The sequence below is a fragment of the Hesperophylax consimilis genome, chromosome 20, assembly GCF_061612785.1.
Source record: "Hesperophylax consimilis isolate HC1 chromosome 20, BYU_Hcon_1.0, whole genome shotgun sequence".
In the NCBI taxonomy this organism is placed as follows: Eukaryota; Metazoa; Arthropoda; class Insecta; order Trichoptera; family Limnephilidae; genus Hesperophylax; species Hesperophylax consimilis.
The window spans coordinates 7,893,193-7,965,281 of record NC_142855.1 but is presented as its reverse complement, the minus strand read 5'-3'; the positions used below and the strand labels follow the sequence as shown (position 1 = coordinate 7,965,281).

At 34.2% G+C, this 72,089-nt stretch overlaps 1 protein-coding gene across 1 annotated transcript; it reads left to right on the top strand.

Moving 5' to 3' along the window:
* The first annotated feature begins 30,144 nt into the window (after positions 1–30,144).
* Positions 30,145–42,405, top strand: LOC149414005 (uncharacterized). Its single transcript, XM_089644017.1, has 4 exons — positions 30,145–30,244; positions 31,186–31,394; positions 31,958–32,113; positions 41,920–42,405. The coding sequence occupies exons 3-4, from the start codon at positions 32,076–32,078 to the stop codon at positions 42,221–42,223; spliced, it is 342 nt and encodes a 113-aa protein (XP_089500143.1). The 5' UTR covers positions 30,145–30,244; positions 31,186–31,394; positions 31,958–32,075; the 3' UTR covers positions 42,224–42,405.
* Positions 42,406–72,089: the final 29,684 nt, after the last annotated feature.

Genomic DNA, 72,089 nt, shown 5'->3' with positions numbered 1-72,089 from the left:
GGGAGAATCATCTCCTGAAGACGAGGACAGCCAGATTGGACGAAATTCAAAGATAAACCAGACATGATTCATTTCTAGAACCAAACAAAAGGAGGAGTAGATAAATTTGATCAAATGTGCTCCTCAATGTGGTGCAGCCGCAAAACTAATAGATGGTCAATGACTGTATTCTACGGCATCTTGAACATGGCTTTTGTCAATTCTGCTGTAATTTATGGCCACAAAATGATCAAATAAACCATCAAACAAAAGAGAATTCATCAAACAACTCAGCACAGATTCGGTTAAGCCTTGGATGGAGATGAGACTTGAAACTCCGACTAATATAGACAAAAAGACAAAATATAAGAATAATTCTCGCAAAACCTACTGATTTAGGTAATAAACTTCAGGCACGAAAACCAGAGCCCAAACAAACATAAAAACTGAGCTTTTTGCTGCTTAAAAAAAATAGAATGTCGAAATTAGTGTGCTGTAAGTGCAAAAAGTCAGTATTTTCCAAGCACTAAGTTGATGTCTATGTAGATTGCTCTGAAATTAAAGCTAGTAATTAAAAGTATGATTACTTTTAATTTTTGCCCTATGAATAAGAAATTAATGTTAAAAAAAGTAATTTTATTTAAAAAAACATATGTTCAAGTTGATTTTTAAGAAGATGATTTTTTTGTTTGTATATAAGCATAATGATTTGATTCGTTGTATTAAATACCTTCGATAGTAGTTTTTATTGATAAAACTGTGTTTTATTATTAGTTTATATACCAACCTTAACTTTCCATCAAAGAATCGGGCACAAGTAGGTATATTTTGGCCTACAGGCTGTCATTTACATGTGTATGCCTCTGAGACGTATGTTAAGGCTTTATGTACCTATAAAATATATTAGGCTTCTAGGGTTAAAAACGTCAACACAAACTGTAGCCATTTTGAAAATCTATGTTTGTGACGTCAGCGATGCTTTTTTTTGTTTCTCGCTCACTTTACCATAAGACTCGTGTGCCAGAAAGAGAGAGTTCGCAAACCGTGTAATGCGTGTTCTCGCCGCTAGGTGGCCGACTCATGCTTCCCGCCATTTCACTTCCTCGAAAAAACTGTTAACAAAGTTTGACGGACGCCATTGTTTGTCATCATAACATTGTTATACATTTTTAAATATCTGGCTGTGTGAAACAGTTGATTTATGTGTGAAAATGCCTACCGATAAAGTCCTTAAAACGTGTTGTGTGAAAGGATGTACGGATAGGGACTATTCGACACAAGTTTCCTACCAAAACCTCTGAGAGTCCATTTCGACTCAATCTTCCCGGCATTCAAAAATATGTAGATTTACCAAGAGAACTTCAGACACATGGTGGACCAAAATACAGGTTCGAATCTATTTTTAATCTCGTTTTAAGCGTTTCATCCATAACTAATTCGTCAGGCAATTTTGGGAGATATTAGACCCAGACAAATATTTTATTTTGGTTAATCTTAACCTCTCAATTTGCAATGTATTAGCTCAAGAGAACCGTCAAAATACAGATTCGGTGGAAAATATTTTCGACTTACGTTTTGTTTCAGATAAAATCGCTTTTTGAGTCTGAAGAATATTTCAGAAAATTGCGTTGAAGAATATTTCAGAAAGTAGTTTTTAACTTAACTTCACATGAGAATTGAATATATTTTCGTTTTTAGATAGTATCCGTGTTCCACCAGGATCATACAGCACGTATTGTGATGCCCTCCACGATAATGACTACACCCTAAAAGGTATTCTATACTGCATCAGCCTATAATAATAATAATATTTTTTGTTAATTCGGTTAATGTAATAATTATATTTATTTCAGAGCGTAACATCTCAACCAGCAGCGTACCCGTTGCTGCACAGGGGATGCTACTGGAAAATGAAGATAAATGTCTGTTTTATATTACTTAAAAGGGAATAGTTTTGTTCCTCTAATATGTCAAACTTTTTTTCAATTTCTTCAATAACTATGATATATTTTTTTCCAGAAATAAGTGCAGGACCCTGTCATGTCTTCTCTGCAACCAGCAGCGTTGCTTTTGCTGCACAGGGGATGGCAGAACATAGATGTAAAATATCTTGTATAGGTGACCCATATGATCCCATAAATTCATCAATAATAGCAAGCGAGTACCGTCCCACAGAGAGGTTTTGCTTAAATTATCCCACTAAGAAATTTGCTATCAACGCTCTTGAAATTCACTATGTCGATGAGTATGTACTAAATCATAATTGCGAAAATTTATATCTTGTGCCCGTTATTAAAGAAACCATTGCCAAATATATATCTTTTGATTGGCTTAATTGTAACGAACATAAAAAAATATTCAATTCATTATCAAAATTACTGTACCATTTATAATCAATGCATGGTGTACCGATGTCAATAGAAAATTAATTGGCAAGGATACACTACCATACAATGGACCTGACTCCATGAAGAAAATGGCAGTACTGCGACATTTAAAATATGCTAAATATAGGAAGAAATGGTTGTCATAACTAATTTATTTTAATAAGTTAAAACCAATTAGGACCACAATTTGTTCCTATAAGCGTCTTTTAAATATCGTAGTACCGCCATGCTCCTCATTAAATCAGGTCCATTGTATGGTTGTGGTGTATCCTTGCCAATTCATTTTCTATTGACATCTCTATATGAGTAGTAGAATAATAACGAAAAAATAAATATACAACGCTGCCTTAGTTCTTGTATGTTCAATAAACCATTTTGCAAATTTTACAGGAGACGTTTTTTTTGTTTTTACAGGCAAATTCTAAATAATTCTCGGCTTTGGTCATTTCATTTTATACATATGTATTACAGGAAATGTTGAAACGTCTAATTTCGAAGTTTGAAGCTATAATATGCCCATATTATGACTTTAAAGGTGGATATTGAACATTGGTTGAAAATAATGTTTAATTCTTTTGGATATTGAACACATTGTTAGAATATTGAACAATTCGGCGTGCAAAACTTTGAGATATTTTATGTTCAATAAGCCAAATAGTGGTAAATTGTACGTACAGGGTGATTTTCAGATTTCAAACAATTTAATTTTATCTTGTAAGTAGTAGTTGTCCTAAATTATTACTTTGAAATATGTACACAAACAGCGTTCTTCAGGTAATTGTCAACAAAGGCGACACTTTTTAAATCATTCAAATATTATGATTAAGGTTATATAAGTTTGAAAGCGTAACTATGTACAAAGATACGTCTTAATGATGTTTCGTATGAGTAAGCTGTGCATTATTAAACATACTAATTTCGATTGTCGGTGCATGCGTGATGTGAAATATTCATATGTGTAACAACATAGGTAAAATTATTCAATTTTTTTTATTTCTTGGGCATTAACTTTGTAACAATTTCTAGACATTTTGTTTTGAAGAGTTTTATTTTAAATGTACATTTACATTTAAAATAAAACTCTTCAAAACAAAAAAATATTCAAGTTCATATTTAATTTTAAAATTGGAACTGATAAGTATTAAATCATATCAGACAAACGAAAATGTGGGTACCAAAATTATTTTATAAATTATATACACACATATATTTGGAGGGCTTTCGCTTTGTTTTTTTAATTATGTTTGTTATTTTTCAAGTTTACTTATTTTCGAATAGTATTTTTTTCCTTTTATATTTCCATTATTTTATAACGTGAAGACATTTTTATTTTTTTATAAATAATAAATAACCCGTGGATTATAATACGACAAACAAGTTTATGGAAAGGCGGAACAGACACTGAAATAAAAAAAATTAAAAAAAATGTGCCGAAATTATAAGCTACAAAAATTACTAGTTTCGGTGGAGGGGCCTGAGGTCGTCAGTCGTTTGAAACATTTCACGGAAAACACATAACTGAACATTGTTTGTTCAACACAATTTATTTATTGACCACATATTTAACATAATACGTTTTTAATGATAAAGTCCACAAATCGGTTAATTTTATCTTTAGAGTATTTAAAACGTATTAAAATAAACAAATTACGAATAAAAATAACTAATTGGATTGATACGACAACATTTAAAACAGTGCGCACGTCAAATAATCGCTCCACAAAAATCGCTCAAATTCATAGTTAAAATCTCACCAAAATCAAACAACCGACGGTTGGTGTTTACCTGAAAAACCAGTGAAGTGATTCATCCAATTTAGTTTAGTCTAAACGGCCTAGTCATTACAATTTTAAGTGATTAAAGTGACAATTTGAAGTGACAGTGACCGCCTTGCAAACTCAATCAAAACCTTTTATTACAACAAATACAAACGGACCTGTGCCCTCACAATTAATATTATAATTATTTATCGATACGTCACAGGCGGTCAGTAGCCTGGTGGTATAAACGTTTCGCCAATTCTCTCCGTGGAATACGGGAAGTCAGTTCAAACCCCACAGTTTCCAAAAAAAAAAAAAAAAAACTTTGCTGCTTTTTTTTCAACCGCATTTTTTTTTTTTGTTCTTTTAAATTTAATTTTAATCTGCATTGTAACGTGTGATATTTTTGAAACCCTTTAAACAAAAAATATAGAACATCTAATTAAACAATAAACTTATTTTAAAAAATACACAATGAGCAGCACCAGAGGCAAGACAACCATTCTGGATAGCGAAGATAAAATCATACAGTTCCTAGAAAAAAAAATGGACGTAATGAAAAAAGACATAATGTCTCAAATAGCTATTCAAAACATTGAAAACCAAAAAAACATCGATAGCTTAAAAAAAGATATGTCGGAAATTATAGAAAAAAAATTCTCTGCTGAATTAAAAGATGTAAAAAACCTCAAGAACCAGCTGTGCGAACTCACCAAGACCATTGACTTTCTTTCACTAAAAATCGATGACTATGAAGTAGAGAGAAATAAACTACACAAAAAAATTAAGGAAGTGGAAAAAGAAAACAAAAATTTAAAATCTGTTGTAAATCAATCTCTACAAAACTGCCTTGAAACATCGCTCGAAATCAACGGAATCGAAACTAAAAAAGAAGAAAATCCTAAATTACCTATTGAATGCATCTTTAAAAAAATAGGGTGTGAAGATTTACTAAATAATAATTCCATAATAAACATTTACACCAACTCACTAAAGAAATGTATAACAATAAAGATGGCTACAAAAGAATTGAAAGACAGGATCCTTTCCCAAAAAAAGAAAGCGGGATATTTCTCCGCCAAAGATATAAATCACTCCACCTCGATAAACCCTATCTACATAAATGAAAAGCTGACGCCACAAAACAAGCAATTACTCTGGCTAGCGAGAGCAACAAAGGCGATGGGTTACCAATACGCGTGGACGAAGAACGGGAACGTCCTTCTCCGCAAAAATAAGGATACTCCAATTATATACATCAGAGACGCGAGCGACATACCCCTTCAATAACCTGGACTCCTGTACCTTCAAAGATGACCTCCGGACTCAACTAAAAATGGCCCCTTCAGAAGAAAACAGCATCCCTGAAACTCTTGAATGTGACAATTTTGAAGATGTAAACACACTTTTCTACGACACATCTTTCAACATACTAAACATGAACATCAGAAGCATTCGAAAAATTTTTGATGATTTCTGTATCCTTTTAAATTCGTTAACCTTCCAAATTGATTTTATTGCACTCACTGAAACACAAATGCGTGAATGTACCCCTTTCAACTTACCAAACTACACTACTTTTTCAATTCCGTCTAGACACACCTCTCACGATGGCATAACCATATTTTACAATATACACACCATATCCAACATTAGCATAGACAACACTCATTTCAAATATGCAAATGCCGTCCATGCAACCTTCTCCTCCAAAGGAAAAAAATACTCAATTTTAACAGCATACCGCTCCCCTTCTTTATCCCCAATTTTGTTTACACAAGAAATCAAAACTTTTATCAACAATAACAGCTCTAATCAATTCGATTTTGCATTTTTTATGGGTGATATTAACATAAATATACAAAACGCTGTATTAAATCCGACCGCAAACGAATATCTAAATGTTCTATACTCCACAGGATACCTATCATATATAAACAACACTACCAGACCTAATCATCCAAACGATACATGTCTTGACCATATATTTCTAAAAACACACAAAAATTTCCAACATAAATCCGCTACATTAAAAATCGACATAACTGACCACTATCCCACCTTTTACGGCCATCATACACCAAATTTATCCATCTCTGTTGAACCGAAAAACAAAGCAATGATTAAAATCAACTATTCAACTTTAAATAACTTACTGAACGAAGAATCGTGGATCGCTGTCCTATCTAATGAAAACCCAAATTTGGCTTTAAATACCTTCTATGAAATACTTCAAAATTATATTAAAAAAAGTCAAGAAACAATAGCACCGCCAAAAAGTAAGCACAAACACATAAAACCGTGGATTACGCGCGGACTAATAATCTCAATACAACACAGAAACAAACTTTTTAAGATCTATAAAAATCACGAAAAATATCGCACATCCAAAAACGAAGCACAGAACCACACCAAACGGAACGAATACATTTTATTTAGAAACTACCTAAACTCAATCATAAAAAAACAAAAACAACAATACTACTCTACACAACTACATAATGCTCATAACGACTCCAAAAAAACATGGCACGTCATAAACGAAATCTCAAACAGGAACCAAAAAGTTCATAAAATTCCTCAAAAAATCATTACTGACAATAACACAACCATCGAAGACGCTGAGAGCATTGCAAACGATTTCAATCACTTCTTTACAAACATCGCCTCAACCCTCATAGATGATAATCCCAGTCTTAGCATTCACTCGAATCAAATTCCTCCCGGCCTTTCAGATTCTAATGTCACTACATATGAACTATCTACATTCAACGAAATAACAGAACTTGAAATCTCAAAACAAATTGACAACCTTAAAGAGAAGTCTGCAAATGGCCCAGATAACATTAGAATTACCACAATTAAATAAATTAAAAAGCATATAATCATTCCAATACATCATATTTTCAACAACTGCATCAGGCATAGCATTTACCCCAATGACTTCAAACTCTCTCACATCATTCCAATACATAAATCCGGATCTCAATTCAAAACAGACAACTACAGACCTATAACTTTAACTTCTCAATTATCCAAAATCTTCGAAAAGTGTTTAAAACGACAAATTATGAACTTTCTAGAATCTAATGATATCCTCTCAGCTAATCAATACGGCTTTAGAACCAAACTGTGCACCGATGACGCTATCTTTAGCTTAACCAAAAGCATATACTCTAACCTTGACTCTAACACTAAAACGCTAACCATTTTCTTGGATTTAAAGAAAGCGTTTGACACAGTCAACCACAAAATTTTATTAAAAAAAATCTCTAAAGTCGGTATTAAAAACAAAAGTTTCATGTTATTAAAAAGCTATATATTGAATCGCCAACAACGCACAAAAATAGGAACAAGCTTAAGTACCTATGACTTGACAAAACATGGTATTCCTCAAGGAACTGTCTTAGGGCCACTACTCTTTCTAATCTACATCAATGACCTATGCAATATTGCAATACCAGGTAAAATTCTCTCTTTTGCCGATGATACTGCAATAACAGTACAAGGTAAAACGTGGGAAGAAACAACCAGGAAAGCCAACAAATGTATTGCAACAGTCAAAGATTGGCTTGATAGAAATCTCCTCAGTCTAAATTTGAATAAAACTATCTTTATTCCCTTTTACAATTCCCAAAAGTCATCCCCTAAAAATAATCTTAATCTGAAGTTCCACAACCCTAATTGTAACTTTGCGACATGCTTAAACTGCGAAGACGTGAAATTCGGACAATATATCAAGTATTTAGGAGTTACTATAGACTGCCAACTCAAATGGACTTACCATATAGAAAAGACGGTCAATAAACTGAGATACCTAAGTTACATTTTCAAACGAATGAGCAACATTGTCAATATAAGAACCATGAAACTTGTTTATGACGCGTTAGTGCTTTCATCTATTTCCTATGGAATAATTGCCTGGGGAGGAACTTACAATAATCACGTAAAACCCTTAGAAATCGCTCAGAAATCCATCATTAAAATAATGTACCAAAAGACCAAGACATATCCCACCAACCAGTTATTTCAAGAAACAGAAATCATGGAACTAAGACGGATCTATTGTATTCAATGTCTCAAATTTATATTTACGCGTCCTATCAATTTCACCAAAAACACAAATCGCTCGAGCCAGAGACATACCACATGCGTGTTCACAGTCCCTCACTGCAAAACTAGGCTGGGCCAAAGGCACATCAACTATATTGCCCCAAAATTGTTCAATTCTTTACCCAATTCCATCAACATGTCTCAAAACCTGAACTTATATAAGAAAAATGTTAAAAGTTGGATAAGAAATAATTTCGAAGCGAGTAACTTTTTTCTATAATTTAAGCCATCTGTTTCTAAATAACTAAACTACCACATGTCTCTCTGTAAATTAAAGATTAATTTCTTTAAATCAAAGAAATATATACATGCATCTATGTTTTATGTGTGTGTGTGGGTGTGTGTGTGTGTGCGTGAGTGTGTGTGCGTGTGTCTGTGTGTGCGTGTGTCTGTGTGTGCGTGTGTCTGTGTGTGAGTGTATCTGTGTGTGTATGTGTGTGTGTGTGTGTGTGTGTGTGTATATGTTTGTAAATTTAAAAAAAAAAAAAGAAAAAATAGAAACTTCTCTAAAAAAAAAAACCAATCACATTGATCTCTATAGATACATTTAACAAGTTTAAAAAAAACTATATTTTAAACACCACTGTTTTATCCTTACACTATAATACCCACGCTCAGGCTTCGCCTTTGTGGGATTTTTTTGTTACTCTTTCATTCTATATTACTATGTATGTACCTGAATTGTATATGTATCAAAAATTTTGTTAATAAAAAAAAAAAAAAAAAAAATTTATTATGACTTGTTTTACGTAAAGAACGAAAGGTGTAATAAATAGTTTAATTAATAAATAATAAATGGAGCATCCTGTGTATATGCCTAGCAAGTTCAAAAAGTACATGTAAAATATATTGGAAATGCGTATAAATAACATAATTTTAAGACTTACCTCTCTATTTGAGCCACTGGTCTAAGGTTTGTTGATTCTGTAGTCGGTGAAGTCATTTTTCACTTCAATAACAGCAGTTTATTCACAATTAAACGTATTTTTAATAGAACAATGCGAAGCTCTGATAGCAGTTCGAAAACAATAAAAAACCAAGATGACCGCTAACAATCCTAAAGCCGTAACAAGCCGACTCCTGATTGGTTGAAAGTGAATATTGAACATGCAAGAACTCAAATTGCGGCACGAATAGGCAGAACGTTGAACAAATATGTATGAACTTTTTTAAAACTATTCTATGCATAACTTTGAGTGTTTGAACGTTCAATATACAGAATATTGAACATACAAGAACTAACAAATTGTTCCGTGAGTGGATATTGGCACTCGAGAAATGCTGAAAATAGCAGTTAAAAACCGAAAAATTTGGTTTTTTTTAGCTACATTAATGCGTAATAGGCTAATGAACACAATGGCATTCATAACTCAGTTTTGCTAAAAAAGGCTTATTGAACATACAAGAACTAGGACAGCGACAAGTCAAATATTGTCATCGTTTGTAATGTTAAGCCGAATATTCTCTGATGCGGCGTTTACATTATTCAGTTTGGCTGTATTAGTCTGCAGCCCATTTTCAGTCACCGACTAGTGTTAATAAAAAAAATAGTCGAATTAGTTTATTTTATATGTCTAGTTTATATATAGTTCTACTTTTTTATTACATACTTGACATCATAATGAATATTCTCTCAACACCTTCTTTAAATTTTACTCATGTATTTGGTGTTTTTATTTGTTATTATTATACCCTATTTATTTATCAGGTGCCAATATGTATTGTTAAAACAATAACCTATTGTTAAATTTACTTTTCTGTTTACACTGTTACATTATTTATGTTGTGTACTATTCCTAGGTTAAAAATATCTAAAAGGCATATAAAGTTTTTAAAACTAAAAAGTATTATTTACTTACTATTTATATATGAAAGGTATAAATATTTAAGTAATAAGATAAGTAGGAGGGAAACAAAAATAATGTAATTAGACGCCAATACAGCTAAAACAGTAGGTTGAATCGTTGACTGCCTTATTGACAATATTTTTTTCAATTGCCGTTGGATGTTGAAAGAAAATATTTATCATTTCCAACAGCTAGTTTTATATTGATACAGTAATTTCACCTTCTAAATGTGTTTTGTGCTTATATTATTGTATTTCATGTTTATATTTAAAAAATAAAATTATTGTACATGTTATTATGAGTTTGTTTTTCAGCTTCCTTCTGATAAAACGCTGTCCTGAGAAAATAGTAAAGGAAGATACTTTAAAGGTCATTTCTTTCTTAGGACCGGGCTTTGTCAGATGGGACCTTGTGGTCTTGGGTGACATTTTACTTATGTTTTAGGCTGATGAATTGGGTTTTAGGTAGGTTCCGAAGCAGAATTAAATTGTCTATGGTTGTGTTTTTTTTTTAAATTTCCTCTATCCTTTGTCGATGGTGTGGTGTGACGTCGGCGATGCGTGGTGTATTCAAATTTTCCAGATCTAAGGTTAAAACTTGACCAAAGCAAACGTATGGAAAGAGGGCGGAGTTATCAATCTATAGATAGTTGATTTATGCCTCTGGCTCCTTCTGCTTCCGTCATCTACCTTCTGAGTAGGAAATCCTTTACCTAAAACTTATAGTTCCCTGCAATTTGAAGATTTTTCCGATAGATGTCTCTACCATGCTGGTATCGTGCTATCTTCTATCTGATGCGACCTCAGTCCATTACAGAACGGCTATGGCTTTACTCATTATTCAAGAATGGTTTCCTTAAATAAATTAACTTCCTGATACAGATTCAGTATTATGATCACTAGGGCACGAGCGCAGCCATTTGGCATTATGTAACGAATCAAATTTTCTACCTTGGTCATCGTTCGCTCTGTTTTATAAATTTAACAACGCTTGATGCGTAGTTTGGCGCCCTTCACACGATAATTCAGGTCAGATAACTAATGTCACCACACTATTGTCACACTTCAATGTAATTATAAATTCCACCTGTGCGCTCAGTTTTTTGGACTGGCCGCTCACCCCTGAGATGTAATCATAATGTTTAATAGAGTTCTCTTGTTCTACAAGTTGTAGGAATAAATGTTATTTTGGAAACCTTTTATCCTTTTTTATGACAAACTTAGCAAATCCCCGATGTTGATTCCTCTAGCCTTGTCAATGGCGGCCCACACGCGGCTGGTTTAGATATATTATTTGAGAATGAACTCATTACTTGTAAGTATTTCTACAGTGGTTTAATTCCTTTCGTTTCAATGGCGCTCCAACGTGGCTGTCCCGGATGGTCTTTAATATTTTTCGATTATGTTAGCATTGAGGATTGAGCTTTTATTTTTCGTGTGTGTGACATTGTTATCTGGCGTGGTTAACGTTTTATTATTATGTCGACTGAGGTGTGTCTTCCTCGATTGCGACGTCCCTGGCAGTCTTTCTTTTTAAAAATTGTTTTCAATTTTTTAAATTGCTTTTAATTTTTTTAAATATATTTAATATCATGTAATTGTAAAAAGCATTCACTTTGTGGCTCATCATAATTTATAATAAAAACACATAAATTTGTTTTTGACCACGATAGTTTTATTTTCACTCTACCGGTTTCGGAAGATCCCTTCCTTCGTCAGGAGAATATTTAAAACTGAGAGTTTTAAATATTCTCCTGACGAAGGAAGGGATCTTCCGAAACCGGTAGAGTGAAAATAAAACTATCGTGGTCAAAAACGAATTTATGTGTTTTTATTATATATTTAATATCAGTTGGTACTTTGTGAGATTGGTGGGTATCTCGTATATTTTTAATATTTTTGTAATGTTGGTCCAGATTCCCACATCTGAGTTATAGCAGTGGTTACATGTCCTTTATTAACTTTTGTCCAATAGATGAGTAGGTACCAATAACTTTTACACCTGTTTTTCCTGCTTTGGGAATTTTACTATTTTTATTTTACAGTTGGAACCAGATGAGTGTTTCAAGCTTAAAATTATTTATTATAAAAAAAATTGTTACCCTTTGTGCTATGCATAAAAAAAAAACATTAGTCTTAAACATTAGTTTACCAAAAAAAATAATAGAACAAGAATAGTTGCATTTGGAACAAGAAAATGGTTTTTCTCCACTGTGAGTCAGCATGTGTCTCGTCAAATATCCCTTTTATGAACAAGAATAGTTGAATTTGGAACAAGAAAATGGTTTCCTCAACTGTGATTCAGCATCATATGTCTCGTCAAATAACGCTTTCGACAACATGAATAATCGCAAAAGGAACATGAAAAAGGCTTTTCTCCACCGTGGGTCAACATGTGTCTCGTCAAATCTCCCTTTTGAGAAAATGAAGAATTGCAATCTGAACATGAAAAAGGTTTTTTTCCAGTGTGAGCCAACATATGTCTCATCAAATTTACCTTTCGAGAACATGAATAAGTGCAAACGGAGCATGAAAAGGGTTTTTCTCCACTGTGAGTCAGCATGTGATTCGTCAAATATTCCCTTCGAAAACATGAATAAGTACAAATAGTACATGAAAAAGGTTTTTCTCCACTGTGAGTCAGCATGTGTCTCGTCAAATAACGCTTTTGATTACATGAATAATTGCAAACGGAACATGAAAAAGGTTTTTCTGTACCGTGAGTTAACATGTGTATCGTCAAATGTTCCTTTCGAAAACATGAATATTTGCAGCCGGAACAAGAAAAAGATTTTTCTCCACTGTGGGTCAACATGTGTCTCGTCAAATCTCTCTTTTGACAAAAAGAATAGCTGCAGTTTGAACACGAAAATGGTTTTTCTCCACTGTGAGTAAACATGTGTCTCGTCAAGGCTTGCTTTTGAGAATATGAAAAAGTGCAAGAGGAACATGAAAAAGGTTTCTCTCCACTGTGAATCAGCATGTGTCTCGTCAAAGATCCCTTTTGAGAACATGAATATTTGCAGTCGGAACATGAAAAAGGTTTTTCCCCACTGTGAGTCAGCATGTGTCTCCTCAAATGTCCCCTTCGAGAAAAAGAATATTTGCAGCCGGAACAAGAAAAAGGTTTTTCTGCACTATGAGTCCACAAGTGACGTTCTAACTTTGACTTTGACTTGCAGGAGTACTTACAATGGGAACAAGAGAATGGTTTTTCCAAAGAACGTGTATTTTGATCAGTCAATGAGTCTGAAAAACATTACGAATAAGCATAAGTATAAGTATCATTAATTCAAAAAATGTAAAAAAACACGGCTGTTGTCTGTGTTTTTCTTTGAAGGCGTTTAAGGCATTCGTTTTTAACATCCGGAAGGTCTATGTCAATTTCCATAAAAGGGATTTCCCCTCCATCTTCTTTAGGTACTGATTCTACCTTGAAGCTAACAGTCATCACGAACAGCAGATGTTCGTTTCTAGGAGGATATACTATTTACTCTTGAGCACATTCTATAAATGATGATTGAATCAATATTACATGTGTTTTAATGCACCCTAATGTAACTTGTGGCAGTTTCCCGTAAATATAATATTTAATGTAAATACCAAAGTACGGCAAGAACAACAAGAAAAAAATACTTCTCAGCAAAAATTATGGCCTGCCTGGGCAACTCAAAACTGAGATGGATTACTAGCATCGAAATTTTACGCGAAACAGTTTTTTGACATAAGCATCGCAACTTACAGGTTTTCCGAGTACTTTCCGCATGCTGTAAGGATTCCTTCTTTACATCTGAAAAGTCAAAATCCATATCCCCATACAGAATTTCACAACCGCCTTCTTCCTGTGGCCCTGGTTCCTTCTTGATGGAGACACGCTCTGGATTCAGTAGATCCATGGTAAGACTGTGGTAGGATTATAGTTTGGTTCTAGCCCAAAAATATAACTGAAACCTACAGAAACAGAACGTTACATTAAGAACGAAAATCTTATTTGGAAGAGATTTGATTATTTTATTTCAGTTAGAATATTTCATTTAAACAATGAGGTGTATGCAAACATATCGTCGCGCTGTACAAATCTCAAAGTGGCAAGATAAAAGCGAAACTGTATTGCTTTCAATTTCGTAGATTTAGTACTAAACTGCTACGCGTCACGTAAGGTCGTGTGCAACCTCTGAGTAAAAAGAGTAACAAAGTGCCAAAATACCTTCGTGCGTAATGAGAAAAGGTTTGTATTACCCGACGAACACTATAAAAAGCCTTCGTGCGTGATGAAAAGGTGTTTTTACTACCCGACAAGCACTATAAAAAGCCAAAAGATAAAATTTAATTCGTAAAACACTAAAATTATTTGATTATTTTGAAAAATTATATTCAATTTTTTTTTTTCAATTCAGTGCCGGCAACCCGGGCGTTTATTTATTATTAGTTATGTACACACATGATTTTTCTCCTTACCCTCCTCACTAGTCAAAGTCTGTTCTGAGGCTGGTAACTAACAATTTCTAATTACATAAAAACAAATAAATGGTAAAAAAAATATATAAATATATGTATTATAGTAAAAATAATAATAATAAAATAAGAGGACAATCAGAATGTAAAAACAGAGTAGAAAAAAGAAAATATATAATTTTAGATATTAAGAATATTACTTATCTCTCTTCTTTCTTTGACATTCAACCAGTTTAAAAATCTTTTGAATACCCAATTCAAATTATTAGATTCGACGTAGGTCTTTGTTTGGGCTACAAACTTATTGAATATATGTGGTGCCAAGTAAGATTCATGTTTTTTTGCAAAATTTGATTTGATATATGGTACTTGTAATTGATTGTGTGTGTTTGCTCTTGTGTTTTGCGAGTGAGTTATGAAGTGTGGTGATATTTTTATGCAGTTTTTGTAGATGATCTTCTTTATGAATAGTTTATTTATGTCTAATAGGTTATTGTTGATCATTAGCTGTTCTGTCGGATGTTGATAAGGCTTTCTAAACATAATTCTGATTATTGTTTTATGATTAATTTTAAGTGATTTGAGATGAGTCTCTGCTGCTGCTCCCCATACTGAAATACCATACATAAGAATACTTTGACAGAGTGCAAAATATATATTTTTTAGCTGAGGTAGTGACATAATGTTTCGAATTGTTTTGAAGATGTAAGAGAGTTTCCGTATTTTTTTTTGTAATTAGGTTGATTTGGAGATCCCATTTTATGTAACGATGATTTTCAGATGTAAACATTTTCTGAGATAGTGAAAGTAGCAACACATAATTGTAATAAGGACAGCCTTGTAGCAGTAGATCTCATGCAGTATTCCGTGTTCATCTTATAGCGTAAGCGAGTAATCGTATATTAGACACGCCCGTGACGTAGAATATAGTATCCGATGCAAAATCGATTTAATTCGTACATATTCTTTAAATGTCCATCTTAGCCCCACATGAACAGCATTGGAATTGAAAAATTTACTTAAGAAATAATAGTGTTTTTACTTGCCACATTTTATCTTGAGTTTGTCAGACAATAACGAGTCTAGATGTATTGTGACGTCATTGGGTGGATTCAGATTAAATATTTGGAAAAAGATTAAATAATTTTGATTGTAAAGAACTTTAAGTTTAGATAATTGATAACGGTTTACAGAATCTAATGCTGTCATCCTCTGTATATGTATTTAACCCCTCCGAAAATCGCCATGTAAGCACTTTAACTGTCTTTAACGAAATGACATTTTACGAAAACTTTTTGTTATTACCGCTTCACAATTAAAGCTCTATAAATGAAACATTTCTGAACGTAGCCGAATAGTAAAAACTGTTTTAGAAAAGTTACAAAATAAGCTTTCAAATTATTATATTACAAATAAATATTAGCATTTTTAAATATTAAAATTTAGAACGCAAACATTAAAAATAGGTTAAAAATGACTCACGTCATGTTTTTAGGTGAAAATGGTACTAAAATCACAGATTATGTAAACAAAAATATTTATTCTATTGTATATATGTGTAATAAACACTTTTATCACCTCATTTTTTTATCATTTCATATAAAAATATTTTATAAAAATTTAATATGTGAAGCGCGCGGCGCTACCGGCAGACATTTTGCGCGGGTAAAAATGTTGTGTCAATTATGCGACTGTCAGCAGATTCCTGTTTTGTATTTCCATAAACAACTTGGTAGTGATGTGTAGCTTGATCTATAATCGACCTTTTAGTTTTTGTTTGAGGGATGTAACTAAAATAATAACGGAGTAAGAACGATTTCTATGGAGAGACACGCGTTGACGTGTAAACACGCTTATTGTACTTGACTGCTGTCGTATTTTTAACGCATATATCTACTTACGTTGCTGAGGGGTTAAATTAGCCTGATCGCATATTCTATCTACTCTCCGACAAAATATCGGTAAACGCAGGTATAAGTAAGGTTAGGTCTTGGTAAACAGCGACACAGCGCAGTTATACATTTAACCATTCAAAATACTCGGGAGGGAAATATCGGCATTAGAACTTACCAATAACTTATTATAATGAAGTAACATCTCAATCTGAACGATCTTGCAATTACAGTGACAGATGCTTTCATGATAGTGATCTATGGTTATGTTCAAGGTGCTGCCAGTTTTTACGATATAGTACCGTCCCAAAATATTATTTCAATTTTAATGAAAACTCTGTGAATGAAATCCTTACGGCGATCCAATACCAAGTAATGCTAAATCAGGTGTTTTGGTTTGAACATTTGTTTGCTTAGAAATACTACAGATGCTTTAATTAAATACTGCAAGTAGAACACATCTTGGCCTTGTAGGCAGAAGATCATTTTTTGAAGACTTTTTATAAGCCTAGAAAAAAATAAGTATCAGGACTAAAAAAAATGTCTTGTGCAAAATATCCTATTAACAAACCCATTTTCGGCCTATGTTTTTATTGTATAGCTTAGCAAATTCAATTTTTATTCGATTATCAGAGGAAATTATCATGTATGTATCAGAACTTCACAAAATATGCATTTTTGCGTTTTTTTACACGAATATTGATCGATTGTCGGGGAGGTGAACAATGAATTTGCAATTGTGAAATAACCCTTATGCCGTCTACGTAAGGGTTTCACGCATCGTATTCAGTTACCGCCCACTGCTGGCGGTATAAAGACGTTCTTTACCTTAGCGCCGCTCTGTTCTGTGAAATTTTTTCAACTAAAATCAGTTTACGTGTAATCGTTTTTTTTTAATTCCTAGTCATATACAATGGGGAGGAAAGATAATAAAAAAACTGGTTGCTAGAGATATCCAGACGATCATTTTTTTTAATTTTGGTGTGAACGGTTCTGCACGCAGACAGGACGCTCACCGTGCACGCCATCGCGGACGCAGAATGATCGCGGCGGTTTGGCCTTGCCTTTAATCAACCTTGATTTTTTAATGGCTCTAGGAAGTACTTCACCAGAAAATTCCACGGGAATATTTTCAAGGTCAACGGTGTTTAAATCACTACATATCTCCACCCATTTTCTGTCATCTTATTTGTACTGTCACCGTTGACCACGCCTTCTCCCGTTCCCGTTTAGCTATTGGTCAAACGCACCCTCTGGCTCCTTCTGCTTCCGTCATCTACCTTCCGAGTAGGAAATCCTTTACCTGAAACTTATAGTTCCCTGCAATTTGAAGATTTTTCCGATAGATGTCTCTGCCATGCTGGTATCGCGCTATCTTCTATCTGATGTGACCTCAGTCCATCACAGAACGGCTATGGCTTTTCTCATTATTCAAGAATGGTTTCCTTAAATAAATTAACTTCATGATACGGATTCAGTATTCTGATTAGTGATGCAACGGAAGTGTCTTAACGGAAGCAGAAACGGAAACAGATGTCAAAAGTAAATCTTAGCGGAAGCGGAAGCGGAAACGGAAGCGGAAGCGGAAGTGTTAATACTATGAAGAAAAAGCACAATTTTATTTTTTAAGATTTGTTTAATTAAATTTGTATTTTGTACTTTTAGTACTCGAAATTAAACAGTGGTAAATTATATTTTATAAAAAGTAATTTGGCTGCTTTTTCACCTTTGAGTCTTTTTCGGTGTTCTTCATATATTAAACCAGCTGTACTAAATAATTGCTCACTGGCTACACTGCTGGGGGGAGCTGATAAGTATTGGCGAACTATTGGCAACAGATGGGGGTATTTGTGCGCATTTACTTTCCACCACTTAAGGGGATCCTCATTGAGAGGTAGTCTCTTCTCTTTCTTGAACATGTGACTGTATCTCTAAATATAAATTGTCACCATCGTCAGTTGTAGAAGAGTTCTCATTCTGGTCTTCATTTAAACTTAATATCGATTCCAATATTTGTAATGATGATGATGATTTTGAAGTAGAAGGCTGCACTTCGATATCTTCATCTTCATTCGCAAATTGAGTTTGGGGGAAGGTACACGGTCATCATCTTGCATGGAATTGGGTTGTCTGGTTCTAAATGTAATATTGTTTGGGTTAACAATAAAATATATGAATAACAAGCCCACAATAATAAGGTCAACTTCAAAAAACTCAAACACATCATCGGATACGGCCAAAATATCCGAGGCTGCCGTACCAAACTCATAGAGCTACAAACTACTCTTCCACTACTCCAACACATTGAAGTTTTTCTTCTTACCGAAACTTGGCTTGATCCTGATATTCACACTGAGGAACTTGGATTTTCATCTTACAACACCTACCGCCTTGACAGAAATCCAGCCACTAGTACTAAAACCAGAGGAGGAGGAGTTCTTATATCCGTTACAAAATTACTGCCATCCACTCGATTAATTTGTAAACATCTGGACGTGGAACAGGTATTCGTTTTACTAAAAACTAAATCAGGCAAAATTCTACTGGGATGTGTCTACATTCCTCCTGGATCCAATATCACAGTCTACAGAAACCACATAGATGACCTCGAAACCTTTAAAAATAAATACCCTGATGCCAGAACAATTTTATTTGGTGACTATAATACCCCTTGCATTGATTGGATGAATAAGGACTCTTATAACAACTTAAGCCTACCAGAAAATGCCCGCGATATAATAGATATGACGAACTTACTCTCTCTACATCAAGTCAATCAAGTCTACAATACCAATAATCGGCTGCTGGATTTAGTATTCTGCAGTGATACCTCAGTCCATATTGCTAAATCAGTTGACGAGCTTCTCCCCCTAGACTGCCACCACCCCGCCCTAAGCATAACCATCACTACTAATAACTCACCAGATGACACAACTGTTCTTCCTAACCTAACTTATAATTTCTCCAAAGCTGACTATTCTAACATGAATCAATATCTTGCAAATGAAGACTGGTCATTTCTTCACCATAATAATACCATTAACTATAATCTTGAATTATTTTACAAAATTATTAATAACCCTTTCAGGCCTGAAATTTTTTTTTCCAAAATCACGTTTTTTTTGCAGTGATCTTAGAAAACGGCCTTATAAGGCAGATGTAAAAAATAATTAAAAAAAATCCTAGCTATCCCCAAGGTCATATACTACCCCTGCACGATCGTGACGTTTGGGCTAAAACTCTACTAATGCACGGTCGTGACGCTGTTAGACTTTCGGCTTTTTTGTGCTTGTTTAACAGAAATAAAATTCGGTTTATCAAAAATAACATTTATTATTTAAGTAATCACATAATACATTTTATAATCATAGTAACAAGATGTAAGAATAAGTCTTCAATGTGTTTGTGTAGCTAGAATTGAGATCAGACAAAAAATTATTCTCCACGCTTAATTAATAATAAAAAGACTGCTAATTTTTCAATCAGACTTGAAAATAGCGATATTCAATCTTATTTTTTGTGATAAACTGAAAAGCAATTTTTTTTCCTAGAAAGGCAGAGATACGCATCGCACTTTTCACACCTAATCTTTGACCTGCTTTTACAATTTTCCATTCTGCAGGCACGAGGATTTTCAATCTCGTCAAAACATGGAAGATGGTCATAGCCATCGTACCTTTTAGCTTGAGAGGGTTGGTTCGATCGCCTATACTTCACATTTGGCTCTAAATTTTCAACAGCTTCACCATCACTCTCGCTAATCCTCCTTTGGCGAATAGGTGCGTTGGTAAGTCCATCTGCAACTTGCATGCGAAACTCCAACAAGTCCATAACTTTGTTGCCTGGAACCGCAGCTGCCGCACAATCTAATTTATACAAGTGTAAGTGTAAGTGTACAACGCCATGCGTTGGAAATGGCCAAATCAAAGAAATGGAGTATGACTTTTAGGGTCCATTTCCTTGTCTTCATAAATGTGCGGTAGTATTCAATAGACTGATCGAGAATGTCAACGCCGCCCATGTGTTGATTGTAATTAGCGATTACTTTAGGAGCGATGACATCAATGAAAGCTGAACAATTTTTATTCCAGCGTTTCACAGTTACTGTTTCGTCTGCAGATGTGCAATTTGAGGAAACTAGTACAGATTTGTTGTCCATCCATTTGACAACTACCACATCGTCGCTCACGACCTGCGGAGATTCACTCCGCTGCATATGACGATCTTGTTTAAAATCTATGCTCTTCCGCTCAGGTATTCGATTCATCATTAGCGTACCTGTGCCGTGCAGTCCCATAGCGTTCAATTTTTCAAGTAATGGTATGGACGAAAAGTAGCGGTCAAAATAAATGCAACTTCCTCTTGGAATGCTTTTCGAAAGATGCAATATTATCGACGCCCCGACTCCTAACGATCTGTCCCCAATCGGAGTGCTAGCACCTCGATAGACTTCAAAATCAATCATGAGCCCATCGTGAGTTGTAGCCACGAAAGCTTTTAGACCTTGGGGTCGTGGCTTAGTTTTGATGACCTGTCGCAGCCCACGCGGGCATACACCACTAAAAGGGATCATTTGCTCATCTATAGAATAAAATCCCGGCTGCCTTTCCAGTCTATCACATGCTTTTTTAACCTGGTTTAGTACAGGCTGTACCTTCCAAAGTGTGTTGTTATTCCCTGGTGGAGGTGTATCACTGTCAACAACGTGTAACGCTGTACGCAGAGTCTTGAATCGGTCTCTGGCCATTACGTCCGCAACTAAGCCCAATCGCATTCCTTCTCGCCAGTACATGTACATCCGCGGGTGTGGGATGTATCCCATGATAAAATGAATGCCTATGAGCTTCTTTTACTCCACGACGTTCGTATTTAAAATACGGCCAGTGTGGCGCATGTAATAGTTATTGGTACATATTGCAGAGTGTTCGAAAAACTCTTCGTCGAAGTAGTCTTCAAAATATTTATTTGGTTCTCGAATTACTCCTGGGTCGTCACGCTGCGGGTAGCTGTGTCCTTTTTGGTTAAATGGCACCTGTCTCCAAAGTCTTCTTCTAACCGGGCCGGCGCTTCTTTGGCCTACAATCCTGCGTGGGAGTTGAGAAGGGGTCGGTATTGGTGGAGCTTCTTCATCAACATGGTCATATGGCATTTGGGGAGGCAATTCTTCATCGTCATCTATGCCATCCACTTCTGAATTGTTGCCATCTCCTATAAGTTCCAGTTCTAAATCACTATTCAGCTCCATCTCTGCAAAAAATGTGAATAATAGTGATCAAATCAACGAAGAATTAGTCAATAACAAAAACTTCCTAAAGTCACGTTAGGCCTAACCGTCACGATCGTGACTCCTGATCCAAAAAGTGTGATTCTATTTACAAATCTCAAGTTTTCAATGTAAATACTTGTAAAATACAACCACCGGCATTAAAACAACAAACTAATAACAATTGCATGATGTATCAATTAAAAAATGTACAAAATAACATCACTTACGTCTACCGCTCTCATCGGAGAAAAAGACTGCCATCCTGGTCGCCTCACTAATATCAAATGGCCAGCCGATGACGGGAACAATCTAAATTAGTGGGTAGCTAATTTTGTGCACTATCGTTTGCCGCCGTCTTCGTTCCGAAAAGTTGATTAGGCGAAGCGCGGGAATTTTTTCATTGAATGTGCACGCTCGTGTTGGAGCGTCCTTAAAGGGATAAGGCCATTGAAAGCTTTGTACCACTTTCACACATCAAGGAAGCGAAGTTCCCAAAATGGTTCAGTGGCGAGCTAATTAACCTAGTTATCTGTAAAAAAATTGCACACAAAAACTTTAAAGAATCGAACTCTCTTATCGACTACAAGATATTTCACAACTATAGAACTCAATGTAAAAAACTATCAAGAAATTCATATTTCAATTATATAAATGGAATCGAAAACTCTATACCTTCTAATATACAAAACTTTTTCACTCACGTTAACTCTCTTAGAAAAAACAAACAAGGTTTACCCCTTTCAATGCACTTCAAAGAAAAGAGTAGTACTGACATGAATGTAAAAGTTAACTATTTTGCTGATTATTTTAAAAGCGTCTATGACGAAGATATCCCAGACAATTATATACCACCTTCGTCGCTTAACGAGAGCATACATATCCCTGCCATACACATCAACATAAACGACGTTATAAGTAAAATCAAATCCTTAGACAAAAACAAAAAGGCTGGACCTGATAATGTACATCCCAATATCCTGATAAATTGCATTACTTCACTGGCTGAGCCGATTTTTCTATTGTTTAATCAATCCCTTGACACAGGGTGCTTCCCTGATATTTGGAAACGTTGTTATCTAACTCCTATATTTAAAAAGGGTAATAAAAGTGATGTTACTAACTATAGACCAATATGTAAGCTATCTGTAATTCCTAAACTTTTTGAAAAACTATTAATTGATAAAATTTCACCATGTATTAACCATCTCATTGTACAGAATCAACACGGATTTTTGTCGGGTAGATCAACTCTGACAAATCTCTCGTTATATGAAAACTATATATCAAACGCATTAGCTAACAGAACTCAAGTCGATTCCATATATACGGACTTTATCAAGGCCTTTGACAAAGTATGCCATAAAATTCTCCTGATCAAACTACGTAAGCTCGGTATTGACGGAAAACTTTTAGAATGGTTTGCTAGCTATCTAACTGATAGAGTTTTACTTGTAAAAATCAATTTGTTCATTTCCAATCAATTTATAGCTACCAGTGGTGTACCACAGGGGTCTCATTTAGGCCCAATATTATTTTTACTGTTCATAAATGATATTGTAAATATATTTGATGAAGATATTAATACGTTACTTTTCGCAGATGATTTAAAAATATTTAAAATAATCAAAAGCCCTTAACCCGGAGGCTGCCGTGCGCATCTATGTTTGATTCAAGATTCCGGGCCCTCGCTGCCGCGCGCAATCATGCGTGATTTTAATTTCATCTTGTGATATCTCGAAACTTTCTGTATAGATGGCGCAAAACTCGGGCTTAAAAAATAATTTGAACCTTTATCTAGCGACATCTCTACACAGATTTGACAAATGATTTTGTTTATATTATGAAAGACCTCGTCAAACTGGAGACTACAATATTTCCCCTCTCAGTGTTTGAATTCCCCGCGCGCGCGTAGTTGTGTTAGTGAATCACGTGGTTCCTTCTTATCTCGACGGTTCGCGAATACTTAGAATCTGCAACGAATCGTGGTTCTAACGTTATTATTTTAACAAATTGTTTTTATTAACTACTCATATTTTTAGTGCAAATAAGTTTTGTGTTAATCAACATGTTTTGTTATTTTAAATGAAATAAGTTGTTATATCCGCCTTTCGAGTGAAAAAATAATCATATACATTTTATTTTAATTATCTGTGTTTAGAAACTAATTATTGTGTTAATTTGTCGTTTTGCCTAATATTTTTTTTTGTGTAACCCTCTATCATGGCTCGACGCGACTTGTCTGATGACCAAATAAGGGAATATTGTCTCTATCTTATATCTGTTAAATTCTTTTATTTTACACAACAGCATAAAAAATTCAGGTATGAGCTTCTCCGATTATCAGTTATGTGTGATAAGACAATTAATCGCAAAACACCTCAAAAATACTCAACTCGACTCTACTCCTCATTCGTCTCATCATGACACACCATTACGTCTGAGCCAATACCGGCAACATCAAAACAATCCAAGCCATACAGAGCCGGCCATGTTTGTGCGAATACAAAACTTAAACAAAGCCGTAGAAAAATGGCTCGATATGTGTTCCCAGTGTAATGTGGCATTGTGTATTCATTCCTGTTTTTAAGTCTACCATTCGAATAAAAACTATAAACATAAATAATGCGATAAGAAACTGTAAATAAAAGTTGAATAAATAATGAAGTTTTAAACAATAATATTATTACAAGTGAATCGTGAAAAATGGTGAGCCGTCGCAGAGGTCCCGCTTCAGAGACGTGACTACTGATATTACTATAGTAGGTCTGTATGTGTTGGTGAGATTACTGATTTGATAATGGCGGCGGGTCGAAGTTTGTTGATGTTTCATAGATAGTTTTTATTCGTCAAATAATGCATCAATTTATAAAGATATCTTGCTTGGACTTTTCAAGAGTGTAACGTAAACAAGTTTTTTTTTGTTTTGGTAATAATTTACAATCTCTAAGTGCTGAGGATAATAAATAATGACGCAATATAAAAAATTCTAAAAACCCTTGGCGTGAGAGTATTATCTTGTGTTTACATTCGGGCAGCAAAAGGGTTAAGATTGTATCTGTCTACAAAATAATTTGAACAGGTTAATTAATTGGTGTTCTCTTAACAAACTTCATCTGAACATAAATAAATGTTATTCAATTAAATTTTACAGAATAAATCAACCAATTATTCATTCATATAAACTCAATAACTCAATCCTTACTTCTGTCGAAGAAATTAATGACCTGGGGATAACTTTTGACTCTAAATTAAACTTTATATCGCATATAAATAATATTAATAATAAAGGAATGAAAATGCTAGGCTTCATTCTTCGAAATTCCAGAGGTTTCAAGAATATTTCAACATTAAAAATTTTGTATACATCCCTGGTTTGTAGTCAAGTCGAATATAACTCCTCGATCTGGTCCCCCCACTACAAATTACATTCAGATTCAATCGAAAAAATTCAACATAAATTCCTAAGACACATTAATTTTAAACAACACGGGCATGTGCCTAGTGTGGTGGCCAAAAAATTACCCGTTTACTGTAATGTATAAACTTTACTGAATAAAGAACATTAAAAAAAAAAAAAAAAAAACTCGGTATTCCCATTGAAAATATAAATTATAATTACTTGATGAAAAATCTAAATTTATTAAAACTCTCAGATCGAAGAATTATATCCGACTTAATATTTATGTTCAAAATTGTAAATGGTAGTATAGACAGTCCTGATTTAATTAACCTCATTGAATTTCATATACCCACGAGAGCTACTCGTTCTAAAATTTTGTTTAAATGCAACAATATCAGGACTGAGTATTCCAAACACTCGCTTGTACCTAGGTTGCATGAAGTTAGTAATAGATACGCAGATGTGGCAGATCTATTTAACTGCACGCAAGATAGGTACAAGAGGGCTATGCTATCAAATCTTTTCAATCAATATTAATTTAATCTAATTCTACCTTATTTGCACTATAGAAACTTATGTACTTGTATCTCTTGTTTACTTACTTACTTACTCTCTAATGTCATTTCACAATCAAATGCCACATATATTTGTAATTCTTTTTAAAAATATTTCTACGATTTTAACTGTGACATGTTATCATTGTTTATGGTATATTTATACCGTTGGAATTAAATAAATAAATAAATAAATAATCGTTGCATTAAGTAATTTAGATTCAACCTGCTCGGAATTGATGCTGGTAAAAAAATGAGATTTATATCGCGGATCCAAATAAGTCGCGATAGTGTATGGTGCGGTGATGCGCAGAATGCAGAATCATAAATAAACCCAGTGTTGCCAAAATACATAAACTATAAACAAACAAACTCGTTGCGACACGTTTGTATCGTTTGTGTCCCGCCCCCTGTCCAGTCGTCCCCGCGCCCCCCGCCTCCGCGCTCCTCGCTGTATTCTCCGTTTAGAGTTCTGTTATAAAGTTTGCGGAACCAGAAACGGAAACGGAAGTGAAAAACTTGCGGAACTTCTGCAGAAGCGGAAGCGGAAGCAGAGCTCTGTTGCATCACTAATTCTGATCATTAGAGCACTAGCGCAGCCATTTGGCATTATGTAACGAATCAAATTTCGTCACAAATAAAATTGAATTATAAATTGTGTATCCCACTGTTATAAATAAAGTGTCGATAGACGTGGGTTGTAAGGAAAGAAGTGAGAAGGGCGGGATAAAGCGACAGGTCCCACGAGCTCAGGAACGATGAACAGTCAAGACCGAGGCGGGAGAGAGAGAAGAGACCGAGACAGGAGTGGTGGTGAAGTACTCGTTCCCCGCCCAGCGATGTGATGCTGGGCGGTGGATGAAGTAGTTACAGTCGAGTTCGAGGAAGTGATTTTGCAAGATATGCTTTCCTCCGTCCGGCGACGTATTTCTGGGCGTAAGAGATGTTTTTAATTAAATTTACCTCCCTTGTCCCCACCCTAGCGACCCGAGTTGGTGAGAAGGCAGAATATACGAGGTAAGTATAAAACTGCAATTTATTTAAATATTATTCTGAGCTAGTTCCCGGAGATGTATACGGATATGTTACAATTACCAAAGCCGTTCTGCCATTTAGCATAACCACATCCTCTGGTATCCTTCGCACAGGACGTCACGATGGTTATATCGACTATTTTTTTGTTTTCGTATTTTTATGACTTATTTCTGTATTACACTGAATGTAACGATTTTAACGTATTTTTTTTTCATTTATCTTTGCTATAACTGTAACTGTTCTAAAACAGGAATATATTCATAGTTCGACGTTCTAAACACTACTATGGAATTGTAACCACATAATGTTAAGGAATGTGAATATCCAATTAGTACGATGCCTATCTATGCTGAAAACACGGCTCCTTCGTTGAGATATTTTATAAATTTCCGATTTTATGTCCGGGTTAAATCTTCCCCATAGGAAAAACTAAGCCCTTCCACACACTTTTCCACAAATGATCATCTAGTCAATCAACATTATGCAAGTGCACTATATTATAAGCAAAATAAATACAAAACAATACAAGAACAACACGTCAACTCACCAGAGATCAAATGGGAAAATAATTCACCGACTCCAGATATTTTCATATCAGAGGGTTCGGCTTGGTAGAACTTCTAACAGGGCCTATAAATCCTACTGATCCCTCAACATAAATATTTAAAAAATCTTTCGTTATCCTAAATGTATTTAAAATGACTGATTTTTGAATTTTTATGTATAAATTTTTTGATAGATCTTATAAGCCTAAATTTTTAAAGAGAGAGCTAGGTCTAATGCCAGTAGCCGAAATAACAAATGGTAATATTTTTATAGCCTGAGAGTGCCAAATTCTTTTTATCTCATTTCCTAAATCTTTGTATTTTCTTAATTTTCATTAACAGATTTTTGAATATAACAGGAATTTGGAATAGCGACATCAATGATATATAAGTTATTTTTTAATTTTGTCATGTAAAACTATATCGGGTAAATTATGACTAATCGTTTGGTCTGTTAGCATAGTTTTATCATAATATATTTTATAAATTTCGTTTTCTAAAAATGAATTTGGTTCGTATTCATAATATGGTATAATATTACGGCAATCAATCAAGTTATGTTTAGTTTCCAAACTTTGGTGAATTATTTTTAAAACTTGATTGTGCCTAAATGTATACTAGGACGGTGCTAACACAGAACATCCCGATATAATATGTTTTATAGTTTCCGGAAAAGCCAAAAATTTTCAACATAAATCATCAATTTGATTAGTATCTTTGATTATATGCTTCCTATAATTTTTAGTATTAATGACTCTATCCTGAATGGCAAGCATAAATCCTTCTTTTTCTGCGCTAGACTCTCCAATACTCAACCATTTGTTTGACGAAAATTATTTGTCAACATACGTTTGGTTGAGATAATTGAAGTGTTTTGAGTGTAAAATTTTATTTGACCAGGAATCTTATACTTCCTGGTTGGGATTTATAAAAATGTTGGCATTCTCGTCGTATAATTTTAAAGGTGAAATGTTTCTATCTGCCTTGCAAATTATTTTGTGCATTTCTGAGGTATGAGCTTTCCTATGGAAAAAATTTCTTAGCATTTGTACCTGATTATGTTTCAAAGAAGTTATTTTGACTATACCTCTACCTCCTAAATTTTTCTAGGTAAATTAATTCGTTCTATAGCCACTGGAGCGACCACGCGAAGTAACGATCATTTTTTTTAATTTTTCGCCAACTTTAAAAAAAACATTACTTAGAATTTTTACATGTAGTCGTACACACTTGTTATGGTGCTATATAGCCAATGAGTTAACCTATATTTTGCACTTTGCCTAATTTTAGTAGGATTTATAGAAAAAATCGTAAAATTTATAATCGCGCGAATCCTGCGTGTTTGTTACTTTGAAACTGCCGTGACAGCTACTTTTTCGAGTCAGCATTAAATATTTTATATTTCTGTATGTTGTCTGTGGTTTACTTGATAATGAAAGATACATGTCTATGGAAAAAAAACTTGATTTTAATCGTAAACAGCATATTATCAGAAATCGAAGGTGTTAAAAAATTTGATCACGGACTGTCCAAATGTAATGAACTAAATTACTATAGTATTAAATTAGAAAAATAAATTCATTGTCTACAATTACCAATAACAATTATTGCAATTTTTGCCTTTTTTTAACTAATTGAATAGTATAATACAGACAGTCTATTTTACAATGTCAAAATCGAAGCGCCGCTTTTTATATAATTGAGATCTAATACTGGATATTTATGACCATGTTTTTATATTGGATAGTAAAACAAAAAACAAGGTTTTTAATAAGATATATCATAGCAATACAGATTACTTATCTTTCAGAAAATACTTTGTAAATTGTTTAAATTCCGTGTATTTCAACATTTTTCCTCCAGAATACGTGATTTGACAGCGTTTAAGCTCAGTACACACCGGGTGAATTAACCTAGCAAATTTGATGATGATGGTGATGAAATCTATCATGTGAAACTTGTAGGAGCTTAGAACGTTAGTTAAAATCTTTATATTATTGTAGAAAGCAATCACTTTGTAGTTTGACATTTTTCAAAATAAAATAAAATGCTTTTAGTTTTAAAACCACAAGTAGTAATAATTTGTACCCTGAAGATATTTGAGTAAAGCCAAACCGGTCGGTTCTAAAAAATATTAAAAACTCGTGGTTTTAAAACAAAAAGTTTTTTTTTTATTTTATTAAAATCTTTATGATTTTTATACCTAAAAGTTGGGTTTTGAAAAAAAATAGTTGGGAAGGAAATAAATTATAGAGCAGACAATTTATTTATTTATTTCTTGCAATAAAAATAATTAAAAAAATATTGGTTTCATCGTTAACGTCGCTCGCTTCTTCGTCCACATCGCTCCCGCGGCTATCCACCATGTCAGTTTCTGAAACAACAGAAATCACAAATTAATTTAATGGGTTTGTATTTCAATTACGGACCGCCTCTGGTACGACGTTTAAAAAATAAACTCACCGTTTCAAAACGTAGACACTTCTTGGTAGAGTGGGACGTCCAGCCACAGCTCGCTATCATCACCCCACCGCGGTTCATCCCGTGATGTTCTAGGTAAGGGAGTGAAGGTAGAGGGAGATGTCAACCATGTTGGGGGAACTGGCGAACATTCAAAGTTTTAAACATACAAAGCGCCGTCCTGGGAAAATGTGCCGTAAGGAAATATTCCTTATAGCACATTTTCGCAGGACTGAGGGACATTTCCAACAATTATTTTTAAAATAACATTTTAGGCTGAAATGGCACGATATGATCTTCCCTAGATGCCTACCTAGGGAAGATCATATTGTCTATGGCCGCGCTTTATTTTTTAATGTTTCTTCTACTTTGCTTAGTGGTTTGTTTATGACTCAAATCTCGTAATGACGTCATCGGTTTGACAAAATTTCTCCTTTCAAAAGGCCGAAGTTATCAATCTACTGAGTAGTTTTTTGATGCGTGAAAGCATCTGTCACTGTAATTTGTAAGATCGTTCAGATGGAAATGTTACGTTTTTATCATAAGTTATCGGTAAGTTCTAATGCCGATATTTTCAAGTATTTTGTATAGTCAAATGTAGAACAGCGCTGCGTCTAACGGCCTAACGCAACCTAACTTAACATTTACCTGCGTATACCGATATTTTGTCAAAAAGAATGGCGGATCGACTATACGATTATGTCACTTTAAATAGAGATACGGAGGATGACTGAATCAGATTCTGCTAACCTTTATCAATTATATTTACTTTCAGTTCTATTCCGTCAAAAATTTTTTTTTTTCCAAATATTTACTAAACAAACTCTTATGTTTACAGTAAATTCTTAATTCTAACGCTGTTCATGTGTGGCTAAGATGGACATTTAAAGAATATGTACGAATTAAACATTAAATAATATAATGAATTAAATTTGCATCGGATACTACATTCTACGTCACGGGCGTGACTAATATACGATTACACTATATGATGACCACGGGATACTGTGTGAGATCTACTGCTATTAGGTTGTCCTCATTATACTTATGTGTTACTACTTTAACTATCTCACTTTCTATATAATGACACTGAAAATGTAAATATCTGAAAACAATCGTAATATATATTTTTTCATAATTATAAAATAATTTTTGTGTTTTGCGAATAAAACTTTATCTGTTTGCATTTTATAGTGTTTGTCGGGTAATCCAAACATGTTCTCAAGATGCACGAGTGCATTTTGGCACTTTGTTACTCAATTTACTTAAAGGTTGCACACGACCTAACGTGACGCGTAGCAGTTTAGAACTAAAGCTACAAAATTGAAAGCAATACAGTTTCGCTTTTATCTTACCACTTTGAGATTTATACAGCGCGACTATGTGTTTGCATACGCCTCATTGTTCTTACAGAATATATCAACCAAAATAAAATATCCAAATCTCTTCCAAAGAAGATATTCGTTCTTAATATAACGTTTTGTATCTGGCAGTTTCAGTTATATTTTTGGGTTTGAACCAAATCCACAATCCTACCAAAGTCTTGTAATGGATCCACTGAATCCAGAGAGTTTTTCCATCAAGAAGGAACCAGGGACACAGGAAGAAGGCGGTTCTGAAACTCCGTATGTGGATATGGATTTTGACTTTTTACATGTAAAGAAGGAATGCTTACAGCATGCGGAGAGTACTCGGAAAACCTGTAAGTTGCAATGCTTATGTCATAAACTGTTGTGTGTAAAATTTCGATCTAGTAATCCATGTCAGTATTGAGTTGCCAAGGCAGGCCATAATTTCTGGTAACAACATCTTCTTTTGCCGTTCTTTGGTATTTACATTAAACACGATATTTACAGGAAACTGCCAAACTACAGAAAACTTCTCACGTACCTTATTTGGGATGTTGTATAAGTTACACTATGGTGCGTTAACACGTAATATTGATTCAAACATTTTTTCTTCAACAATTAAAAACTCTGTATATAATGTGCGCAAGAGTAATTAGTATTCCCTTCTTGAAGCGGACATCTGCGATCGTTCTTATTTTCTAAATTAAACTTAAAAGCCTGTTATCCGTATTATTGTTTTAAAATGGGAACAATAAAATGGTAAGATTTATCGTACATTTATAAAATAAAAGTTTTTTATGATAAAAATAAGTTTTGTGTTAGCACTCTCTTGGAGATGGATGACTTTAATTGTACGATTTTAATAATGCACTTCGTCTGGGCTTATCAATTTAGTATTGTTGTTTGTATTTTCTAGGTAGCATTAAAGTGGAGGAGACTGTTAGCTTCAAGATAGAACCAGGACTTCGAGAAGAAGATGGAGGGGGAATTCCTTTTATAGAAATTAACATAGACCTTCCTGATGTTAAAAAGGAATGCCTAAAACGATTTCAAAGAAAAAAACAGACAACAGGTAAATAATTATTCGTGCTTTTTATTTTTTACATTTTATGAATTAATGATGCTTTTACTTATGGCTTGTTCATAAAATTTTTCAGATTCATTGACTGATCAAAAGAAACTTCCTGTGGAAAAATCATTCTCTTTTTCCCATTGTAAGTACTCCTGCAAGTCAAAGTCAAAGTTAAAGTTAGAACTTCACTTGCGGACTCACACTGGAAAAAAACCTTTTTCATGTTCAGACTGCAAATCTTCATTTTCTCAAAAAGGAGATTTGACGAGACACATGCTGACTCACAGTGGAGAAAAACCTTTTTCGTGTACTGTTTGCACTTATTCATTTTCTCGAAAGGGACATTTGACGAGACACATGCTGACTCACACTGGAAAAAAACCTTTTTCATGTTCAGACTGCAAATCTTCATTTTCTCAAAACGGAGATTTGACGAGACACATGCTGACTCACAGTGGAGAAAAACCTTTTTCGTGTACTGTTTGCACTTATTCATGTTCTCGAAAGGGAGATTTGACGAATCACATGCTGACTCACAGTGGAGAAAAACCTTTTTCATGTTCCGCTTGCACTTATTCATGTTCTCTAAAGAAATATTTGACGAGTCACATGCTTACTCACAGTGGAGAAAAACCTTTTTCATGTTCTATTTGCACTTATTCTTCTTCTCGAAAAGGATATTTGACGACACACATGCTGACTCACAGTTGAGAAAAACGTTTTTCGTGTTCTGCAAATTTTTATGTTCCCGAATGGAAGTTTTGACGAGACACATGCTGACTCACAGTGGAGAAAAACCCTTTTCATAATCCGATTGAAGATATTTATGTCCTCAAAGGAGGGTTTTGTAGAAACACATGGTGACCCACAGTGGAGGAAAACCTTTTTCTTGTTCCGTTTTTAAAGAATTCATCTGCTAATAAGTATACCTTAATATGACACACGGACTTCTTTACAAAATAGGCTTGCTCGGAACTTGCGATAATGTAACTGGGATTTAGCGCACAAAAGAGATTCTCCAGTATTCATAATTTATATTATTAATAAGTGGTTAGAGTAGTCTTTGTTGCCTAGAATTATTCCTATTTTGTATCGCGTGGAAATATATTTAAATTGTTTTTTTTTTAAACTAAAATTAACTATTATTTTCAAAGTTCGTTAGTCATAATTCTATCACAATTGACAACGTTTTCATTTTGAATTGACTCTTCAAGTGTATTCTTCTTGTTTATACTATAATACCTAGTTTGACGGTGTGTATTTAAGTGTGAAATGCTCTCAGAGTAGGTACATTTTTTTAAAATGAATCATAAAACTTTAAAAAATTTTGATTGAAACAAATGTAATTCATAAATTCAGTTATTCAGGAGAAAAAAAGTTTCAATTGTCAGTACAAAACATGTTAAAACAGAAGTACGTTTGTGTCTGTCGTATGCACTGAATTTTAAAAATAAGAAACGTTTCTGTTGTAAGTATTCCTAAATGTATGGACACATAGAATGACAATTATAGCAAGTTAGACAAATTTTTATGAAAATGATTTTCATATAAAATGTATAAGGCGGATAAGTAAGTTTTTTAACTTTATTCTTCAAATGTTATTAAAATAAGTCTTAGATTATGAGTGTCAACTGTTAATATTAATAATAAGTTACAGAACCTGTGTATTTTTTTGTATTTGGTTAAAACTATTTATTGTATATAAATAAAACAAATGATTTATTCTTATATAACCAACAACTAGCCTTATTAGAATCCTAAGAACTTGCAAAGCGTTGAAAAGCATTTCAACGAATTTTTTGGAAATTTTATTTTGAAATTTCAAAAACTGTTTAGTACAGGTTATGTTAGTCCAGCAAAGCTGCCATATGGCTGGTTGTCTGCCTGTTCTACCTATAATTTTTATCTTAATTTATAAGTATACGGAGTCTAATTGTAATTTAATTTTTAAATAGACTTTATTATGCAATTTTATTTATTTAACTTATTCAACGAGTAAAATTTTCAAATAATATCCTATTTCGTACAAATAATAATAATATCTGGACTGAGTCATTTAGATACTCGCTGAAGACTCCAAAAAGACGTTAATGGTTTTATGTATTTAGATTGATCCGATCCACAACTAAGACGTTTTCGGAGTTCTGTATCCTATCCCTTTATCCTGCCAACTGGCTTCTTATGAGGGCTGAAAAAGCAGGAACTCCGCCACCTCCAAACCAACCGAAAGAGAGGAAAGCCGAACATCATGCGGTAGGCATTTTATTTTACGAGAAGAATTTCCATACAGCTCTTCTTAATGTTGGCCCAAAGCTCGCAAGTATTAATGTATGTACAGAGTGTAAGAAAAAAATTATGTTTACACGTGGGCTGCTTAACCGTGATCTTTTACTGAGCATGTTCGACTGTATGCTGAACGCTCGTCTTACCGGTCGATTTCATCGTAATCCTACAGCTTACTGTTGGTGCTTTGTCCTAGATGCTTGGTTTCTTCCACTACTTTCCGAAGCTCACCGTCCAGGAAAGCTGGTAGAGTAATTTTCGGACCCTGACCTTATCTGATGTGCAACATTACTATTTTGTCGGGTTATGTAGCATGTTTGTTTCGAGTTCGAATTCGTCGCAATTTTACTATAGGATTCGTAGCCTACTTAAGCCACGGACAGATATGCTCATCAGTAGCACGAAATCATGCGATTATTGAGCAGTTGCTACATAGTGGCATGTGTATGTAAAACATCGCTAGTATTAAGCATGATTATTAAAGCATATCATAAATCAACAGTCGGTTCATTTTCGAGTAGCAAGAGAAGTAGCAAGTATAAGTAGCTTCTTAGCAAGGAGAAGTGAATGAAACTGGACGACGACGTGCTCTTAGCATATCTGAACACTTTTGCTTATGAAGATGCTAGAATCGATTTTCATTTCAGTTCGCGGCAGGTGTGCTGTTGAGAACTGAAACTGTTTTGATTTCTTGTATAGCTTACAAATTGGGCTGTGATGAAGCGTCTAAATAGCAAAAGTGTTCATTTGTTTGCTTCGAGTACACGTATCCCGGAGCATGCTCAAAACTGTATGCATAACATATGCAAAGGTGTCCAGTTGAAAAGCAGGTTCTAAGCATGCTCACAAGCGTGCTTATTTGCGAGCATGTGTTTCCGTTCCTTTATCGTCGGCGTCATGAAAACTGTCGTCTGCGGAACTCACATTGTTAGTGTACCGTTCTTCATGCAAAGAAGAATAACATCATCAAAAAGAGCGGCCTCGCGTTTGCATATCAACTGCTTACTCTGCCACAAATATAAAAGAAATCATCATGGTAACCATCGTACCTATGCATGTTTTATGATTAATTATTTGAATGTAATTGCAATTTATCGCAAGCACATTGCGGTTCGAATTAGCTATAGAGATGAAATAACAAATTAGGTACTTACTAAAAATTATAACTTTTGCTTTATCATGAAAAAACTATGATTAGGAATTCCAGACAATTTTTTATTTTGAATGGGGAATATGGCATACTGCCTAAGGAAAGGTAAGGACCGCTTTTACTGGCAGAAACCAGTACTTACTACAAAACTTAGTCCTCTGCAATTTCAGTTCGGTTTGATTTTGGGTACCCCCTCATCCATTTCTTCTTAAAACTAAGGACCGATATATATTAGTCAGTTCATAACCTTGCTATGTGCAATATTCCTCGCTCAAATTTAAACGAGGAAAATCGGCCGCTTAGGCTTTGGTAGGCCGCAGAATAGTTTCTTTTTAGACACCGAGGCATTAGCAGTAACAAATATCAAACATGGCGTTTAAGTAAGTAATTGACCAAAATTGCCTAATTTTATGTTTTATTAATCAGTATGGATTATTTTATTCAGCTAGCGATGAGGGATGTTGATTAATTGATAATCAATCTAACCTAATCAAAGGTATGGTATTTAAAGCGAGATTGTTGAAAAGTCAGGACAGTTGGTTTTCATCGGTTTGTTCGTAAACAAAATATAACACAGGCTGTAATAACATCAACAATACATTACATATCATTTTTCAAGTTGTGTAATTAAAAAAGACTACAAAAGAGAAACTTTCGTTTACCAATTGCCGTAAACTGATTGTTAGAAAATAGAGTTTAGTGTAGCTTTGCATAGATGTCGCTATATGTAGATACTTACCTTTCCAACAGACTGTTAAAGGTTAATAAATAAGTTGATAGTTTTTTCATAGATGTCGTCATAGATTCTTTCCTGTTAAAAGTTAATAAATAGGTTGATTTATCATTTTTATGTCTCTTCTGCAATAAACATTTCTGGCGAAATAAGTGGGTTTATATTTCTATCTTGATCCAAAATTAAACATTGGACCTTCGTGCCGCATCCGTATTATCGATTGAATCGCGGATGATAAAAGAACCAGCAAACATCTTCAACATCCATCATCAGAGGGAATCTTCAGAAAAACGGGCAAGTGACCATATCCCATATACCTACCTTATTTTCCCAGGCAGGAGAGCATGATTTATTACACAGCCGTATTTCTTTGTTTGTTTTAAAATTGAATCGGGCTGATTGTTACCAAGTGTTGTTTGAATTGATTTCATACCCATCATCGAAATTGTAGTAAGCAATAATAATTGTTACAACAATATAAAAAGAAGTTAGAATACAAAGCAAGTATTTTAAATTTCTTAAAAGATTTATTACGAGCGGTTATATTTGAAAATCCGTAAGTTTAAATTTCGAAATTTGCCGCGAGACGGTAAAATACCAACCCAGCCGCGAAGCAAGCTGACGCATGCGCGGTGGAGATTGTGGAGAGAATAACAATACTGTCATATTGTTTTCTTTTTGACAGCCATCGAGCTGTTGCATTTATAAAATTCAGATAAAATTCATTGTTTATCGGTTAATTAGTAAAGTTCTGTGATCAAGGACAGTGCACGTGTAGTGATTGATTACAAGTGATTATCATTTGACAATACGTTCTGTGAATACCTCCTTTCTTGATATTTAAAAATGGATCTCAAAACTTTGATTAGCCAGCGTGGAGTCTGCAAGGCGAAATTAACTAGGTTCAATGAATATATAAACGGTGATAATTTGTCGAAATCTGAAATTGAAGTCAGATTGAAGAAACTTGAACCAATTTTAGACACCTTCGACTCATTACAAGATAACATAGAAGCAATTTCGCCGGAAGAATTAACCAAAACAGAAAGACAAGCATTTGAAAATTTATATTATAATATTGTTGCTAAGGCTAAAGATAAATTGTTAAATAAAATTCAGAATACAACATCACATAACATACGTTTGCCTATACTTGAGTTGCCAAAATTTAATGGGAGTTACGAAAATTGGTTGAATTTTCGGGATACTTTTGTTGCTTTAGTTGAAAATAATCCATCTTTAGAAGTTATTCAAAAATTGTATTATCTGCGATCATGCCTCGAAGGTGACGCAGCTAAATTATTAACCTCACTTCCAAATAACCAGGAGAACTATTATACTGCATAGGAGCTGTTAACTTCTCGCTATCAAAATATAAAAATTATTATACATAAGCACGTTGAAGCATTATTCAAATTGCCTGAAATAAAATTTGAAAATTCCGTAGCATTAAGGAATCTTATCGATGAATCCGAATTACATTTAAAATCGTTAAATAAGTTAAATATACCCACCGAAAATTGGGATATCATGTTAATATATTTACTGTCGCGAAAACTAGATAGTGAAACTCGACATCATTGGGAGACATTTGCCACAAAAGATAATCTACCCACATATAAAGAGTTTATAAAATATTTATCAGATCGAGTTCAGATTTTAGAATTTGCTGGGATTACTGAAGGAAAATTTAATCAAAATAAAACTTTTCCTTTCAAATACCGAAAAGAAGATATGATTTCTTTAACGCCTCAAATGACAAAATGTATTATTTGCAAAGGCGATCATAAGGTTTATAATTGTAATTTTTTTAATATTAAATACTAAGGATAGAATTATAAAGATACGTCAAGTAAATGCGTGTTTGAAATGTTTGTGCTTGGGTCATAAGCTAAAAGAATGTAAAAGTAAATACAATTGTCGTATATGCGAAAATAACTCGCACAATACTTTGTTGCATTTAAAAAAGGAAACAGATAATTCGAAGTCTCAGGATAGGGATTCACCATCAACATCAAATAATGAACCTTTAGTTACAAATCACTCTACGAAAATATCTAAAAGTTTTGTTTTGTTATCTACCGCCGTTATTAAAGTGTTGAATAATAACGGAAATTTGATTAAGGCTAGAGTTTTATTGGATAGTGGTTCTCAGTCCAATTTTATAACAGAAGAATTTGCAACAATATTGCAATTAAAACCCAAAAGGGCAAACATACCGATTACCGTAATCCAAAACAAAATATTGAATATTAAAAATAGCATAAATTTAAGAATTTTCTCGAACTATTCACCGTATGAAAGAGACATAGAATGTCTCGTTTTGAAAGAAGTAACAAGTCATCTGCCGCAAATTTCTTTTCAAAAAAGGGATGCCAACATACCTGATGGTCTTCAGTTAGCGGATCCTGCCTTCTATGAAACAAGCTCCATAGATATGCTACTAGAAGCGGAAACCTTTTGGGAAATTATGAAGCAAGATCAACTTCGAAATGGAGACTCAGGACCCATATTACAGAGAACTGAATTCGGATGGCTGGTGTCAGGACCCATCGTCACAGCAAAAATAAAAAGGCCAGTAAAATCTTGTCAACTATCATTAAATATAATCCACAAACAGATTGAAAACTTCTGGAAATTAGAAGAATTCCAACCGGTGAAGCACCGGAGCCATGAGGAGCGAGCGTGCGAGGATATTTTCAAGGACACGTATAAAAGGAATGACAATGGTCGTTTCGTGGTAAGTTTACCACAGCGCCCCTGTGTTAAACAGTTGGGAGAAACGCTGCCTATGGCGGAAAAAAGACTTTGCAATTTGCAAAGGAAATTTTCTTCAAATCCTGACCTGATGAAAAAATATAAAGAATTCATGCAAGAATATATAGACTTGGGTCACATGACCCGGTGCGAAGCACCTTCTAACGAAGATTGTTATTTTTATTTGCCACATCATGCAGTATCGAAAGAATCAAGCACTACCACTAAGACTCGAGTGGTATTTGACGGTTCAGCAAAATCATCCAATGGTATATCGTTAAACGATACTCTCATGATAGGACCTGTTTTACAGAAAGATTTAGCCGCACAATTGATATGTTTCAGAAAACACCAGTACGCGATAACAGCCGACATTGAGAAAATGTACAGGCAAATATTGGTGCGACCCGAAGACAGGGATCTACAGCGAATAGTATGGAAAAATTTCCCGGAGGAGGAAATTCAGCATTATCGACTTAACACCGTTACCTACGGTCTGGGGCCGTCATCATTTTTGGCAACTAGATGCCTCCAGCAGCTGGGAAATGAAAATATATCATCAAACCACAAGGTCAGTCAGATTATAAAGAATAATTTTTATGTGGATGATTTAATTACTGGAGATGAAACTGAAGAAAACTGTTTAATAATAAAAGAACAACTAATATCTATCATGGCATCCGCGGGAATGAACTTAAGGAAATGGCGGTCGAATTTGCCCTCATTATGTTCGAAGGAAGAAAGCATGTCAGATATGATTATTAGTACAGATTCAAATGATAACAAAATATTAGGCCTGTGTTGGAACAATCAACAGGATAATTTCTTATACACAGTGAAGTTATTACAAAATCCAATTAATAGCAAACGACAAATGCTGTCATGCATTGCGTCCATATTTGACCCGTTAGGATTAATAGGTCCTGTTACTGTTATTGCTAAATTATTGATGCAAAAATTGTGGCAGGCAAAGGTTCAATGGGATGAGCCTATTCCATATGATATGTTGAAGACATGGGAAGCATATGTGAATGAACTGCCTCAATTAAATAATTTAAGAATAGGTAGAAAGATAATATGTCAAGATCATGTAAATTTACAGCTACATGGATTTTGTGACGCCTCAGAAAAGGCATATTCGTCCTGTGTTTATATGGTGTCTACTGACAAATTGGGTAAGAAGTACTCCAATTTGATATTGTCCAAATCACGGGTAGCGCCTTTGAAAAGTGTTTCTCTACCCAAGTTAGAATTATGTGGAGCCGTATTACTGACAAGACTAGTGAATTACATTAAAGATGCTCTATGTACTCCGGATATACCTACTACATACTGGTGTGATTCCCAAATAGTACTGTGCTGGATCAGGGATCAGCCAGTAAGATGGAACACTTTCGTTGCTAATAGAGTGGCGGAAATCCAGGAAACCAGTCAGCCGGAGCAATGGAACCATGTACGGTCGGAAGACAATGCAGCAGACGTGCTTTCCAGAGGAATCTGCGTTCCACAGTTATTAATTTCCAGCATTTGGTGGCATGGTCCAGATTGGCTGACGTTGGATTCAGCGTGCTGGCCAAATTCCAACTCATTTTGTATTGATCCACCAGAGATCAAAACAAGCTCGGCACTGTTGTCTGCTGTGAAACAGGACTGGGACATTTTTGATAGATATTCCAATTTTTCCAAATTACAGAGAGTAACAGCATACATTAATAGATTTATTTTTAATTGCAGAAACCCTTCGCAGCGCCGCTATAGTAAATTGACAGTTAGTGAGTTGGAAAATTCAGTAAACAAATTAATATCTCGGGTGCAATCATACTGTTTCAGAGACGAAATTCGAGCTTTAAATTATGGAGGTAATATACCTAGGAATAGTGCACTAAAGTCATTAGATCCTTTTATTGAAAGGGATCTAATTCGTGTGGGGGGAAGGCTCTCCAAAGGTAAAATGGTAACCGAAGGCCAGCAGCACCCAATTTTGTTACCTTCGCATCATAAATTAACAGAGCTAATTGTAAAACACTATCATTACTTGAACTTACACTCGGGAACGCAGTCATTATTGGCGTTGATTAGAATGAAATTTTGGCCGATTAAGGGAAGGAATGTTGTAAAAAAAATAATAAAAAAATGTATAATTTGTTATAGATGTAATCCCAAATCCGAACAGCAGTTGATGGCCGACCTACCAGCTGAAAGAATAACTGAATGTAGGCCATTTCAGATAACAGGAGTGGACTACTGTGGACCAATATTAATAAAGTCGGGTATTCACAGAAAATCACATAGCGTTAAATCATATATTTGCTCGTTCGTATGCATGGTCACTAAAGCCGTGCATTTAGAAGCTGTGCTGTCCTTGAGCGCAGAGAGTTTTTTAAACTCTTTGAAACGGTTTATCTCGCGTCGTGGTAGACCAAGCAAAATGTTCTCGGACAATGCAACCAATTTTAAAGCGGCTAATAATGAACTAAGAGAAATTTATAATTTTTTAAATATGTCTAATGATAAAATTGATAATTATTTATCCACATTAGGAATACAATGGCAATTTATACCAGCTCGTGCGCCGAACTTTGGGGGGCTCTGGGAGGCTGGGATAAAGTCAGTTAAGCATCACTTAAAAAGAATAACCAGTATCGCTTCATTAACTTATGAAGAGATTAATACGGTGTTGTGTCAAATTGAATCTTGCTTAAACTCCAGGCCACTGTCTCCCTTATCAAATGATCCTTATGACCTTAATCCCTTGACTCCTGGTCACTTTCTAATAGAAACTAGTTTGGCGGCGATTCCAGAACAAAATTTGGAACATATCACATTCAATCGATTAAACAATTACCAAAAACTAATCCAGATTGTACAATTTTTTTGGTCGAGGTGGCGGAAGGAGTACTTAGCAGAACTTCAAACCAGAAGCAAATGGACCAATAGGAATCAAAGGCAGATGCGGTCTGGCGACATGGTCGTAATAAAGGAGGACAACGTCCCTTCTTGCTACTGGAGGCTGGGACGTGTGAGCGCCGTTCATCCTGGCGCTGATGGAAGAGTTCGCGTGGCTACCATCATCACGTCGAAAGGCATCATCCAGAGGGCCATTTCAAAGATCTGTCTGTTGCCAATAGATGACAACGAGGAGCTGAAAATGTCGACACCCCCACCCAACGGACCAGACGCTGAGTAAGCGCAAAATAAAAAAAGGTTTTGTGCAAAACAATATAAAAAGTTTCGTGATAAAAACAATATAAAATTTTTGTGTATTATCATAAATAAAAAAATAATAATAATAAATTAAAAGAAGATAAGGAAGAAATAATAATAAATAAAAGGTAAAAACAGTGCATAAAAAAGTGGATAACAATAAAACTTGCGAGTTTGATAAAAAATGTACAAAATAAAAAAAGGATTGTAGATCCGTATATACTAAGAAAAAAATGAACGCTTATAAACCGAGATAGCCTGCTGGCTATATGTAATTTCCAACTACACAAATACATCTGAAGAAACTAATTATAAATGTGGTAATGAACTATAGAAAAACACAAACCCTTCAGAAGGATGACCAGGAAACCAGCGCTCCATGTTGTGTTGTCTATATTATTTGTTTTATGTTTGATTATTGTTATGATTTCTGTTAGAACAAGGTTATTGGAATTATCTTAGTTGTTAAATTATAGTATAGAATAGCTTAGTGAATTGCATGAATTTGATTTGAACGAAGGTAATAATTTTAATCTCATAATTAATTTGTATAATTTTAGTTAGTTTGAAATTGTTATTTCGTTTTTAGAGTAGTCTTATGTTTAAACTTATGCTTAGAAATAGGTTACCTATTATTTCAAATATTTATTGTTAATCAATTTTTAGTATTAACAGTTATAGTTAATAATTACTATTTTTGTTTCTTCCAAATTAATTTTGGCATATATGTAGATATTTAGCTGCTTAATTTTTATTCTTATGTTTTGGGGTTTGTTTCAGAAAAAATGACCTCCAATCCTTTTTTCGGGGGGAGTTTATGTTAGAAAATAGAGTTTAGTGTAGCTTTGCATAGATGTCGCTATATGTAGATACTTACCTTTCCAACAGACTGTTAAAGGTTAATAAATAAGTTGATAGTTTTTTCATAGATGTCGTCGTAGATTCTTCCCTGTTAAAAGTTAATAAATAGGTTGATTTATCATTTTTATGTCTCTTCTGCAATAAACATTTCTGGCGAAATAAGTGGGTTTATATTTCTACCTTGATCCAAAATTAAACACTGATAATACAAGTATACTTTTCTATCAAATACTTGATTTCTACTGTCCATACATATGTCTACGTAAATTTTATCATGAGTTAGTGGCGATATATTTTGTGGAAATACAGGTTGTTTGTTTTGTTTTATTCTTAAAAATAATCAACATTTTCAGAAAAAAATTTTTTTTAGTTTATTTGTAATAAACAGTATACATGAGGAGTTTGCACTTTTAAAATCTTTATCCACATAAAGGATTCCGAAAGAAATGCCCCGGGGAACTTATCGTATTTTTAAAAAAAGATCAAAGTAATACAATAAGTTTTTTTTAATTTATTTACCGTCGTGCCCAAAAGTAGTATCCTATCTTATAATATAAACAATAAATCAACATAAACACTCTATACTCCTAATTTTCTTTAAATTATATACTTTTTATACTTATATTTATTACTTCTTTAATGGATCAATGAATACTATACCTCCAAAGAAATACAAAATTACACTGAATACCACACATCTATAAAAATAAATAAATCCAGTGGAATTGTTATCTATGTCAGGAACGGAATACAAGTTGACGAGCTCGCTTTATCACAAGCAAATTGTCTAAAAATAGTACTTAACAAAAATGTATGCAACTTTGCAATTTATAGATCACCATCATTCAACAATATTGATACCTTTCTTAATTCACTACATTCCATCATTAACAGCACAAACAACTCAGAACATCAAATAATCATTGGAGACCTAAATGTCAATATAATCTTAGACAATCACCGTCAATGCGATGATTATTTATGTTTTCTGAGCGAAAACGGTTTCACTCCAATAATTAACACCCCCACTAGAGTACAAGGCACGAGCAAATCCTGCTTAGATCACATTAACATAAAAAACATTTAGTTCATAGACTCGTTTGTCATACACACAACAATATCAGACCATTATACCACGGCGCTCGGTCTAAGAAATAAACCCTCCTCTGCTGCTAAAAACAAATATATTTCTAGAATAAATTACAGCAGCCTGCTCGAGGAGCTACGTACAGAAAAGTGGCATAACGTACAAGATCAGACTGACACTAACCAAGCAATGGACGAATTTATTAAGAAATTGCAATTCTACATATCTAATAACACTGTCAACAAATGTATCCCAAACAAACAATTTAAACTCATGCCATGGATCTCCCCTGGCCTTGTCAAATCTATTCACAGACGAAACCAACTCCACAAAATTGCGAAAAGGCAACCAGGTAATATTTTACTACAAGAACAATATAAGAAATATAGGAACTTGTGCAAAAAATTAATTAAAACAACAAAAGAAAAATTCTACAAACAATATATATACGAAAAAACATTAAATCCGAAACGTTTCTGGGATATATTTCGAAAAATCACCAAAACAAAAAATAATAAGTCGTCATTCATACAATCAATAGACACTAAAAACACAAACACTGCTGACCCCAAGGGGATGGCTAATTTTGCAAATAATTATTTTACTTTCGTAGGAGCTTCACTCGCTAACAAAATACTCGATAAATGTAAGAAAACTGAATCCGATCTAGCCAACATACCTTCAACTGTTTATAATTGTAAAGCAGATGAGATTCAAACTACGACTAATGAAGTAATGAAAATGATAGATGAACTTAAGACATCGAATGCTTGTGGGTCATATAAAGTGTCAACAAATTTGCTAAAAGTGTTGAAACCACTTATAGCTAGTACTATTGCATTTATCTGTAATCTTAGTTTCAACTAGCTAGAGAGCGCATCGACTATGAATAATACGGTAAATTTCATTTCTTTAAACTCTAATCTAAAACTTAAAAATGAATGATTTTTTATGTAACGCATTAGATAAAAAAATGTATATTGAAGAAAATTTATGTCAATCTATGAAAGATTTTAACTTAATTTGCTCTGAAAAAGGATTTACCCTATTTCATGTAAATATTAGAAGTTTAGAACGAAACATGGATGAATTAGTTATAACATTAAAAGAATTAAATTTTTTCCCGGGCCTGATTGTGTTAACAGAGACACACTCTGCAGGCGAAATCAATTACACTATTCCAGGCTACACACACCATGCGATAATAAACAAAAACTCAGGTATCGGATTATTTATTTCTAACCAGTATAATGTTCTCAATATTAAAGAAATAATTAATGTTAGTAATGTTAACATATTAAATATAGAATTTAAAGACGTAAATAAATATTATAACATTATTGCTATTTATCGTACGCATACATCGATAATACCTCAATTTATAGATGAATTAAAAAATATTCTGTTAAATTTTAGAAATAAAAATACTATTATTGTTGGAGATATGAATTTAAATATTGCAAACGACTATTCTAGTAAATCAGGCATATTTCCGAACCACTTAAAAGAATCAATTGTCATACTGTGGTTGATGATCTGGCGTGTAGGTAGCACAGATCATCCAGGGAATATTATATTTCCCTATGAAAAATAATTTGTGGATTAATAAATTATCTCTGCAGGGAGAAAAATAACAAACCAGTCACCAAAATACAAATGAACAGAAAAACTCACCCAAGAATGGCATTCACAATTGAGGTCTTCTATTTTTGTCATCAGATTCGGTTTCAGGCAGCAATCAGCAATCACTTTGCATTTGCACTAGATAAGGTTATAACCAGCTCACAAGAGAGAAGAATTATTAATGTCTTAGATGAATCAGCACATTCATTGTAACACACAGCCGAGTTTTGTGACATCTTATTTTGTCAAAAAATATATTTTAATTATTTTTATCTTAAATAGACCTCTTTTGACGAAATATCACAATCTCAGATGAATCTACTGAACAGATGTAAAAAGTGGCCGCAATTTGCTTATCATTCACCTGCAGAGAAAATACTATCCGAAATTGACAAGAGATGTCTCTTTTTGTCCATTCTATATCTTAAAAATCAATTAATTAATTTATGTTTAAATATTAAAAATAATTTTAAGTTAAGTTTTAAATCTAATGCTTCTCCATACTCCCCGCCTTGGAAGTTCTCAGAACTTGCAAAGAAGTAAGAGAACAACGTACAAATAAATAAACGTCAAATCATTTCAAGTGACTCTATTCACATATAATATCCAAGAATTACGTCGGAAGGTCACCAAAAAAAAGCTTTCAACAGAACGAAAAGTATAAACTTAATAAAGTTCAACTGACAAGAGTACAATTAACTGTAACGGAATATCATGGCATAGTCGGAGATAATTTGAACTACCAAAAAAAATAACAAAAAATAAAAACAAAAAATAGAAGTAAGCAAATTATTGAGTCGGAAGGGGATATAACTTGATAACCGGTCGTTTGAAGAACCCAAATCGTGTCTTCACCGTCGCAACGCGAACAATTTTGTCCAATCCGGGATGGACCTCAGTGATTACACCCAAAGGCCAGTTCAACGGAGGGGAATCTTCCTGTCCCACTAGAACGACAGTTCCGATCTCAATCGGATGATCAGGGGTAGCCCACTTCTGCCTGACTTGCAAAGTGTGCAGATACTCCACACGCCATTTTTTCCAGAAAGACTGAACCATACTATCCAATAATCGTTTGCGCTGAGCGAAATTAATTTTACTGCCCGTCGGGATAGATGCAGGTAAGTATTGTAATGGTGTAGTCATTAAAAAATGCGCAGATGTTATGATTTCCGGATCAGGGTCGGAAGATACGGCTGTGAGCGGGCGAGAGTTCATTATGCACTCTATTTGCACCAACACAGTCTGAAGCTCCTCATAAGTGAGAAGCTGAGTTCCGATCACTCGGTATAAGTGAGTTTTCATGCTTTTCACGTTAGACTCCCACATACCTCCGAAATGGGGTGCGCGTGGTGGAATCATTTTCCACTCGATACGACGCTTAGCGAGTTCTCGTTTTAACGCGGGCTCATATTCCGATTCAACTAAAAACTTGTAAAGGTCATCCAATTGTGCCTTTGCACCCACAAAATTGGTACCATTATCCGAATACAAGCACGACACAGGGCCACGCCGTGAAATAAAACGGCTAAAAGCAGCCAGGAAAGCATTTGAAGTTAAGTCAGAGACCAACTCAATATGAATGGCCTTAGTCACAAGGCATACAAACAGACAAATATATGCCTTCTGCGAATGTTGTCCTCTCCGACGAGCAAGCGTAATACGTAGAGGACCCGCGTAATCAACACCGGTGTGAACGAAGGCTTTTGCTTCAGTAATACGATATGAAGGTAAATCTGCCATCTTTGGGGTAGGATGTGATGGATTTGAGCGGAAGCAGCAGTTGCATTTCCGCACCCGTGCCCTAATAACCATCCTAGCATCCAATATCCAATAGCGCTGACGTAATATAGACATAAGAAGTCCTGGACCGGTATGACAGTTCATGACATGAAAGTGATCTATGATGAGATTCACAACACAGTCATGTTTAGGTAGTAATATCGGATGTTTAATTTTTTTTTTTTTTTTTTTTTTTTTTAATTTTATTTAAAAAGAAAGACAAACATTCCCGGGTCACAAATAACCCAACAATGTTTGAAAATCTCCTACTACCACCACAGAAAGCCGAAAATGTTGCTTGTGTTGTGATGGAGGACTTAGCCAGCCGAGGAATCGAACACGCGACGCTCGGGTGAGACCCAAGCGCTATGCCCACTCAACCACTGACCGGTCAAAAGGTAAGTCCGATTTAGAAAGGCGCCCCCCAATACGTAACAAATTGTCCTCATCAAGAAATAAAGACAAACCCTGAAGCCTTTTGGAGTGGAATTTGCCTTTCTGAAGTGCAGCAATATCATTTGAAAAATGAGCATTTTGCACGGAACGAAGTACAGCCTTTTCAGCAGTCACAAGATTATTGACAATTCCAGAGGAAGGTGATATCTTTTTTATGAATCGGAGAATATAAACGACACTCCTAAGTAGTTTATCCCAAGTGGATATACGCTGGGCCAGTTCACCCAGAACCGATTGTTCACCCAGAACCATTGCAGTGAGCACATTAACATTGTGTTCAGGCATTTCACCGGTATTGGTGGGGCGAAACGGTTTTACTGGCCATTCCAAAGGTGGGTGGCGAATCCATGATGGGCCGTTCCACCATAAATCATGTGAAACGAGTTGAGAGGGTAGCATGCCACGAGAAAGGCAATCGCTCGGGTTTTCAATACCAGCGACATGGTAAAAATTTTCCGGAGACAAATTTTCCTGGCACTGAGCTACACGATTGCTAACAAACACCGACCAACGATGCGGTGAGGAATGTATCCAGGAGAGCGCAATGGTAGAATCTGAAAACGCGTATGTTCCTGCAATAGAAAGACGCGCACGATAACTATCTTGAACCGTCCGTATCAACTTTGACATCAAAACTGCGGCACAAAGCTCCAAACGAGCGAGAGTTGTCACTCTCGTGGGAGAAACCTTTGATTTTGCACACAATAACCCCACTGAAATATTTCCAGAGAGATCAGTGGTGTGCAAATAAATCACGCAGCCATAACCATTCATGCTCGCATCGCAGAAGGCGACAACGAGCACTGTACTGTCCTTTAGGAAGCCAACATGGCGGGGGATTTTTACTGTCGAAATTAAAGGAAATTCCTGTGTGAGAGCCGAAAACCTTTGAATAACGCTCTCAGGGGGTATATCATCCCAACCAATGTTGCACAGCCATAGCTCCTTAATAAGTAATTTCGCATACAGAATGACAGGGGCGACCAAGCCGAGAACATCGAACAAGCGGGCTACTATGGAGAGTATGTTCCGCTTCGTGCACTTCTCTTGAACATAAGAAGACGTAAAGAAGAAGCTGTCATCAGCTGGTTCCCACGAAAGGCCTAACACCTTAGCGGCATTGTTAGAACCAACAGTAAAGTCCACTGGGCTTCGGTGAGAATCTGGAAGATTCTCAAGTACCACTGAAGAATTACTAGTCCATTTTACCAAATCAAAGGCACCGGACTCAAACAACGAGATCAATTCTCGCGACAGACGTACGGCACTGGGTTCATCTACAATAGAATATAACAGGTCGTCCATATACAACTTAGACTCTGCCACATTGGCAGCGTCCGGAAAATGTTGTCTCATATCCTGGGCCAACTGTCGAACAGTGCGCATTGCCAAGTATGGACTAGCTGTTAGTCCGAAAGGGACCCGATTGAATTGAAAGGTTTGTATGGGATCGTTGTCCGCGAACCGAAATAGAATTTTCAAATATTTGCGATGCTTGCTTGGAACCTCAATCTGCAAATACATCTGCTTTATGTCTGCAGTAATAGCAATGGGAAAAAGACGAAAGTCTAACAGAAGCAAAAACAGATCGGCTTGCAAATTCGGACCAGTATAAATCACGTCATTTAATGACAATCCTGTATGTGTCTTAGCGCTCGCGTCAAGTACAATCCGAGGCATAGGTTTATCCGGGCGAGTGACAGCGTGATGCGGAATGTAATATCCGTCATCGGTAATATCCGACCTTGAAACTTTTGCTAAATAACCGTTTTCAATGTACTCGTGAATAACTTTATTATAATTCTCCCGCAAAGCCGGTGAATGTTTAAATTTTCGCTCCAAAGCCATAAATCGGCGCTGAGCAGTAGCAAGGGAATTACCCAATTGCTTCGGGTCTTTACAGAAAGGTAAAGCAACAGAATACCTTCCGTCGACGGTGCGAGAAATGGATGATATAAATAAATTCTCACATTCCGTCTCTTCCGGACTTAGAAATTGCATGTTGGGTATTTCCTCTAAGAGCCAAAATTTTTGTACTAAGTCATTAAGCGCAAGTGCCGAAAATGACGTACTTGTATTAAGCACATTACTAGGGTAGTCACCCATTAACACAAAACCGAAAGTAGTCGCTAATGCCGGAGGTTCGCCGTTACCAGATTCAACCCTGTTCCCTAAATAAATATATGGGAACAGTTGTGCACCTAATACTATATCCACGCATCCAGGAATATTCCACGTTAAGTCAGCGAGAGGTATACCCTTTAAGTAACTCATATCACCCTTGGTTATATAGTGATTAGGTAGCTGATCTGTAATACTGTCAATGACAAGCGCATAAATATTATATTTATTATTCGGGTACACGCGGGACTCAATGTCCAAATAAACGTAACCCAAAATTGGTTTGGATGCTGAACTGATTCCTTTTACAAAGGAATTGTTTAAAGGAATTATTGGTAAGTTAAGGATCTTGCAACAATCAACAGTAATTAAATTGTTTTGTGAACCGTTATCCATTAAGCACCGAACAATAACTTTATTTCCATTTTTACTCTTTGCGAATACTTGCGCGGTTGATAATAGAATCGTATTATGTGTCGCTTTCACAGAAAGGGAACATGAGTTATTTATGTTTAGCGGAGGTTCTTCTAATTGTGTATCACAATTTTCAGATGTCCCTGTAGATGTTCGCGACGTGTGTGCGTGGGTACTTGATGGAGTTTTAGCATTGTTATCAGCACTGCCAAAATGCAACAAAGTGTGATGACGTTTTTTACAAAACTCACAAGTTAAAACCGATTTACACGCGTTTATTGTATGCCCTCCACTAAGGAAATTTACGCAAGCATGTTTTGACTTTATAAATTCAAAACGCGCCTGTGAAGAGCTCATATTTTTAAATTTAACGCAATCTTTAATTGTATGATTAGTTTTATTACAAACAAGACAACAATTTGTGCGCGAAGCCGTAAACCGAGGTACATTCTCGTTGCTAGCAAGGAACGATTTAAAAATTTTATTAGAACGAAATGACGACGTAGTGGGCAGTTTTTTACCGGCTTCATTTGAATTGCCTAAACGTTCTAAAATCTTAACCTGATCTTGAACAAACGAGACTAAATCGTCATATGTCGGAATCTCTTTATTCCTGACTGACAGCTCGAAAATCTGTGCGATTTGAAAATCAATTTTTCTAAATGCACAATGAAATAAGATAAAATCAGTTAAATTTTCAATCTCTAATTGTTTTAACGCTGCTACTGATGCAGAAAAATTTTCAATAAAAAAGTCAAGACTGCCAGATGTATTTGTACAATTTTTTGCATCAAGAATATTATTTAAATAATGTGTGCCTAGTGCACGTTTATTTTGAAATTTTTTTACCAAAGCATTCCAGATTATATTGTATGTGTCACCTCCAGGTACAATGCCTGAAGTAACCTTTAAAGCGCCGTGTGTCAATTTACCAATTAAATATTGAACACGCTGGGCGTCGGTTAATTGTCTATTATTATGTACATTAGATTTGAAAGCTTGGTAGAAAGTAGGCCAATTTCCCATTTTACCATCAAATGATGGTAATTCCAAAGGTGGCAATTTAATAATACAATGATCCCGCGAATCGTTGCGTGACGCGTTTTGAAGGTTAAATCGACTTCGTTTGACCTTCAAATAAATATCATCAAATGCATTTAATTGTCGGAAATCCGGTTTAAATGAGTCGTCCAAAGTCAACTGACGGTCGTTAAGTTTATCAATAACGGTTTCAAACTGAACTCTCAAGTCTTCAATCATATCCGACTTTGTCATGAAGTCTTCATTTTTTCTTGACTCGAAGGTATTTAAATTATTTGATAAATTATACAATTCATTCATCCGCAAAAAAAGATTTTCCTTTTTTGCCGTCAAAAGAGTCAACGTTCTATCCTGAATATCTCCAGAAACTTCTTCAGCAATTCTCGGCATTTTTAATGAGATGACAAAATATTCTTAACCAAAAAAGTATACAATAATGTTGTAAGTATTGTAAATTAGAATTCTCCAAAAATTACGACAATTCCAATATATTATATGTTTCGAATCTACCAAAGAATACGTAAAAAAACGAAACTAAATTCACTATACCTAAATAATATTAAGTAATTTGAGCTTTAATGAAATTTACCAAAAAAAATACGCAAATTTCTAATGCTAGAAAAATTATTTATGTATGCTAGAAATTGGTACTGATAGGTACTTCTTAAATCACCAAAAAAATTACGTGAATAGAACATCCATTTATCATGTTTCCAAATCTAAATCACTAAATATTAATTAATTTTCGCTAGCAATATACCCGAGCTACGTAGGACCAAAATTATGGTTGATGATCTGGCGTGTAGGTAGCACAGATCATCCAGGGAATATTATATTTCCCTATGAAAAATAATTTGTGGATTAATAAATTATCTCTGCAGGGAGAAAAATAACAAACCAGTCACCAAAATACAAATGAACAGAAAAACTCACCCAAGAATGGCATTCACAATTGAGGTCTTCTATTTTTGTCATCAGATTCGGTTTCAGGCAGCAATCAGCAATCACTTTGCATTTGCACTAGATAAGGTTATAACCAGCTCACAAGAGAGAAGAATTATTAATGTCTTAGATGAATCAGCACATTCATTGTAACACACAGCCGAGATTTGTGACATCTTATTTTGTCAAAAAATATATTTAATTATTTTTATCTTAAATAGACCTCTTTTGACGAAATATCACAATCTCAGATGAATCTACTGAACAGATGTAAAAGGTGGCCGCAATTTGCTTATCATTCACCTGCAGAGAAAATACTATCCGAAATTGACAAGAGATGTCTCTTTTTGTCCATTCTATATCTTAAAAATCAATTAATTAATTTATGTTTAAATATTAAAAATAATTTTAAATTAAGTTTTAAATCTAATGCTTCTCCATACTGATTCACAAAAATGGAGACAAATCGGATATACAAAATTATCGGCCTATATCTACTATATTCAATCTCAAAAATTATTGAGAAAATCGTCAAAAATCGTCTTAGCCTCTATCTAGAAAATCATAAGATCCTATCTAAAAACCAATTCGGCTTTCGACCCGGTTTAGGAACAGAAGATGCTATTGCTAAGCTGACTGATATTATTTCCAATAATATTGACCAGGGAGTTAAGTCCATCGCTCTCTTCCTTGATCTGGCAAAAGCTTTTGATACCATCTCGCATAAAATACTTCTGAAAAAACTACAGGCCATCGGCATTCAGGGACAGCTATTCAAATGGATGGATAGTTACTTAGCGAACAGATACCAAAAAGTTAAAATTAATGATATTGTTAGCGATCCCGCCCTTATAGAATTTAGTGTACCGCAAGGGAGTACCCTAGGACCACTTCTGTTCAGTATTTATATAAATGATTTGTGTAACAGTAATCTCTCCAATCACATCATAACATTTGCGGATGATACTGTCTTAATATTTGAAGGAAGAAACTGGAATGCTGTACACAACAAAGCAGAAGACGGTATTAACCAGCTTAAATATTGGTTAGATTATAATCTTTTGACTCTCAATTCAGAAAAAAACAAAATTTATACGATTTAGTGCTACAGAAGCGAGCCAACCCAAAGAATTATACAATATTTTCATACATAAATGCATCGAATCAACTATCTCTAATTGCTATAAATTAGAATGCGTGAACAGTATAAAATATCTCGGTATTGTTATCGACAAACATCTTAGATGGGACGGACATATAGACCTTGTGACTACTAAGGTTAGAAAGCTGACGCATATCTTTATGCCAATTAGAAATATCCTATGTCTAAAAGATTTAAGACTCATTTACAACGCTATGTGTGGGTCACTATTAGACTATGCATCATTAGCTGGGATGCGCAAAAATGGTTTTAGACCACTTAGCAAAGGCCCAAAAATCCTTACTAAGGGTAATCATGAAAAAACCTTTTAGGTACCACAGCGATTCACTATTTGAAGAGTTACGAGTTCTAGATGTCAGACAATTATACATGAGGAAAATAATTTTGAACACTCATAAAAAACGTCATCTCTATCCATCTATCGACCACTCTCACGACACCCGACACTCACGGAGGAACCCAATCGTACCACCCACAACCAAAACTTCACTCGCTCAAAGACATTTTTCATTCCTAGGCCCAAAACTTTACAACTTTATACCTGATGCTTGGAAAAAGGAAAGCATAGGTGCTTTTCGTAAATCGACCACTGTCTGACTTCACCAATTAGGGAGAAAAGAGTGTGAACTCACACTTTTCCAAAAATAAAACAAACAAAATATCAAACACATTAAGAAAACAAGAAAATAAACAAAACTAAATAAACCAAACAACAAGTTAACATCAGTTAACTTTATAACTTTCTGCTTTTAATCTTTTATAATAATATTTTTTTATGTTCATTATTTTTTAGTTATATATATATTTTTTTTTAGTTATAAGAAATATAGATTAAACGACTATTCTAGTAAATCAGGCATATTTCCGAACCACTTAAAAGAATCAAATGTCATACTGATTCACAAAAATGGAGACAAATCGGATATACTAATAGTAATATATATTATATTATATCCGATATTGTTTATACTCTACATAAATGATATGGTAAAAATATTAAAACATTGCAAAATAAGACTGTTTGCAGACGACGCACTAATTTATATTGCAGAAGATAATTATGAGAAATCAATCAAAAAGATAAATAGTGACTTAGAAACATTGTCAAAATGGCTCAAACTAAATAAATTAAAACTAAATGTAAATAAGACAAAATACATGAATATAGGCAGAACAAATACGCATGAGGAACCAAAGGTTTCTATAAACGGAGAAATCATAAAAAAGTGGAAAAAATTAAATATCTAGGAGTTTATTATAGACTCAAAATTGAACTTCTCAAAAAATGCAGACTATACAATTAAAAAAATTGCAAAAAAAATATCATTTCTTGGTAGAATCAGAAACAAAGTAAACAAAGAAACATGCCAGATAATATACAATACAATTATATAACAACACTTTAATTACTGTTCAAGTATTCTTTTTCTCTGCAATAAAGAGAAAATGAAAAAAATGCAAATACTGCAAAATAAAGCAATGCGAATAATACTTAAGCGCAACATATACACACGGATAAGAGACATGTTAAAGGAGCTGAATATTTTGACGGTGAAGCAAACTGTGTATTTGAATGTACTTATTTTTATACATAAAATTAACATAGGGATGATGTCTAAGGAACTGAAAAGAAAAATAAATTACAATAACGAGATACACGGACACGGGACGAGAAATTCTAAGCAAATTAGATTGCCAACAAGAAAAAAAACAAGCACCCAATAATCTCTGATGTACCAGGCCGTTCAACTCTATAACAAAATCCCGAAGGAAATTGCTGTGATAGAAAATATTAATAAGTTCAAAAATGAATTTAGAAAATATGTCTATCTCAATTATTAATGTTTCTTTTTGTGACTTTATTGAAATATTAAAAAATATATGTAACGATGATTTTCAGATATAAACATCTTGTGAGATAGTGAAAGTAGCAACACATAATTGTAATAAGGACAAAAGCCTTATAGCAGTAGATTTCATACAGTATTGCGTGTTCATCTTATAGTGTTAGCGAGTAAGCGTATATTAGACACGCCCGTGACGTAGAATGTAGTGTCCGATGCAAAATCGATTGGAAAATTTACTTAGGAAATAAGAGTGTTTTTACTTGCCACATTTTATCATGAGTTTGTCAGACAATAACGAGTATAAATGTATTGTGACGTCATTGGGTGGATTCAGAGTAAATATTTGGAAAAATATTAAATAATTTTGATTGAAAAGAACTTAAGGTTTAGATAATTGATAACGGTTTGCAAAATCTAATGCTTTCATCCTCTGTATATCTATTTAAATTAGCCGAATCGCATATTCTATCTACTCTCCGACAAAATATCGGTAAACCCAGGTATAAGTAAGGTTAGGTCGCGGTAAACAGCGACTCAGCGCAGTTATACATTTAACCATTCAAAATACTCGGGAGGGAAATATCGACATTAGAACTTACCAATAACTTATTATAATGAAGTAACATCTCAATCTTGACGATCTTGCAAATTACAGTGACAGATGCTTTCGTTATAGTGATCTATGGTTATGTGCAAGGTGTTGCCATTTTTTACAATTTAGTACCGTTCAAAAAAATTATATCAATTATAATGAAAACTCTGTGAATGAAATCGTTAAGGCGATCCAATACCAAGTAATGCTAAATCAGGGGTTTTGGTTTGAACATTTGTTTGCTTAGAAATACTACAGATGCTTTAATTAAATACAGCAAGTAGAACACATCTTGGCCTTGTCAGCAGACAATCATTTTTTGAAAACTTTTTATAAGCCTAGAAAAAAATAAGTATCAGACCTAAAAAAAAACTGTCTTGTGCAAAATATCCTATTTACAAATCCATTTTCAGCCTATGTTTTTATTGTATAGCTTAGCAAATTCAATTTTTTGTTTGATTATCGGAGGAAATTTTCATATAATGTACCAGAACTTATACAAAATATGCATTTTCACGTTTTTTTACACGAATATTGATCGATTGTCGGGGAGGAGAACAATGAATTTGCAATTGTGAAATAACCCTTATGCCGTCTACGTAAGGGTTTCACGCATTGTATTCAGTTACCGCCCACTGCTGGCGGTATAAAGACGTTCTTTACCTTAGTGCCGATCTGTTCTGTGAATTTTTTTCAACTAAAATCAGTTTACGTGTATTCGTTTTTTTAATTCCTAGTTATATACAATGGGGAGGAAAGATAATAAAAAAAACTGGGTACGCTCAGTGGCCTAAAAAAAATAAAATACGCGCTGGAATGGTTGGGTAAGTTCAAATAATTATTTTCATAATAAATCACTGGAGCGACCACGCGAAATAAATAATTTTGCCTCGATTGCTCGAGATATCCTTACGATCATTTTTTTAAATTTTTCGCCAACAAAAAAAACATAAATTAGAATTTTTACATGGAGTCATAAAAAGTCGTTATGGTGTTATATAGGCAATGAGATAAGCTGTATTTTACCGTTTGTTTCATTTTTGTAGGATTTATAGAAAAAATATAAAAAAAAATAAAATTTATAATCGCGCGAATCCTGCGTGTTTGTTACTTTGAAACTGCCGTGACAGCTACTTTTTCGAGTCAACATTGAATATTTTATATTCCTGTATGTTGTCTGTGGTTTACTTGATAATGAAAGATACATATCTATGGAAATACTTTTAATATTAAATTTAATTTTTTATACTTTTTAATGGTAGATTTTAGATTTTAAAGTTAAATACAGTAATATAAAGCCTTGGCATTTAGTATAAAGTTAAAAGTGGTGTTTACCAAGCCAAACTAAATGGTATGGTACTAAATGGTATGTAAGCACAAAGCGTGAAGACGCACATAACATCAATTAATTTGAACACAAAATATGAAAAACGATCGATGGCATGACTCTCGGAATAATCCAGTAATATTTATCGGTAAAGAGTACTCACAGGTAGCTTTTCATTAATCACGTGGAAATGCACATTTGATATTTACATCTTATCAAGCTGTAAAGCGTCTTGTTCATTTGACAGATTGGCCATAGATATGTGTGTTAAATAAGATGCTCAGTTTACTACATTTGCGTTACTGTAGGTAGCAGGTACTGGAGTAATTGTTTTTTTATTATGATTTACATCGGCTTTTCCCACTAATGGTGATCTTGGCAATACATAGTTGACATTTATTTATAAATAAATACAGCAAATGACCAATGTAACATACTTTGTCTATGTGCCCTCTCCCTCTCCCCAAACCGATAAAAATCTGCCTCTTTCCGCAGCTACTGCTCCCGCTGAACTCCAAGCAATTCAATCGATTTATCACTCAATTCTTTTTATGTTTCGATCAAAATATTTCAATCGTGGAAATGTTTCGATCCTGCCCATACCTACTGTAAATAATATGAAATTAATTAGGTTCGCAATAAAACAACGTGCTTGGCTAGACTGACAAAAAATGGAAGAAGTTTATTACAAACCATAGACCATAAATCAACTATCTATAGATTGATAACTCCGCCCTCTTTCCATACGTTTGCTTTCGTCAAGTTTTAACTATAGATCTGGCAAATTTGAATACACCACGCATCGCCGACGTCACAGCACACCATCGACAAAGGATAGAGGAAATTTAAAAAAAAGGCGCAACCATAGACAATTTAATTCTGCTTCGGAACCTACCTAAAACCCAATTCATTAGCCTAAAACATAAGTAAAATGTCACCCAAGACCACAAGGTCCCATCTGACAAAGCCCTGTCCTAAGAAAGAAATTACCTTTAAGTAACTTCCTTTACAGCTCATTTTCTCAGGACAGCGTTTTATCAGAAGGAAGCTGAAAAGCAAACTCATAATTATTACATGTACAATAATTTTATTTTTTAAATATAAACATGAAATACAATAATATAAGCACAAAATACATTTAGAAGGTGAAATTACTGTATCAATATAAAACTAGCTGTTGGAAATGATAGTTATTTTCTTTCAACATCCAACGGCTATTGAAAAAAATATTGTCAATAAGGCAGTCAACGATTCAACCCACTGTTTTAGCTGTATTAGCGTCTAATTACATTATTATTATTTTTGTTTCCCTCCTACTTATCTTATTACTTAAATATTTATACCTTTCATAAATAAATAATAAGTATATAATACTTTTTAGTTTTAAAAACTTTATATGCCTTTTAGATATTTTTAACTTAGGAATAGTACACAACATAATGAATGTAACAGTGTAAACAGAAAAGTAAATTTAACAATAGGTTATTGTTTTAACAATGCATATTGGCACCTGATAAATAAATAGGGTATAATAATAACAAATAAAAACACCAAATACAAGAGTAAAATTTAAAGAAGGTGTTGCGAGAATATTCATTATGATGTCAAGTATGTAATAAAAAAGTAGAACTATATATAAACTAGACATATGAAATAAACTAATTCGACTATTTTTTTATTAACACTAGTCGGTGACTGAAAATGGGCTGCAGACTAATACAGCCAAACTGAATAATGTAAACTCCGCATCAGAGAATATTTGGCTTAAAATTACAAACGATAACAATATTTGACTAGTATATTTATTTTTTCGTTATTATTCTACTACTCATATAGAGATGTCAATAGAAAGTGAATTGGCAAGGATACACCACAACCATACAATGGACCTGATTTAATGAGGAGCATGGCAGTACTACGATATTTAAAAGACGCTTATAGGAACAAATTGTGGTCCTAATTGGTTTTAACTTATTAAAATAAATTAGTTATGACAACCATTTCTTCCTATATTTAGCATATTTTAAATGTCGCCGTACTGCAATTTTCTTCATGGAGTCAGGTCCATTGTATGGTAGTGTATCCTTGCCAATTAATGTTCTATTGACATCGGTACACCATGCATTGATTATAAATGGTACAGTAATTTTGATAATGAATTGAATAAAAATTTTTTATGTTCGTTACAATTAAGCCAATCAAAACACATATATTTGGCAATGGTTTCTTCAATAACGGGCACAAGATATAAATTTTCGCAATTATAATTCAGTACATACTCGACGACATAATGAATTTCAAGAGCGTTGATAGCAAATTTCTTAGTGGGATCATATGGGTCACCTATGCAAGATATTTTACATCTATGTTCTTCCATCCCCTGTGCAGCAAGAGCAACGCTGCTGGTTGCAGAGAAGACATGACTGGGTCCTTCACTCATTTCTGGAAAAAAATATATCATAGTTCTTGAAGAAATTGAAGTAAAGATTGACATATTAGAGGAACAAAACTAACAATACTATTCCCTTTTAAGTAATATAAAACAGATATGTACCTCCATGTTCTACTGCCATCCCCTGTGCAGCAAGAGCAACACTGCTGGTTGCAAAGAAGACATGACTGGGTCCTGCACTTATTTCTGGAAAAAATATATCATAGTTCTTGAGAAATTGAAGTAAAGATTGACATATTAGACGAACAAAACTATTCCCTTTTAAGTAATATAAAACAGATATGTACCTTCATTTTCTACTAGCATCCCCTGTGCAGCAACGGGTACGCTGCTGGTTGAGATGTTACGATCTGAAATAAATATAATTATTTGTGATGTTCTATCCTTCAGGATATACAGCCGTGGACCTCTTGCCACAGACTCCCAACACTCCTTGGATGGAAGATACCTCTTTCAGTAATAAATAGGTTACTTGTTATTAACTGGTTTATTTAGAATATCGCGTGTACAATATAACCGCGTTGGTCAACCTTTATCCGTACTCCCTAGATTCGGTCTGCCAGTGGGATTCCAATGATACCTAACCTAAAGCTGAGACGCCCTCTGTCGTCGGAGGCTAAAACTAAGAGCACTGCCATCTGTGTCTGAAAGCCCGAAGCTTTATACACCACATCTTCCCCCTGCTAACTTAGAAACCTGTCTACGATATTTCATTGTTACAGTATTATTTTTAAAATCACGAATCTATACAATCGCAAACAGATGTCACTAAAATCAATATTATTAAAATCAAGAACTAAATATTTGAAAATATATCATTACACACAAAATTAAATAATTCATTAAGCACTGACTCTACTCCAAAAAGATGTTGACTCTATAAGTAGCTGATTCTTTCCCTGGAGGTCATTTCAAAGACGTCTGGGACGAAGTCGTCCCGCCCATGGTGCTGGTTCATTTTGTGGTGGGCTTCTGTTTCTCCCTGGAGACCTGAAATCAAGAGAACACCGGTTAAAATCTCTCAAAAGGAGTGACGTGTCAACCTCATCTGCCCAGCACTTCGTCATATCAGACGCGAAAGGTTCACTCTCTGCCTCTTCCTCCCTGTGCTGCGGACATCCTCTCAGTTGATCAATATGCCTTTTCCACGACATCTGTGTCCCCACAATTTTAATAATATACAGTTTTTTTCCCAGTCTTTTTTCAACAATTCCTTTTGCCCAAGAACATTTATTCACTTGTCTGAAGTCTCTCGCTAAACACTTCTGACCTATCTGAAAACTTCTACAAACAACCCCACCGAAATTCCTAAACTGATTTTCCTGACCTTTATTAATATTCGCATTCGCTAAATTCTCTGTCGAGGTTGCTACGTTTTCTTCAAAACTTTTAGGTAAAAGGCTACTAAAGGTTGATTTTAATCTCCTACCAAACATGAGCACTGAGGGTTCAATTCCAGTTGTGGAATGTGGAATATTTCTATAATCACTTAAAAATTCATATAATCTATCTTTATAATTTGACTTAAATACGTTATTAACAAGAATTTTCTTTAAAAAATTCTTCACTGTTTTTACCGAGTTTTCAGCCTGCCCATTGCTTTGGGGATGACGCACTGGCGTTGTTAAAAACTCAATATTATTATACTCTAAGAAATCTTTGAACTCCTGACTAGTAAAAACGGTTCCATTATCAGTTACAATACAGTCCGGGTACCCAAAATTTGAAAAAATTCTCTTCAACTCATTTATCGTATGACTTGAGTCTGCTTTCGGTATTTCCACGCAATCTACCCATTTTGAGAAAGCGTCGCAAATAACTAAAAACATTTTCCCCGAAATTGGCCCACAATAATCCAGATGCAGCCTCTTCCATGCTGATCCTGAATTAGGCCAGACTGATAAATGACTCTTAGGTGGTAACGGCCTAACTGCTGCACAATATTTGCAACTTTGAACGATTTTCTCTAAGTCCTTGTTCATTGACGGCCACCAAAAATAACCTTTGGCTAATCCCTTCATTTTTACAATGCCCAAATGCGATCTGTGCAACAAATCTAAAACTATACTCTGAAGCGAACTTGGAATTATAATTCTACGTTGCCAAAACAAACAATCATTTTCAATAGATAATTCATTCCTTTTAATCCAGAATTTCCATAAAAAACTGTCGCGATTTACCCACTTGGGCCACCCTCTACGAAGATGCCCTAAAATTCCTTGAATTTCTGGGTCTGAGCCTGTCGCTGCGACTATACGCTTTACATCTAAGTGTTCACACTTTTCTATATAGCCTATGAAATCGGAACCTAGATCGTCTTCCGATTTTTCCTCTGAGTTTTCCAACGGCAAACGCGATAAATAATCCGCATGATTATTAGCTGATTTGACGTACTCAATATTGTATGAGAACCCTGCCAAGATGATCCCATAACGTTGCAACCGATTAGCTGCTAACACCGGTATGTGTTTATTTTCTCCTAAAATCCTCATTAGTGGCATATTGTCTACACATAATGTAAATTCTCTTCCATATAAATAGCGAAAAAACTTGTTTAACCCAAAAACAATAGCCAAAGCTTCCAAATCAAGGATGCTGTATTTTTTTTCCGCACTTGTTAAACTTCTAGACGCAAATTCAATTGGTCTCAACGATCCATCCGCGAAACTATGGAACAAGGAAGCTCCGAGCCCCGAGCTACTTGCATCAGTATATAGCTTAATAGGTAAATTAGGAAAGTAATTAGTTAGTATCCTATTACTACTCATTAGGCATTTAATCTTGTCCACAGCGTCTGAACACCTCTGATCGAACTCAAACCTCGTATTTTTCTTTAAGAGATTATGTAACGGTTCGCAGATTGAAGACATATTCGGAATGAAATTCCTATAAAAATTAAAAAATCCTAATAAACTTTTTAATTGTTGAACATCTGCTGGATACGGTGCTTTTTTAATAGCTTCTAATTTGTCACTTTGAGGTTGAATACCCTTTTCCGAAATTACGTATCCTAAAAAATCAATTGTTTTAACAAAAAATTCACATTTCTCCGTATTGACGCATAAACCACATTCTCTTAAGCGATTACACACCGCGCGAATATTATTCTCAAGATCCCGCTCATTGATCCCTGAAATTATAATGTCATCTAAATAAAATGCCACGCCTTTTAATCCTTGCAAACAACTCGCTATAGTTCTCGCAAAAATTGCCGGTGCCGATTTAAAACCGAAGACCAGCCTATTAAACTGGAATAATCCCAAATGCGTATTAATGCATGTAAATCTTTTACAATGTTCCTCCAATTCTAACTGACAGTATGCTTGTTTTAGATCCAGTTTCGCAAATAATTTACCTGAACTTATCTTATGAATAACCTCTTCTATCTTGGGTAATGGATATTTTTCCAAATTTGTAATCAGATTAAGACTTCTTTTGAAGTCAGCGCAAATCCTAATGTTACCGTTCTTCTTTACGACAGGTACTATCGGTGATGCAAAATTGCTACTCGTGACCGGTGATATTATCCTGTCTTTTACCATAGACTTTAATTCCGCCTCAATTTTTTCTTTAATTGAAAAGGGAACCGGCCTAGCATTAAAAAAAAATTGGACTCGCATCTTTATTAACCTTAAAAGACACCTTAAATTTATAAAATTTACCCAGCTTTTCAGTAAAAACATCCGGGAATTCACGAATAAAATTATCCTTATATTCCTCTTCAGGGTCCACCGAATTGATTGTATTTTGTACTGAAGCGATTTCTAACCCAAAAATATCCATGAAATCTCTACCTACAATTAGATCTGAACCTCCCGCAACTATTATAAATGTAACATTATTGTTTTTATTTTTGAACTTCACGTCAAAAATAACTTTGCCAATAACTTTCAAAGGATTCCCTGCGTACCCAGTAATGATACGGTTATCCGCCAATAATTTTAATGAACCAAAATGACGCTTAAAGATTTCTTCCTGCATTACACTTAACGAAGATCCCGAATCGACCATCGCTCTAAAATGCTTGTCGTTAATTATAATGTCTGCTGTGAACGGTTTTATTGAAGCTATCACATGATTATTACAACAAAAATCCTCAACAATTGGATTTACACTATTTGAAAAGTTATTATTCACACAATATTTTTGCAGATGACCTACTTCATTGCATTTGTAGCATCTCGCATTGCAAAATTTGCATGAATTAGTACAATGACCCGTTTTCTTGCAAATTCGGCACTGGGTTTTCGCACCCGATGGTACTTTATACGTCGGTTTGTTTACAGATGAACTCGCGGCAAACTTTTGTTTATTGCCCTTAGAAAAATTCCTATTGCTAGTATTCTTACTGATGATGTTAACCTCTGATTTAACTGAATTATTTGGAACGTCTAAAACTGACATACTATTAGCTATTTCCTCTAGTTCGCTAAGTGACAATTTCAGCCCTTCCAAGTAAATCTTGTCTTTAATGCGACCCGGTAATAATCCAATGGCAAAAATATCTACTAAATGTTTCTCCAACCTAGCTTCAAATTCACAATACGTTGACAAAGACCGTAATCTAACCCCAAAATCTTTAATGGATTCGCCCGCCTCTTGTCTTGCTGAAAAAAATACTTCGCGTTCTTTGAATACTGAACGCTTTTTATTGCAATGTTTTTCAAGAAGTGCCCATAATTTTTCAAACGATACGTCCGTAACACTAAGTGGAAAACACAAATTTATCAACAAAGAGAGTGTATCCGGCTCCAAAAGATTTAACGAAAATGCCCTTTTTTTATCCGCGTTAATCTCATCATTTATAACGAAAAACTGTTCTAGACGAAGCTTAAACACGAACCAATCTCCTTCGAGATGATTAAAACTCGGAATTCTTCCCGATTCCATATCTACACGAAGCACAGACCACAATAAAAACACACAAGAAAAAAAAAACCAAACCCGGAACAATAACCTCCAACAAAAAAAACAACTACTTAACTCAGGAACTCTTCTTTCCGCCGCCAGTCTTTCAGAAATTCCTTCAAAAGTTGTTATTATCCACCGCTCGCCTTGGCAATAGATAAATGCTGCAAACACCGCACGTCCTGGCAATGTTTTATTGTTCCAAATTAGCTCCACCGCTCGCCTTGGCAATGGATTATTTTCCTTTGATAAAATGGTCCTCTGGTAAATTGCCTCTTAATTCCTAGAACAGAAATCGTCGATCCTAGGCCTCCACGGCCCTGGATAACCAATCTTGTCTCCCTTCTCCACGAAGGAAAACACAATTGGAAGTCACCCCGTGACTTAGCCCTCACGTTCCTGGTTGACAAAATTCTGCTGTGGGTGGGAGTGTGAGTGGGATTCCAATGAAACCTAACCTAAAGCTGAGACGCCCTCTGTCGTCGGAGGCTAAAACTAAGAGCACTGCCATCTGTGTCTGAAAGCCCGAAGCTTTATACACAACATTATTACATTAACCGAATTAACAAAACATATTATTATTATAGGCTGATGCAGTATAGAATACCTTTTAGGATGTAGTCATGATACGTGCTGAACACCATTCTCGAAATGGACTCTCAGAGGTTATGGTTGGAAACTTGTGTCGAATAGTCTCTGTCCGTACATCCTTTCACACAATACGTTTTAAGGACTTTATCGGTAGGCACATAAATGTTATTTATCACACATAAATCAACTGTTTCACACAACCAGATATTTGACAATTTTATGATGACAAACAACGACGTCTGTCAAACTTTTCTTACAGTTTTTTAGATGAAGTGAAATGGCGGGAAGCATGAGTCGGCCACCTAGCGGCGAGAACACGCATTACACCGTTTGCGAACCCTCTCTTTCTGGCGCACGAGTCTCATGGTAAAGTGAGCGAGAAACAAAAAAAATAAGCATCGCCTACGTCACAAAGATATATTTTTACCATGTCTATAATTTGTGTTGACGTTTTTAAGCGGAGTTATACCCCCCTGCCATAGACTCTCTTCGCCTTGTCTTAGGACCCATGAAATCTTACCCAATCAACGCAATGTAAGTAGAATGCTGCGAACCTCATTTACATGTAAGAAGTCAATAACATCCAATCCCTTGATTCATAAACTTCAATGCTTAAAGTAAGAAGTTAATTCAAATCCCTTCTAGAAAAATCATTCTCCTCCCCCTCTCTATGATCACTACAATTCTCTCCTGGAGAGCGATTCTCGATCTACTTAACTACACTAAAATCGTCCTGTCCTTCAAATTAACGATTTTTTTCGGATTATTCGTATGAAGCGATTCCGGTTCTCTCGATGACATATGGAATCCTTAAATTTTCGATTGCGCGCCAAAACTCATAGCCTTCCGCGAAGGGTACCCCGTGAGCTGTTTTTCGCCGGCTGAATGTCAGCATTCGCGGAGAATTTGCTTCATTTAAGTGTGACGTTTTGACAATTAGCAATATTTGCGTAGTTTTAACGAGAGAAAACTTAATATTATCTCAACTCAGTATTGACTGTAAACATGATTAGTGACTTGTTTGTGGCTCAATAATGCTATTAAATGAATTGAATAACGTAATTGCGATGTTTGTAAAGTACGTAACATGTCGAAAGCTAGATAAAAATGATTTAATTCACAATAAACTACACATACCATTGAGGATTTCTACATAAATAATAATAATTTTCAGATAAAATTGCTGCAGGATGGCTGGCGCTCGAAATTGTGGGTTTTGAAGTAAACCTCAAGAAAGTTAGAATTCCTTTCCGTATCTTAAGAGACGCCCAAAATCCCATGGAAATGGGGCAAACGGAGTTCCTGAATTTATTCAGAATATCTAAGGAAATTGGCCACTTCCTAATGAACTCGTTATCCCCTATCTTACAACCGAAAAGAAAGCATGGACTGTCTGTCTAGTCACAGGTGAGAGGTACATTCAATTAACTATGTAATCCATGACAAAATAAGATACACTATTAATAGCTGAACTTTTCACAGGTACTTACTGCAGTAAGATTTTACGCCGTGGGCTCGTACCAGAAAGGTATAGGTCACGAGTGGGGCTTGGCTGTCGTCAGTCATCGGTTAGCCGATGCATATTAAATGTTTCATCGGCTATGTAATTTCAATATGGTTTATAAAATTCAGTCTTTGGTCAAAGTTTACACCTAAATCATTCACCTCAGTTACAGCGGTTAGAACGTGGTGCACTTGCGTGAAACTCGACGGACACGAACTGAACACCCGTTCACGGTTGACGTTGGCTTCATGAGAACGGGCCGTTCTTACGACTCGTTTATGTGTAAGTCGGCTCGTATGTCGAACGAGCTACCGGCATCTGTTTTTTCTCCCTCCTATAATCCGAGCCTCTTCAAGGCCCGCATTAACAAATGCCTTCCTACAGCCCCTACCTTATTCCGCCTCACAACGCCGCCCAACCGGGTGATGACATAGTTCCCCTGTCTGTACACTGCACAGGCAGGGACACTCTTGTGAGGTGTTACATAAAAAAAAAACTACATCGTTGATAGAGTAATCATAAATAATATTATATTTATAATTCTATTAAATCTCATAATTCGACATTAGCTGATATTTAGTTGTAGATAGTTCACTTGGCACCAAACAAATAGTTTAAACAAGTTATTTGACAATTTTTGACAGTCATTCATATTTCTTATAGCTTTGGATATTTTCATATCGTTCGCAAACATTAAAACTTCGACATTGTTGATTATAGTGAGCACATCATTCACAAATATCAAAAATAAAATTAGTCACAAATGTGACCCTTGGGAGACACCACTGGTAGCAGTAAATTTATAAGAAATAAAGCCATCAATTTTAACGGCCAATTGCCTGTTACTTAAATAATTGAAGCCACATGTATAAATACCCTGCTATTCCTAATTTATGAAGCCTTTTTAACAACAGATCGTGATTAACTTTGTCGAATGCTTTGCTGAAATCAGTATGGACTGAATCAACTTCTTAGACATTGATTCGGTTAAATAGTATTGGTAAATTAAAAGATTTTTTTTATTTATTTTTTATTTTTTTATTATTTAACATTATAAATGATTACAATATGCAGACTTATAATTTTTTTTTTCGTTATTATTCTATTTCTCCATAAGTTGAGCTCCAGGAGCTCGTGTTTATGGGAGGAGTCTTTACATTTAGTTCTAATGATTTTTTAAACAATAATCAAAAACTTTTGAAATAAATACAAACATAATATTAACATGGGTACACAAATTAGAAAATTGTTTTTTTAAAGATAATTAAAATAATACATCTTTTTACAGATTAAGTAAGCGTGAGGAAATTAAGGGTACAATATATCAAGAAAAATTTAGAAAAATAGTTTTTTTTTTAAAGACAATCAAATTAATATATATTTTTTACAGATTGAGTAAGTGTAAGAAAATTAGGGGTACAATATATCATTATCCAATTTGAGGGACTTAATTAACTTTTTGAATTGTTCATAATTCACAGTTTCGGTTACACTAATTTTATTTTTGGACAATAATATATTGTACCATCTCACACCTAAATATGAATAGTGGTGCTGAGCCGTGGTCGTTCTAAGCATAGGAATGGCTATTAAGCCATTAGTTTTGAATCTATTGCTTATGCTATCTGAGGGGTGCATTTTATAAATAAAATATTCTTTATAAATTTGATATAAGGCGATTCTCTTATACAGTTCTGTTATAGATGGTACATTGAATTCCTGAAATATCTCTAAAGTAGGGGAGTCATATGGTTTTCTAAGGATGATTTTTATAATTATTCTTTGAATTGTAATTATTGGCTGTAAAGAAGCCTTAAAAGCCCCTCCCCACCCAATAATCCCGTACTGCAATAAGGACTGAATTAATGCATAATAGACAATTTTGATAGTTTTCTTATTTAAAATATTTCGTATATTATAGAAAATATAGATAAGTTTTCTTATTCTTTCAACAGTGAGATTAATATGGTCTTTCCATTTAACATTTTTATCTATTAAGATACCAAGATATTTTATATTGGATTTATGATTTAGTTTCGCGCAGTCCGTATTACATGTACCGTCATTTACACAATTTTTAGAATGAATTGTTATGTTAATTAGGTTATTTGGCACATCTTCTTGTAGAGTGAAAGGAATACAATATGTTTTTTCTGTGTTAAGTGATAATAAATTGCCATCGAACCAATTTTTTATAACCTTCATATCCTGATTCGCTGCATTGGTAATTTCGATCCATGTCTTTTTTTCGATAATTATTGCAGTGTCGTCAGCAAAGGATATAAGTTTACCATTAAGTGATAATTTAAACATATGGTTAACGTAAATTATAAATAAAATTGGTCCAATAACAGTCCCTTGGGGAATTCCAAATTCTAAAGTTTCATCTACGCTAAGTGAGTTATTTAATTTTACTTTTTGGTTTCTTTGAGTTAGATAGCTTTGCAGCCAATACCTTACCTTACCAATAATACCGATATCATTTAATTTATTAATTAGTTTTGTATGGGAGATACTATCAAAAGCCTTACGTAAATCAATGAAAATGCCAAGGCATTTATTTTTTTTATCTAATGCACGGTATATAGTTGAAGTTAGTTCTGCAATGGCATCATGAGTGCCTAGTTTCTCTCTAAATCCAAATTGGCTAGGACTAATTATTTTATTATTTTCAATATAGTATAAAAGTTGCTTTTTTACGATCTTTTCGAAAATTTTTGCAATGTTTGAGACAACAGATATGGGTCGATAATTTGATATTTCTTCAGGGCTGCCAGATTTAAAAACGGGTGTTACAATAGATTTTTTATAAACGGAGGGGAATATTCCACTATTTAAACTAATATTTATAATGTGTGTAATTGGAATGCTTAATAATTCATTATAATTTTTCAATATTTCTACTGTGACTCCATCAAACCCTGGTGCAGATGCACCTTTTAATTCACTAATAATATTTCTTATGTCATCTGTTGTTACCGGTTTGAAAACTGACAGATTATTTTGTTTGTGACAGTCCTTTTCGAAATTATCTATTTTATAATTTTCATCGATTCGTGTAGCTAAATTTTGTCCGACGTTAGCGAAATATTTATTGAAGGCATTAGCACATTTTGTCGGTTCCATTAGGGCATTAATAGAATTTTTTCCGATATTAATTTTTTTAATTTGAGTTTTTTTGTTTTTTCTACTATTTATTTCATTTATTGTTTTCCATATATGTTTTACATTTTGTTTAGCCACATCAATTTCATTTTTGTAAAAGTTCTCTTTAGTTGTTTTTAGTAAACAGGTTAATTTGTTCCTAAATTTTTTATAATCTGTGTATATTTTTTTATCTAAGGGAAATTTCTTTGTCAAGCGATATAACTCTTCTTTTTTTCTAATAGACACGATTAAGCCATGTGAAATCCATGGTTTTATTTTTTTGAATTTTGATTTAATTTTTATGGTTTTAATATCTGTTGATGCTGTAATATAATTGCATAGTATATTATCAAAAATATTTGCGCATGTTTCAGCACATGTTGATTCTAATACGGAACGCCATGTTTCTGTTTTTATTTTTAGGTTTAATTTATGATGGTTTAGTGAATTTTTTGTAAAAGTATTGCATTTTGAATCAATATGATTATTAATATTAAGTTTTTGTATATAGATGCAAGTGTGATGATCAGTAATATTATTTTTTAATATTATCGTGTGTAATTTGTCGGTATCTTTAGTGTTACTCCATATGTGATCGATACAAGATGGACGTTGACCCGTAATTTCTCTAGTATATTTATTTATACACAATATGAAATTCATTTCCGTCATATAATTGATAAATTCAGTTTTTATTCTGTTACTATTTTCGTTTGAAACATCTATGTTGAAATCGCCGATTATTGTTATGTTCTGTTTATTTTTTTTTGATAAGATAATGCTTCTCAATTCATCCATAAATGTGTACTCGTTTGATCCGTGTGTTCGGTAAATTGCAATAATATTAAAACACATTTTATTTACATTTAGATTAATATCTAATCAATTAACTCGCTGGATAGGTACTTCTTCCACTGCGATGTTTGAATGGCAAGATTTAACAAATACAACAATACCACTATTTCTATTAATAGCACAAGATGTTGCGAAGTAGGTATATTCTGGTATGCAAAATTTATTGTATACGTTGGTGAATGCTTCAGTTAAAACTATAACGTCCGGTTTATGATTTAGTAAATTAATTGAGAGTAAAAATTCATTGAAATTTTGTTTCATTGATCTGATATTTAAATGGAGTACAGAGAATGAATTTGTTATTTTATCCACGATTTTATTACAATCTTTTAAAGTATGACAAATATATTCCGAAATATTAAGCGTTTTATCTAATTCCTCAGTGAAGAAATTATTCATTTTTAAAGAAATAAGGAAATAATATTGTTATAACTAATTGTCAAAAATGAATTTGATTTTGATGACAAACTATAAATTAGCAGCATATGTTCACGGATAATATCAAGGTTGACTTGAAATAGATTTGGTGACAATATTGAACAACTTAGCATTATATTACTAGTGATGATATTATAAAGATGATACATACTATGTAGTATATTAATTTTGTTTTGTATAAATAATATTTTACAAACATTAACACTTTGAGAGTAGGCTAATATTTTAATGCTTTGTTTTTGTCTTAAAATTTTACAGAAATAGTTAATTAAATATTTTTTGGATATTACTGATAAATCGTTATCTCTTCGATGGTAGATTAATAACATTGAAATGTTTCTCAATTGTTTTAAAATTTTAGTATTAATAGCTAAATTGTGCGAAAAGTCAGAAAAGTGTGAAAAGTCAGAAAACAAGCGTATTTGAAACAAAAATATAAATTTTGGTATTGAGTTTTTAATCTCGTTAAGAATTTTAAAGTTAGTTATTAAGAATGTTAAAGTAGGTACATACCTATTCATAATTTATACGCCCTTGGGCAATAGTCATCATTTTTTTTAAATACATACAATTTTTGCTATTTGCTTTATGATTTGTATCGTTTGTTGACTTGAAAGTGTTGTTTTGGAAATCACAATTTTTGCATTTCTCTTCTTTGTTTTTATTGGGACAGTCTTTCCAAGGATGGTCCATGGCGCA

Bases quoted from the DNA above. Each gene is read 5' to 3' on its own strand.
- LOC149414005 (XM_089644017.1), top strand. From the start codon at position 32,076: ATGCCTAAAACGATTTCAAAGAAAAAAACAGACAACAG. The intron at 32,114-41,919 runs GTAAATAATTAT...TTTTTGGTCGAG, and splicing joins AAGAAAAAAACAGACAACAG to GTGGCGGAAGGAGTACTTAG.